General features: G+C 39.1%; 3 protein-coding genes across 3 annotated transcripts; 2 read left to right on the plus strand and 1 right to left on the minus strand.

Moving 5' to 3' along the window:
• Window positions 1-1783: 1783 nt before the first annotated feature.
• On the plus strand, window positions 1784-5794 carry LOC306856848 (uncharacterized protein). The gene is made up of 6 exons (XM_079396337.1): window positions 1784-2027; window positions 2520-2553; window positions 2822-2925; window positions 3049-3147; window positions 3230-3276; window positions 3431-5794. Exons 1-6 carry the CDS (start codon window positions 1964-1966, stop codon window positions 3698-3700), a joined length of 618 nt encoding a protein of 205 aa, XP_079252463.1. The 5' UTR covers window positions 1784-1963; the 3' UTR covers window positions 3701-5794.
• A 467-nt stretch (window positions 5795-6261) lies between these two features.
• Window positions 6262-24444, minus strand: LOC306856847 (uncharacterized protein). Its single transcript, XM_079396336.1, has 7 exons — window positions 24245-24444; window positions 22277-22390; window positions 21839-21901; window positions 17651-17821; window positions 15010-15199; window positions 7694-8518; window positions 6262-7438 (listed from the first exon to the last, which is right to left on the minus strand). The coding sequence occupies exons 1-7, from the start codon at window positions 24275-24277 to the stop codon at window positions 7206-7208; spliced, it is 1629 nt and encodes a 542-aa protein (XP_079252462.1). The 5' UTR covers window positions 24278-24444; the 3' UTR covers window positions 6262-7205.
• Window positions 24445-50915: 26471 nt separating this feature from the next.
• Window positions 50916-61827, plus strand: LOC306856589 (epiphycan-like). The gene is made up of 8 exons (XM_079395951.1): window positions 50916-51026; window positions 51906-52067; window positions 52884-53049; window positions 53164-53322; window positions 53517-53719; window positions 54996-55091; window positions 55173-56280; window positions 60735-61827. The coding sequence occupies exons 2-7, from the start codon at window positions 51906-51908 to the stop codon at window positions 55341-55343; spliced, it is 957 nt and encodes a 318-aa protein (XP_079252077.1). The 5' UTR covers window positions 50916-51026; the 3' UTR covers window positions 55344-56280; window positions 60735-61827.
• Window positions 61828-72089: the final 10262 nt, after the last annotated feature.

Below are 72089 nucleotides of genomic sequence, written 5' to 3' on the forward strand. Positions count from 1 at the left end.
AAAAAAAAAATGATGAATGATAAAAATATTGACAATTGGAATCATTTCTGCTTTAAAGAGCTTGAGCATTTAGTGACAGATGAGAGAACTGCATTGTATACATAGAATACACCAATATAGTTACCTTTATAATTATCGTTCTTGGTGTAAACAGGCCTTAATAGTGTTTCTTCACTGGATGGCCAATTTCAAATGAATGATATTTTCAAAATACAAAATACTGTATTTGTATTTAAATACATTTTCCCACACAGTATTTTGTATTTTTATTTTAAATACATTTTGATGTATTTGTGCCCATCTCTGAAAGTACACGATTCAGAAAAAAAAAAGGGTCCCACTTTATATTAGGTGGCCTTAACTACTGTGTACTTACATTGAAATTAATCATTTGGTACAATGCACTTATTGTGTACATACATGTTTTTACATTGTACTTATATTTTTAAAAATACCTATTTGTAATTACATCTGTAATTAATTTCTGTAGTTACATTTATAATTACACTGTTGACCCATCCCTCACACCTTAACCCACCCTTAAACCTACACATACCACCAAACCTGTCCTTAACCTTACCCGTATCCCACCTCAATAGCAGCAAAAGTGTTTTAAAATACAATATGACCACAATAAGTACATTGTACTTATTTTCTGATGTAAGTACATAGTAGTTAAGGCCACCTAATATAAAGTGTGACCAAAAAAAGAAAGAAGAAGTGTGTATTGGTGTCTAATTGCTAACTGTTTTCTTACAGAAACTTATTTTTGGTTCAAAACACATAAAAAAATGATGCTACTTACCATCATTTTGCTGTTGTCAGTGGCGAATGGTGACACATACCCTTCAGGGCATATTCAGTACTATTTAGAAGGTAGGTTTAGTCTTTGCTAACTGGCAATAACTTCTAACAAAGACAGGATCAATACAGTTAATATCAAACAGTGTTATTATAATATATCATAAGCCTGCAATAACTGTAAAGCATAGTTTCACTTATAGGCCTTTGTCTCATAAGCTTTTTGTTGTATTTCTAGATGAAACTCCTGAGGAAACATCACCCCAAGATCTCAGGGGAACTGACACTCGTCCCACAGCTGAATCTCCTTCTCCCAAGCTCTCAATGCTTTTCTTCACGGGTGCAGGTCCTCAGCGAAACACATGGTGGTGGTCTCCAGAAAGGCCTTACACAAAAACGAGGCAGAATGTTGCCTACTATAATCTCAATTCCTTCGGTCTCCGCTATGGGAAGAGAGAACAGAACATGCCTGTAAAGTGAGGCCCATTGGGCCTTTTTAAATTATGGATATTGCTTGAGGTTTTATATGATTTAGAAATGTCTTTTCATGTATTCTTTGTGAACACTGAATCACTTTGATGTACTCAAGTTAATGTACTATAGGATTGATCTGCAGATATAACATTAGTGGAATAGTTCATAAATAGTTCATAAAATGCTGTAATGATAACTGTGAAGACACATTTTGCTAGTAATAAATAAAAATGTTTTGTCAAACAACCTGAATAAAAAGACTTTATTAGATAACATGTGAAACAGAAGATGAAAATGTTATTTATTTTTTTCCTGGTTGTGTACTTCCTGTTCACAATTGCTGATGACTAACCTAACTGTTCACCATCAAAATATACTGTGCGATTTTAGATTACAGATTCTTCTGTGTTTTCTAAATTGATTTTAAAAACAGAGTGTTTTGGTAGAAATTTCATTTAACATTCAGAGCGTCGCTTGCAAAAGCAGGATACTTCAGTGCTGTATCTTCAGTCTTATACCTTATTTAAGACTGGTGACGTTCAACCACAACTTTCCACTGACTCTAGATAATCACTGAGCATTTCCGTGGCTGTGTGACTTGATCAGCACTTTGATAAAAAAATATTAAAGATCATTATAAGAAGGAATTTGGAAATCAAAATAATTTGTGTGAACTTCTGAAGACGTCATGTGGATTATACACCCTGCATTTATTTGTACTCTTTGTATGTTTCTCTTCAATGTGCTGGCAGGTAAGACACGCGGCGTAGAGTTTAAATAAATTAATTTTTAAATATATATTTTAAAATAATCTTAAAAAAAAGTGCAGTGTGTAAAATACAAAATTCATTTTAAATGATTAAAAACTGGTATACTGTTATAATATACTGTATATACCAGCTGTGAACTGATTTTTGTAAGATTTCAAAGTTGAAAGATAATAAAACAGATAAATATTTATTTATTGAGACAAACACAGATATGTAAAAAAAAAATTGCATCAAGAGTGGAAAAAATGTGACAAGAGAATGATTTATTATGAACATACTGTGCAAGATATTGATGTAAATGGTGCTTGAAATGAATTTGACATGAAATTTGTAACTTTGTTACATAGTTACATGAAAATTAATATGGAATACTGAAACAATATAAAACATATTATATAGATAATAACCTGTATCAGTTTGTTTTAATGCAAATTAAATGTTTTGATTATTATTATTTTATTTTATTTTTTGCAGATACCAACAATGCAAATGCAGGAAACACAACTTGGTAATTCCATAATTCTCAATATATCATTTTTTTAACTGAAATATCACTTTGATTTATCCTATCTAATTCTGTGAGTGAACTATGCAACAAGTATTTGGTAGATTCACAATGTAACACATTTAAAATCTTATATAGAATAGTATAAATTTGTATCTTCTTCCGTGAAAGTGATCAAGTTGCTTGTAATGTCTTGAAACTCTTCTCCTTACTACATAATTTAATCTTGTGATGACTCCAGATATCAGCATTTATTTCTGCATTGTTTCAGTAAAAATCTTCATCCGTTGATGTACGGCATCATCTTTTTCCTCACCGGCATAATTCTTATTCTCCTGATATTTGTGTTTAAAATGTTAATCTCGATGCGAAGCGGTGAGTGCACTACAGTACTATGTTTAATTGCTTATTTCTTCCTTATTATCATAGTAAATTACATATAAGATGTAGCTTTGGTATGTGTGTGATTACTTTTTTGGTGATGTTGTTTGAACTCAGCCATTAAGAGAGACACTATCCACACAAAGATTAACACGAGAGAATCAACCGCTTTGTGTCAGAACAATGCATTAAGTGTTTCCCCTACTTCAGGCAATGGTAAAAACACACATTTTACATTAAATCCTACCGCTCATCCACTGAGGTTTTCACACTAAACTTTTTCCATGTCATCAATTAGGTGCAGATAATTCGTCCTCTACTAGTTCTGGGAGCCCTGAAGGCTCGGTAAGTCATCTGAAAACCATTCATTTCCTCCTCATGCATCTGAAGCCATCACTATTTATTCCAGATAAGTGACGCACCATTTAAAGAATGTTACCATTCTTTATTGCCATTTTTTGTTTCATAAGGGGGTTTTGTTTTTGTTTTTGGATGTCAGCTGTCGGATCTTTCCACTAGCTCTCAGCGGTACGTAAGCCTTGAAGACCGTCGAAAGACTTCTGACTACATAAATGTTTCAGAAACTGCTCCCCTTGGACTAGTGGACTTTAAAAAAACAGATGTAGACTATGAGAATGTTAAAGAGTCCCAACAGAAAAAGGTGAAAAGAAAAGGCCAAGTGAGCTGTGATGACGGTACGACAAGTTTTAGCAGCGATGATTCTGCTGTGAATTACTCCAAGGTTGTCTTTACTAAGGCAGAGAAGTAAAAGATGTGATTACTAGCTTCATTAAAATGGGCTTAAAGGGATCAGTTACTCAGAAATGGTGTCATCATATGCTCAACCTCATGTTGTTCCAAACCTGTATGACTTTCCTTCTTCTGTGGAACAAAACATATTTTGAAGAATGTTTAAAAAAGTCAGTGGGGTCCAAAATAACATTTGATGTGCATTTCATTGTATAGACAAAGATATCGAAAAATCTTATTTTAAGTTAGTCATGCAAGTTAGGAACAACATGATTAGGTAAATGTTTGATTTAATATTATTTTTCACATCTAGAAGATGTGCATGTATAAATTTACTAATATTCATATTTCCCTAATTAAAACATGGTTCCCATAAACACAAGGAAAGAGGGGCATTTTTTCCTGTGCACTTTCAGGCGTGCATTTTAGTGCATTTATCTGATCATAAAACACCACATCCTGACAGGAAGGAACCAGACATGCATCTGTGTCTAACAGTAATAAATAACTACTCTAAATGTGCAGTCATCAAATACTATACTGTGATAAAAATGCATCGATGCTTTATGCTTTTCCACCACCAAGCATAATTTTTCATTTAGGGCCCGAGGTAAACCATGAAAATCTCATATGATGTAAAGCACCATCTCTCAGGAACATTGTTATAAAAGGACCATTTTAAAATATAACTTATGCCAGATTTATCCCAGTACCACCACATTTAATATTTGATGTTTTCAGATTTGATGTTTGATATGTATGTCACATAAAAATGGCGACATTATGGTGGATCCCATCAACTAGCACTGACAGTGTCCCACCATTTGGTGGAATTAGCTGCTCTGCATGTGTTACTATATGGTGATGTAGGAAAAACCTGTTAGGATGTGAACTTTGTGTTAAGCTGTGATGTTATCTGTAGCACATTTCAACATGAGCCAGTGCCAAGAGCACACTGAAACAAATTCACTGTTAGGTCATCCTTCTAATTTTAAGGCCAATCCTAAACACACATAGCAATATCTGATCACCACAAACTGAAATATCCCAAAAGGACCGTAAAAGTCACCCTCTTTATTCTGATGAAACACAGATGTTTAAAAAATTAGAGGAGACATCCAAGTTCCAAGAAATGTTTCTATTTTGAGTTTACATTTGAATTGAATTGATTACAAAATTAGTTGTGTTTTGCAGCTTTCCTTTCAGGTACTGCACAGAGACGGCTTTAAATTCAACTTCCAGAAGGCAATAATTGTAGTTCGGTAAACTTAAAGTGCATAGTTTTGCAAAATCTGTCATAGAAGCTTTGCAACATGCTGCCTGCATGTGGTTCTGTTTAAGCTTGAAATACAGTTCATTTCATAACAGATGCTGAAGTTGAAGAGTGTTCAATCTTTAGTGGTAGGGCAAGAAAGAAATGCTCACATCCGACTAATAATGGCTTTTGATCTGTCGGTTTCATTAAATACTCAGCTGTGAGCACATCATGTTGTTAATCCAAAATAGATTGTTCTTAATAAATTCATAATGAAACCAAACCTTTTTTATATATATAAAAGCGTCATTGTCACATAATCAGACATTTAATTACAGAAGCGTTTTTTTCACAGGCAGTAAAAAGAGATCGACTATTGCACAACGTAAGGCAATGATACAGGGAGGATTTCAATAATTTTTTAGCACATGCACCGAGGTTTGGCCTGTGAGATTTGGTGGTTTGGTTAAACAACAGCACTCTGTTTTCAGGAATCCCCACTAAAAAAACTATTCTCCTAATATAAACCCTACCATACAAAGGTTAATTCCAGATTCTTACATTTAAACTCGAATTTTGCACAAAGAAGTTTACTTAGTGGTTATCAGTTAATTGCTAATAAGCCAGTGTAATCGAAAAAGGTTGTAAAACTTAAACAACTGATGATGGAAAGGGAAAAAAACGAACCGTGCTATGTATGAAATGTTGTAAACTGCCATTAAAATGTCTTCAGTATGTAAACAGTATCACAATCGCTTAATGATCAAATAAAAAAAACCTGGAATGTGTTTAATTTCTTGTGTGTAATGAAAGTTGAACCACTGAAACCTTGCCTCAATAAACTTCTCTTGCCTTATTACCACATTGTTTAAGACCTTTTATGGTGGATTTCAGTTTAAACACCACTTATTTGTATAGTAATGATATCAATAAAAAGGAAATGATGTCAAACTGATGTCTCACTGACAGACACGCTATTGGTCACGTAAAAACTTCAAATAGCTTTACAGTGTTTGGTCCCAGCATGACACATCATTTAAATGCCTTAATGGCCTAAAAGTGTTTTTAAAGGGATTGTTCACCCAAAATTAAAGTTTGTTGTCATTTACTCACCCTCATGTTGTTTAAAACCCATATGTCTTAGCTTCTTCTGTGAAGCACAAAAGGAAAACTTGTCCCAGTTGCTCTTTTTCACAAAATTAGGCCTCATGTGGATACTAAAGTGCCATAAAACTATTAAACTGTCCTTACAATGGTATACGGTTTGGAAACACAAGGATGTGTAAATAACAGTATTTTCATTTTCTTTTCTTTTTTTTTTTTTTGTCAACTAATTCTTTGCACATACGTCTGCCCTGACATTTATTATTTTATTAAAGTCATATGTTAGAGCAGAGAAGCAGCATGTGACTTGAAAGCAATAAAATAACACACATCTGAGTCAAGATAGAGACGTGAAAAGTTAAAAAACTGAAACAAACTAACCAACTAATGTTTTGTTGTAAATGGGGTAGTTTTACTAACAAACACCATTTTTCAGGTTGAGCGTTCCACAAAGCACCCATCTGTTTTACTCATTTGTTTATTGGTACTGAACAAAATATATTGTTATTAGATTTCTTTTAACAATATGAGCCAAGAAAATCATTAGAAGAATTATTTGCTTCTGACATAAAGACAAAAGATGGTGGTTTTATTCCACCTGCTCTGAATATACAGTATTTATAGAGTATATATTTATTTATTTACACTCCATATATATTTGTGTTTGAATATCCAGATGAATACAATCTTAAACTGTCATGAAAAAAATTAACTCTTCTCTTTATGAATTATTGATATTTTCCATTCAACATGGTCAGTTTGCCAAGTCAAAATGTGCAAAGAGAAGGTGAATGTGTCAAATCTAGTTTGTGCAAGAATGCTAAAAATATTTTCATATTTTCCAATGGACCATCTGCCAGATCAGTAATTTTCTGCTCTAGTACTATATCCTAGTTGTAGATACATTTTGAGCAATAAAATATGTCTTTTAAATGTATTATTATAATTCCATATACAGAATGAGAAAAAGCAACCTGCTGATATTTTGTCTCCCGATTTATTGTTTGTTTGGAATAAATAAATAACTCCAACTCATACTGGAAACTTAAAAAACTTTAGATTTTTCTGTTTGAAAATCAGACCACCAGAGCTAGTCACCAGCATATGTTTTGGCTACTGGTCACAGCATGTTTCTCTCCAGACCAGTACTGACCTAGATGCCATTCTAAGTGGGTCTTCTCAGCAGAGCAAAAATGACTTGCGAGTCACTTACTTTTTGCTGTCTGTAAAACAGGACAGTTATGAGCAGAAGTCCACCACACCCTAATGTAATTATGAGTGCGGTGCCAAAAGAAATGATTGTACTGCTGGATTTTTCTGTGGCAGGGTTCCTCTGTCTCTCTCTGTCTGGATGGGTCTGGTCCTTCATCTCCTGCCTATCCTCCTGGGATCTGCTGTCTTTTGAAAACCAAAGGCATTTGATGAATCATCACAGAATTAGTAACACGTGACTGAAGCGACCTTGAATGCATTCTTCTACTCAGGAAACATGTTTGATGTCTACTACACTTAATGACAGCACACAACAATATATTACTAAAATTAAAAAGAAAATGGAAACTAGAGAAATAAATGCTAATTCAAATATTAATAAAAACTAGAATAGTGCATAAATAATACTACATTAACATTGCTACTATCCAACTTCCTCACCTTTGCTGAGCTTCGCCTTCGCCGTGGTTCTCATGAAATTCCTTGGCACCCTCACCGGACTTTGGGTGTGTGTTTGGAAATTTTCAGGAAGGCGGTCAAAATGACCTGGCTGTTCAACAAGGGCACTCAGGCCTTCTGATGAATGTGCAGCTGCTTTCAAAGAAGACAGAACTGTGGTTGTGACTGGTACAGTGTGTTTACTCAGTTGAAGCATTTGGAAAGGCTTGTTTTTTATCTCTGTGCTCTTGATCTCTTTGTATGCTGGCTCAGATGTTGTAGTAACTGAGTTCTGTGATAATTTTACATAGGAACTGGATGGTCCTTCTTGGCTCTTGGAATCTAAAGACCTCTTAGCAAGTAAAAGCGGCATGCTCTTCTCCACATCGTCCTGCATGCTATCCCTTGTGATTTTTTGATAGGGGCCAGAGGTGGTGGTCTCAACACTTGAGTCAGTTCTGCTTGGAAATACATCCTGAAAATTTGTAGATGAAGGGAAAAGATCTGATGGCACATGGTTCATCTCTGAATTTGAAGTTTCTTCATGGAAAGCTGGAGTACTACCAAAGATGAATTTGGATAAATCTCCTTCTGATCTCCATGTGGCAGGTGTTCCTAGATCTAGTGTTTGCAGTTTGGTTACTGGGACAGGAGATTTGAATTGTTTAGTTCTCTCATTACCACCCTGCAAGGTTTCCACAGGTGAAAAGGATGATCTTTGTGGGGATAGAGTAGATTCCGGGTAAATATTCCAATGGCTTGTGGATGCAGATGACTTAGATGATCCAGTGCTCACCGTTGGACAAATGCAGGGGCAATTGGAGGCACCTAGAGGAAATGTAATGGAAATTATGATAAAAACACAACTAAAGTAAGATAAGCTGGTACTTTGCTAATCTTTTGCTAATGAGATTCACTTTGAAAGCCTTTTTTGCTCCATTTCAATTTCCTTCCCTCATTTTTATGAATTACTCTGCTTGTCTGTGTTGTGTGTTCCAGATAAACTTTGAGTCATTTTGTGTTTGAATTTGATCAAAAACACTGATTCATACTGTGGCCGAGAGAGCTCAACGTGCTACAAATAGAAAAAAACACCTGAAAATTAAGAAAACTACTTCCTCAATTTTACAACGCACACGCTGCAAATGCTCACAACACAACCAAACAAAGAAACGCACTGCAAATAAAATGTATTTAGTTGTGTTGTGAGCATTTGCAGTGTGTTTCTTTATTTGTTTGTGTTGTGAGCATTTGCACAAACTGATGAAGATGTTTTCTTGATTTGCTGGTGCTTTTTCTATTTGCATGTGTTTTCTGAAGTTGCAGCATGTTGAGCTCTCTCGGCTACCGTAGGATTCGTACAAAAATGAAACAAATGATTGTTTATGAATAATTTTTTAATCATTTACTGACCACTTAACACAGATTAATTCATGTTGCTTGGAGGTGATCAATGATTCTACTTCAGCTTCATAATGTCAGGGTTTTGGACATTGTGAACCCTGTTTCTGTTCCTGATTCCTTATTTGGTCATGTTCCTTTTCTTGTTAGTCTAATCATGATTCCTTGCACCTGTGTTTTGTAATGATCTCTTGCATTTAAGTTTCTGTTTGTTCTGTCTTCCTTTGCCAGGTCTACTCACTACGATCTCGTTGTGTTCGTGTGTTTGTTCATCTTCTATGTTGGATTATCCCCTGTGTTTTGTTATTAAAAACTGTTTGAGCTATTTCGTGCCTCCTGTGTGCTACCTGCACAGACACACTGTGACACATAAAAACTGTTTTCACAAGTGGTGCAAAAATAGACTAAGTAGCTGGCAATATTGAGTGTAAAATGTCAGTGACTCGGGTTTAAAGGGGTTATTCACTGTTAGCAAGATGGGCTTTTAATAAAACTTGTCTGTCTGCAGAAGAAATGCATTTTTTTTTTTGTGCTACATGACAAGAGAAAAGGGCCTATAGAAGTTCCATTTTGCTAGAACATTGTTAAATTTTACTACCAACATTGTAACAACACAAAATTAGTTAAACTTGGCGGTCCCACTTTATATTAGGTGGCCTTAAGGGGTCATCGGATTGAAGTTGATATGATTCTTTAGGGTTTTAATGAAAAGTCTATGACATGATGTTGACACAGAACAGCGTTCTCCATCGTCTCCAGTTCATCCTCGTCTACAGTCAGTCTGCTCCTGTGCTTGCCTCCATTCATCCATCAACCTACGATCTCCTGGATCTGTAAGCAAGGCCTGCCATTACCATACCCATCAATTCTTCAAAGTATCATTGCTCCAGTTACTCACCTGCTTCTCTGCTCAGTCTATTGTGCTGTTTAAATAAATACCCATTCATTGTCTTCTCTGTGTCCTGGTGTCCTTCCGTAACAGAAGACCGGACCTTTCTAAGAGAAGAATAACGGCACTATAAGCAATCCCGACCCATTCCAGGAGATTGTGGAACATCAGAGACGGATTCTCACCACCACAATCTCAACACCAGCTACCACTTCCGTCACCACCACCACGACCTCTTCTTCGGCTACACCATCGTTAGTCCCGTGGCCAAACCGGCCCCCGTACTCTGGGTCTGGTGGAGGAATGCAACTGATTCCTCCTGCAATGCTCGCTCGCCCTCGAGATGCAGCCGCATCTTTATACCACGGAAATAGCTAAGATCGCATTTATTATCTCATTACTGACAGGAGGGGCTCTTCAATGGGCAGAAACTGTCTGGGCCCAAGCTGGTACGGTTACACGATCAGCAGACGAGCAACTCTATCATTTACGACAAGGTAACATGTCAATTAATGATTATGCTTTGAAATTTAGGACCCTCGTCGCCGCTAGTGGATGGAACGAGCGTTCACTTTTAACCACTTACCGGCAAGGATTAGAGTCCCGGTTACAGCTGCATCTTGCAGCATATGACGACAACATAGGGCTTGAGCGATTCATCCAGCTGTCCATCAGAGTGGCTAACAATATGCATGCATGCTTGGAAGATCAGCAGGCACTACCAGGATTAATGCCTCCCCTCCGCCGACCAGAGAACATGAGCCCTCCAGAACTAGTCCACGAATTCATGCAAATTGATAATACCCGACTTACCTTCACGGAAAGACATCGACGCTTATCTCAAGAATTGTGCTTGTACTGCGGAGCCACCGGGCATGTGATTGCAGCATGTCCCATCCGTCCTCCTCAACTCTTGATGAGTGCCATCAGACCCTTTAATACTAATATGTATCCACTCTCCATTGTAATCCAACTTACTGCCTCTAATATATCCCTTCCAATCAATGCCCTTATCGACTCCAGTTGGTCAGGAAACTTAATCTCAGGCACTCTCTGAACCAATTAGACCTCCCAACCACGACCACCACGAAAATATACCAGATCCAATCCATAACTGGAAGACCCTTGAGCCGTAAGCACGTCTGGCAGAGAGTGCGACCAATTTTCACCCGAGTAGGTCAACTACATGAGGAAGCTCTCTACTTACTGGTTCTGGAGGATTCCACTGCTGATGTAATTCTAGGGTGCCCGTGGTTAGTGCAGCACAACCTCATCCTCTCTTGGGAGTCCAGTGAAGTCCTGAAGTGGGGGGAAAGATGCTTCCCTGACTGTTTCCCACATGTTCCACGCCCATCAAAACGTACTCCCACATGCCTCAAGGTGTGCTCCACATCCATTGAAAGTCCCGTGGAAAAACGGTCAGTAGATATTCCACCATGCTACGCCCCCTTCAGTGATGTGTTCTGCCCAACCAAAGCTTCCAAGCTGCCTCCACACCGGCCATGGGACTGCGCCATAGATCTGCTTCAGGGTGAGTCAGTGCCCCGCGGTAAAATATATCCACTATCCGTTCCAGAACAGAAGGCCATGGAGGAGTACATTGAAGAGGCTCTTCAACGAGGTTACATCCGCCCGTCGACTTCCCCTGCTGCTTCGAGCTTCTTTGTGGCAAAAAACGATGGTGGTTTGAGGCCTTGCATTGATTATCGGGCACTCAACAAAATCACGGTAAAGTTCCGGTATCCTCTTCCCCTTGTCCCAGCGGCGTTAGAACACCTCCGCGGAGCCTGTGTGTTCACCAAGTTGGACCTCCACAGCGCTTACAACCTCATCCGGATATGTGAGGGGGACGAATGGAAGACCGCCTTTGTGACACCTACTGGCCACTACGAGTATTGCGTTATGCCGTATGGACTCGTCAACGCCCCCTCCATATTCCAGGATTTCATGCACGAGGTGCTGCGGGAGTTTCTCTATCAGTTCGTACTCGTTTACATCTAAGATATACTCAACTACTCCCGGAGTATGGCCAAACATCGCCATCACGTTGCGGAGGTCCTACAATGCCTGAGAGAACACAACCTGTTTCTGAAAGCAGAGAACTGCTCTTTTCACCAGACATCAGTAAAGTTCCTGGTCTACAGCATCGACCAGAATGGTATCCATATGGACTAGAGGAAGGTAACCACTATCAAGAACTGGCCCATACCCACCTCTGTAAAAGAACTTCAACGTTTTCTCGGTTTCTCAAACTTCTATCGCAGATTCATCTGAAACTATTGCTTCATTTCCAGCCCGCTTACCAACCTGCTCAAGAATAAGACCAAATCACTGTCCTGGACACCAGCTGCCACAGAAGCCTTCAATTCCTTAAAAAATGCCTTTATCAGTGCCCCGATCCTCATTCATCCAGATCCTGAAAGAGCATTCGTCGTTGAAGTCGACGCCTCCAAAACCGGGGTAGGGGCAGTTCTATCTCAGCAACAGGGGACTACGGCCAGACTCCATCCATGTGCCTTCTCCCGCAAACTCAGCCCATCGGAGAAGAACTCTGACATCGGCAATCGAGAGCTTCCTGCCATCAAATTAGCTCTCGAGGAGTGGCGACACTGGTTGGAGGGTGCTCAACATCCATTCACGGTGCTGACCGATCACAAGAACCTGGAATACCTTCAGGAAGCTAAGAGACTAAACCCACGTCAAGCTAGATGGGCTCTGTTCTTCACCCGCTTTAACTTTTCTATTTCCTATAGACTCGGATCACGGAATGTGAAGGCTGACGCCTTATCTCACCTCTACACCCCTGAAGAGGAGTGTAAGGAACCTGAACCCATTCTGCCTAAAGGAATGATTGTGTGTCCCATCCAATGGTCACCCCAACTTAATACCTTCCTCCACTGTCTCCGCTAACGATCCGCCGGGCTGTCTACCAGGATTACAGTACGTCACCAGAAGACAGTGCACCTCCCTCATTCACTCAGCACACTCATCTCTGGGCACTGGCCAACCAGGGGCCAATGGAACCCTCTCGCTGCTAAAAGATCGCTTCTGGTGGCTCAACATGGCCCGGGACGTGCAAAGGTTCATACAAGGATGTCCTAACTGTGCCATCTCAAAAAGCCCTCGCTATCTACCATCTGGCAAACTCCTCCTGCTGCCCATTCCAAATCATCCCTGGTCACACCTAGGAGTGGACTTCATAACTGATCTCCCACCTTCAAACGGTAATACATGTATCCTGGTTATTGTTGATAGATTCTCAAAAAGTTGTCGTCTTCTCACCCACAAGGGACTCCTCACAGCCATGGAAACAGCTGAGAACCTATTCAACCAGGTATTTTGATATTTCGGGATACCAGAGGACATCGTATCTGACCGAGGACCACTATTCATATCTCTTGTATGGAAGGCATTCTTCTCCCTCCTAGGTGTGACCGTAAGCCTCTCTTTAGAATACCATCCACAATCGAACGGGCAGGCGGAGAGGAAGATTCAGGAGATAGGATGCTTCCTTAAAAAACCTTCTGCCATGACCACCAGTACTCTTGGAACCAGTTCCTTGGCTGGGCCGAGTACGCACAAAATTCCCTTCGTCAACCATCTACCGGACTCACTCCTTTTCAGTGCATGCTCGGTTACCAGCCCCCTCTCTTTCCATGGTCTGGCGAACCATCAGAAGTCCCATCGGTAGATCACTGGTTCCCGAGAGAGCGAGAGGGTCTGGGACGCAGCACATCATCAGCTGCAAAGAGCTCTGCATAGACGTAAGATGACAGCGGATCTAAGATGGTCATCAGCACCAAAGTACCAACCAGGTCAAAAGGTTTGGCTGTCTACTCGCGACATCAGGTTACACACACCTAGTAGAAAGCTCAGTCCCAGATTCATTGGCCCCTTCACCATCTTGAAGCAGATCAACCCAGTCACGTACCAGCTTGAGTTACCTCCACACCACAGAATACATCCCACATTTTATGTGTCTCTCCTCAAACCTCACTACCCATCTGTTCCTATCTTCACAGATCCTGAACCGGCTGACGTGAAACTGGCTAACTAGCACGTTATTAGGAAAGGCGATTTGCAAAGATTCATAAAAAAACCTTATACTCACTTCTTCAGATGAAGCTGGATCGCGAATGATTCGCGCAATCATAAACCCATTTAGGCAGATCGGGGATCGGTGCATTCCCTTCAAAACGAAAGTAACTTTAATCCTCTGCGTCTTCAGCAGCTCAGATGTGGGGAGTAAATGACGACTGCTATATTCATTATTATATCAAACAACAAAACGCCTCAATCGCTTAATCGGAGACATCTTGTCTTCCCCTGCACCAGAGTCGATGCAATGGTGGACAGCTCTCAGCTCACTCAGGGCGGGTCTAAGGTAAGACGGCCTTGTCAATCAACTATCGTGGGAGCGGTCTGTACAGAACTACGTAATTCTGACAGGAACCTCAGAACAGCCTGATTTGAGAAAGGGGATTTTAAAATAGAGATTTAAAAAAAAACACTGGGTGGATTTTTATCATTATAGGATGGATCGCTTCCAACACACATTTATGTTCAAGCAACTTGTAAATTGAATTTTGCATCTGATGACCTCTTTAACTGCTATGTACTTACATAAAAAATAAGTACAATGTACTTATTGTGTTCATATTATATTGCAAAACACTTTTGCTGCTATTGAGGTGGGATACAGGTAAGGTTAGGGACAGGTTTAAGGGTGGGTTAAAGTGTAAGGGATGGGTCAACAGTGTTATTACTATAAATGTAATTACAGAATGTACAGATGTAATTACATGCTGGTATTTAAAAAATATAATTACAATGTAAAAACATGTACACAATAAGTGCATTGTATCAAATGATTCATTTAAATGTAAGTACATAGTAGTTAAGGCCACCTAATATAAAGTGGGACCAACTTTGCAAACTTGTTTTTAACTTGTTAACTGTTGCATAAAAGCTCTTGAAATCTTGCGAGCGTGTCATTTCAGATGATTGCTGGATTTACCAGTTGTGCTACCTGCTGTTTGGCTGAGCGGTTCATTGGTGGATCCTGGGTAATCTTCTGTATACTCCTCCTCACAGTTCCAGTCCACAGGCTTATCACTCTGAATCATCAGACCCATATACATGCGAATCACTTCCTCAGCTTTCTCCAAAGCTGCCCTGGGCAAAGTCATGTGGGTTCTTATGAACTTATTTGGGCTATCCTGTAGGGTATAAAACATGTTTTTGTTTGTTTGTTTTCTTTTTTCCCCAGCAGAATCAGGTTGAACCCTAACAAGTGGGAAAGCAGGTGGTAGGCTACACGGGTCATTGTAAAGTTATTTTAATGCAAATATTTTCATTCAAGCAGACCATTTCATAAGATATTCATTGCCTTTTGAGGTTAAATCAATCTTATAATTTTTGGGAAACATTCCAGGATATATAAAAGTAGCTATATGATAAACACTGGTTTTCCTTGTGTGCATCCTGCCAAAGATAACAAACTGTTTTTTTAAAACTTTGTTTTAAAAATAGAGTAGACAAAGACATATGATGCACCATGGCATCTGTGATTTAATTAGGACTGCAACTGGAAAGGTTTCCTATGGACTTTTTTTTTTTTTTAAAGACACTGTAATAGAAAATATTTAGGTGGCTGATACAGATTACATTATAAGCATGTGGTCCAATTAACTTCATGCTGGCAGTGGATAACTTAACAAAATAATCATAACTCTGAATTCCTTTTTTCCAAAAATCGGCCAGAATTAAACATTTTATAAAACATTTTAATACAGTCCAAAATTAATGCAAGAAAATCTATTTTAATAAAGACCATTGACCGTTGTTACCAAAACCACTAGCTACTCTCCAAGACTTTTTCCTCTTGAAACGTTTTACATCTCAAATTAATGTACATTCAACAAAATGCCTAATGTTTCATCTAGCTTGTTTCTTAAAGCTGCTAGATGTTTTATTATTTGTTATTGAAAAGACATGAGATTATTTATGCTGTTACATACATTAACATTTGAAATGTACAGAAGTAAAAGAGAAAAAATCTTCTTCCATAATATTTATAACTAAAGACCCTTTTCCATTGCAGGAACTTTCCCCAGGAACTAGGGACTTTGGGCCGGTGTTGTGCCCATTTTCTACCCCTGCCAAATTACTACCCCCTCTCATTGAAATCTCAACCTGATTGCCTAATCCTAACCCCACCCCTAATCCTAACCCCTCCCCCACACCTAACCCTAAACCTACCAATACTAGGGGGGTAGTAATATGGCAGGGGTCAGAATTTGGCACAACACCGGTACTCAGTTTGTTTCCACCGCAAGAACCAGGATCTAAATAAAGTTCCAGGTACAAATTTGAGATGGTCCTCACTGCAGAACACAAGATCCAGGGTGTGAGGTTGGATCCAGATCCAAATCCTCCCACCTTGCATAGACCTAAACCTACCCGTCTCTACCCCCTGATCCCTAAACCCACCCATCTCCACCCCTAAACCTACCATCTCCACCCACTAGATGTAGATCCAACCCCGCCCCCTGGATCTTTGTTCTGCAGTGAGGGGCTACTGAGAAATTTGCCCCTCAGAAAGTCCCTGCTCGCGAGATAGTACTTTTTCAAAAGTCTGGAACTTGGGCGCTGAGCACGCTGATTGGTTGAGTTCATGCAGCACTGTATTTCAACCACCATATTCCCATAATTAAAAAAAATATATATTACTGTTCTTGTGTCATGAAATGTAGTTTTAAAAGTATTTCAGGCGAGAATGTAATTGTTTAAAACTCAAATTTGCGGAGACATGAGCTCCACGCGATCACCTGGCACTCAATTGCTCATGTATCCCACTGAGAGGAGTATAACCTCGGCTAGTCCTTCTGAAATTTGCTGCTGGCTCGAGGAGCATCTCGCTGCAGCCCACAAGATCCAGGGGGCATGGTTGGAACCAGATCCAACTCCTCCCACCTTACATATACCTAAACCTACCCATCTCCACCCCCTGATCTCTAAACCCACACATCTCCACCCCTAAACCTACCAATCTCCATCCCTTAGATGTGGATCCAATCATGCTCCCTGGATCTAGTGGGCTGCAGCGAACCCTACTTGGCTGGCTCTGATGTCTCTGTAGTGGTATAATTTGCTGGTATAGTGATATAATTCGTTTTGGGTAAATCTAGCAGATAATCTTTGTTCTTTATTCTATTATTCTATTAATATATTTAAATGAAAACGAAAAGAGGCAATGGTGTTTGATATCATATTTCATCCTATTGTAAATACAGTGAGGAAAATTGCCGTAGTCGAGGCGAGCTGACTGATGTTATCAAGTACGCTGCTCTTTGCAGAATTACTGGACTTGTGTCGTTCCGTCTGCTGGAGTTCACACTTCCAAGTCTAACTCGTGAAGTCCGAACTACAGAGGACGCAAGTCCGAAATTTGCGTACTTGGTATTGAGAAACTCGCGCAGACCTGCTACGTCACCAGACTATTTGCCTATTATTCTCGTACTTTAGACCGCGATGGAAACGCAGACAACAGCAGGTCTGGGGTTTAAAATGTTCCTGGGACAAATTGTTCCAGGTAATTTTGGTGGAAAATCGGCTTAATAGACAATTTTAGGTACCACTGCCCTCAAAGAGAATATAGATGGACTTACTTCAATCTCCTCATTGATTGGAGGGATGCATCTTTGGGAGTAAATGTTGTAAATCAAATTCTTCAGTGAATGAGTATAACGGTAATTGTCTGAGTCCTTAGCATATCTGAATTGGGTGTTGAGTAGCTCCAGTATGTGAGGGAATGCTGCTTTAACATAACACACAACACTCTGGAAGACACAAACATATGACAACCACAATGAACAACATCTGATATTATCATACACACTGATGTTATTCAGATCTGGGTCACACAATACACATTTTTTTAGACTACATTTTGTGACCTTTTTATTCCTATTGTAATACAAGCTTTACAATTGACAGTGCTTGCAAATTTCATGCTTCATATCAAACCTGTTCTTTCATAGAGCTTGTGCTCCATTTGAATGCTGATGGGGTGTCTCAAATCTCTACAGAAGGGTATACAGTATGTACATCTGGCCAGCTGGACTTTTTCTTTCATACAAATGGAGGAAATGTACGCTGCATTCCTTGAAATAAAAATTGTCTTCAATTGTCTTCAATTGTCTTTACCTAACATCACTTGCTCAATGAACCTGCTGCAGTGAATGGGTGCCATCAGATTGAGAGTCCAAACAGCTGGTTAAAATATCACAATAATCCAGTCCATCAATTGATGTCTTCAGAAGTGAAATGTTTGTTTGTTAGAAACAAATAAACCATGAAGGCATTTTAAAACCTAAAAAGCCCATAATACATAATACTTCCTCCAGTTATGGATGGACTCGTATTTCAGCCAAGTAAAAAATGGCTTAATGATGGATTTGTTTCTTTCTTTGTTTCGTATTGTAATTTGTTTTTTCTATCAGCTGTTTCGGCTCTCATTCTGATGGCACCCATGTACTGCAGAGGATCCATTGGTGAGCAAGTGATTTAATGCAAAATTTCTCCAAATCTGTTCTCAAGAAGAAACAAACTCATCTTTATCTTGTATGGCTTCAGTTTTCAGTAAATTGTCATTTGTGGGTAAACTATTCTTTTAATTCATTTAATTTATCTGTTTGTTTTTTTCACTGACATTTAATGCAAAGTCTCGTCTAGTATTTGAGTCAAGTAGAACTATTTATCCATACAAACATTTAGTAGATTAACACATAGCAGGGAAAGTCCCTAAAAGGATAAGTGACTTGGTCAAATACACAATTACAGCAGAATTATTGCTCGCTTGCCTAATTTTTGAGCCTGAATTTTTTTTAATTGTTTCTTCATCTGTCACCACCACTCTCAAAGACATTGATTCAACATGCATTCTACAAATATAAGGGACATCTGGCATATATGAACAATTCCTGCTGAATTGCAGGGTTCCCAAAACACATCTGTGTCCAGAGCGGTCTTCAAGCTGTGATCTTTCAAACTATTAACATGACTGATGGCCTTGTAAATTTCCAAAAGCACGTTTCGACTGTTTCACTATTTTTGTTCTGCCAGTGGTCTCCTTCAGTAAACGTTTCCTCTTCACACTTCACACGCACCACGCTGAGAGTTTGAAAGCCTTTAAAAACAGACTCTCTTTTACCTCAACAATCAATAAAAATTTGATTACTAAATTTGATTACTTTTCATTCCTGGTGCTAAAATACGTGAAGAACCTCAAACTTCATCTAAAAACACTGGCAGTGTAAATAAGGCATGACATATTCACACTGAAAAAAGGTGAAACATTTGCATGTTATTTTAAGAGTTTGTGTAAGATGAAAGATGAAACCTCAAGAAACAAGGATGTGGTCCAATTGATTGTCCAATTTGAAAAATCTGAACCACTTCGCCTTAACAATTAAACTCTTTTGTCTAAGGCCGGTTAATAAACACATTTAGTAAATAATGTGAAAGATAAATGAGAGGAAGACAAAAAGATGGTTATTTCTGACAAAAACAAACTTACAGGAGACAGGAACATCACTCGTTATCTCTAAAATATTTTAATTATAAGTGTGCAACCATCTCACACATCCACCAAAAACTCCCTTGGCCATGTTAAGAATCTGGGGCCCTGAACAATGAATTCAAAACTATTTTGGAACTCTGGACCAGGGGCCTCCTGTATAAAACTCTCCGTAGATTTCATCCTAAAAGAGTATGTGCGCACAGTCAAAAGCATCCGTACGGTGCACACATATTTACGCCACATTTATCTTTTATAAATCCAAATACGTGCGTGGAAAACAGCATACGCACATTTCTATGCCCATTTTGTGCGTAAGCAACGTCTATACATGAGGCCCCAGGTGAGCAAGTAGACTATTCTGAGACAGTCCACTGAGACTCTGTCTGGCTTAACCAGCCCCATTTAGCTTTCAGTGCTAGAGAGGCTTTACACAAAGTACTTTTTATACAATACAAGCCAACTAAATATTATAACAACAGACACAATATATGTAAACACATCATGTTGTGGGTTTGGGGTCGGGACAATTTTTGAAAGAAGTCTCTGGAAATAATTCAAATATGCTGATTTTCTCCTCATTTCTCAAACATCCTCATTTCTCAAACATTTCTTATTATTGTCGATGTTGAAAACAGATGGGTTAGGCCTAATATATATATATACAGTATATATATATATATATATATATATATATATATAAATTAATTCTTACTGAATAAAACTTTAAAAACTTCAAATCTTTGACCTCAGTGTATTGTGGCGGGAGGAGCAAACGACAGACACAGTGGGTGTGGCGTCAGGCCTCAGAGAGGTTTTTATTAAACAAAATAATCAAATAAAGTGTCCAAAAGGGGGTAAAAGTGTCCAAAATAAACAGGGGGGTCTGGTGTCCTCGTCGTGCTGCGGGGTTCGTGAAGGAGGGCAGTGTTCGGAAAGTAAGGGTCCAGCTAAGGGGCGGAGTCCGGTGGCCACACGCGCTCCCCTCTCGGGGCCGGGACCAGTCTCCCGAGGAGAGGCGCGCTCGGCATTTAAACAGCGGCGGTGATGAGGCTCTATTCACATCAGGTGCGCCTCATCACACGCCGCCAGCCCTAGCTATTCAGCGCCCCTCCTCTCTCACACACCCACTCCCGTCGGGAGCCTGGTGAAGGGCGGCGAATACGGGACGGGGTGGTGATGATAATAAGGGGGGAGGCAGCCGACTCGTCACAGTATATAAATATATATATTAAAGAACAACTCAAAAGGAATAACGCAAGAAGGGATGAAGGAACAAAACAAAACAAAACAAACAAACAACCACAGTTAGTTATTAACAAAAAATGGCAAACAGTAATTAAACTTCATGCATTCATGCCAGTAAGTGGCTGTATAAAGTCCAAAATCAATGGGATTAAGTGGCCAGTGAAAAACCAAATACTATTGGAAATATCAGCCACACTTATTTTAAACATACGCTTACAATCTTCTTTACACACTTTAAAGTGTGTAACAAAAATCAAATCAAATCGAAAAGGGACACTGGAAGTAGACGTATTATCATTCAAGATAAAATAACTAGAAGTAATCTGAATCTTAAAACTTAAAAAAATAAAATGGTGACCAAGGGACACATGATTCATGAGTTCTGACTCTCTGGGATTGTAGATTCAGACAGGGCAAAAGTCTCTTTTAAACAGGCCCTCAAAGATGTTTATTGATTTTCCTCAGGAGGTTGTAGTAATCTCAATTCCTCATACTGCAGCTGAGCTGAGAGACACGACCACATAATAGTTACCTCCAGGATCATTTCCCTAAAGAACTGAGCTTCTGCTTGTGCAAACTGTACAGTGATGTTCCAAATAATGGAGTTCTAGTGCAACTGCATTGGCTGTCATGAAAAACAGGGTCACAAGGTAATTGTAACCATATGTGGCCCTGGACCACAAAACCAGTCTTAAGTTGCATGGGTATATTTGCAGCAATAACCAAAAATACATTGTATGGGTCAAAATTATAGATTTTTTGTCATTAGGATATTAAGTAAAGATCATGTTCCATTAAGATATTTTGTAAATTTTCTACTGTAAATACATCAAAACATTTTTAATTAGTAATATGCTCAATATATGCTTAATAATAATATGCTTTGTGTCTCTGTAGGAAGATCTATTATACCAGGATGTCAACAACAGTATCAGGGTCTTTCATATACTGTTCATAACCGTTGAAATACCCACAGGAAAACTGGTAATCTATATCTGCCATTACATGAAAAAAGTGAAAATGTGCATACCAGGTTCTGGCGCTCAGTGAAGGTGTAGGTTATTGAACAACCATTTTGCAACTGGTTCTTCAACTGCAAAGGAAAGCGTTCAGTGTGAAAAATCATAGTTTGCCAACCGTTTAGCTCATATTTATCAATATCAGAATCAATTTTAATAGGGGCTTTAAAAGAGGCCACACACACTTTCATGCAACTTTTTCCGATTAGATGGCATTTAGAATATCAGCATTATTTAGTGTGCTGCCATTCATTCAGAAAGACTGAGTTGCCAAAATACTAGTAGCACTCAAACTATCCAAATCATTTATGTGTGAGTGAACATTACAGACAGCTGTGGGATTTTGTAACAAACAAAGCGTAATAAAAACTTTTATACAAGTACAAGTACAAGTACATTTACTTCAGTCCACAAGGTGATTTACTGCTAGTAAAAGCAGCATATCTTACCAGACGTTTTAAATTCAAGAGATGGTCCTGGGTGATAGAGTGCTTACATGGACCTGGCACACCAGCACACACCAAATGAAAACCCAGGATAAGGAAGAAGCACAGATGCCTTACCTAAAACATAAAACGATTATGAGTTTCAAGTACAAGAAAAAAAACACACACACAACTGCATAGATAAAGTATATTTTTATTTATTTAATTTTATTGTCTCCTTTTTAAGGTCATGTCAAGACATTTACATAATATCTAAGTTTCCCCTTTGAGTGGAAACCAAGCAGCAACCTCCGGTCTCTCTCTAGTCTTGAATTCAACAAGGAAGTGATTTAAACTGCAATTCATCGACTGGCCACTAGAGACAATCTCTAAAAGGGAGTCCATCCCATAGACCCCCCCCCCCCCCCCCCCCCCCCATGTTAAAATGCCCAAATTTACGGCAGAAAAAAAATGTGTTTGCAGCCTGGTATTGGGGGGGGGGGGGGGGGGGTACTGGGATGTTGAAACGGGGAAGATGTTGATGGGAAAGGAATGTAACCTCAGTAACTCCCCAATCCCTAAATCACTCCAAACTGGGTTTAACCTGAAAACTTATGTTTATAATTCATATTCATTGCAGTTTTTGATCCTCTGAACTATGTAACACTGTTTATGCAACACAACAGGGACTTATCGTGTAATGTTACAATATTATATACAACAAATTGTAAAGCCATAACGTGGGCATAAGTTACCTTCCTTACCTCTCAGAACACAAAAGCAATTGTCATAAATCTCTGGTGTGAAAACGCACTGAAACTATAAAACTGTTTATGATGTTGACCAGATCAGTAAAACAAGAAATAAATGACTAGATCGTTGCTCAAAATCATCAAAGCTCCACAGGAGAGCTAAATGGACGCATAGTGTGACCCTGGACCACAAAGCCAGTCTTAAGTCGCTGTAGCAATATTTGTAGCAATAACCAAAAATACATTGTATGGGTCAAAATGATCGATTTTTCTTTTATGCCAAAAATCATTAGGATATTAAGTAAATATCATGTTCCATGAAGATATTTAGTAAATTTCTTACCATAAATATATCAAAACTTAATTTTTGATTAGTAATATGCATTGCTAAGAACTTAATTTGGACAAATTTAAAGGCAATTTTCTAAATTTAGATTTTTTTGCACCCTCAGATTCCAGATTTTCAAATAGTTGTATCTCTGTGAAATCCTAACAAACCATACATCAATGGAAAGCTTATCTATCCAGCTTTCAGATGATGTATAAATCTCAATTTCGAACAATTTACACTTAAGACTGGTTTTGTGGTCCTGGGTCACACATATATATATATCCTGTTGTATCTAGGAAGTCCTGGGTTATCTATCCAAAAAAGCATGTAGTGATAACAGGTAAGAAGAATAAAGACCCCATTTCCATTACCTGATCTTAAATGGCTGTATTAATCCACTTGTATGGGTGAGACCAAAAAAAAAAAAAAAAAGAATAGGAGTAGACATAGCAACTCAACAATATAGCCAGAATAACTGACAGTGATTTTTTTCACTCAGCAGTTGCCTAAGAGGAAGAAATTAAATTTCACAGTTTCCTTCTGTATGTTCCATGTGTCCCGATATTTGCCCACAGTTGTTGAATGGTTTGGCTTTCTTACATTGAAATAGTTTGATGGCCATGAATCAAGAAATTGATGGGAAAGGATTCAACAAGAAAGGAAAACAGAGTTCTCAAGCTTCACAAGAGGGAGATCAAATCAAGGCTCTTCAGAGATCGTATCTGACATTAAACAAACCTCATTCTACACATCAATCTAACGTTATCTATTAATCACACAGAAGCAAAAATTGAGACGTGTTTTAAAAAGAAACTTGACGAACTTCAATTTTCATATGACACAAAACTGACGAACTTCAACATATTCCTTAAGCAACAAGCCTATGTCAAAGGAGAGCAGCAGACCTACCTTGGCTTTGTGGGCTGTTATGTGTGTGTTCATCTGGCTGACCTGAGCAAATAGAAAGCAATGAAGTCCACATGTAGATTCATTGGATTAGTCTTTTTGTTTTATGTTTGATCCTAATGAAGATAGTGTCTGCTCCTCCAAAGATCTCTGTGGGCTTCAAGCATCCAGATATTGATGGCTCTTGAAACGAATCTTCGTGTGAAACAGTTGAGGCGTGCCACCTTGAGAGGTTGAATGTTTCTGCCTGAGGTCTATGGTGGACCAATAAAGGGAGCTGCGGTAAAGACCTCCTCCTCTTCTCCCACTGTTGAGCTTATGAAAGACCTCTCTCACTTTTTTTCACTCAGATCATTCCAACATCCTTTCATTTTATAAGACCTCTCAAAAGTCACATTTGAGCATAAGTTTAAAATCCAATGGGGGTGCCAAATCATCTGCTCATCCTACAAATGCTAGGTTTCCATTGAGAGAAACAGTCTTCTTGTGAATGATGCATTTGGAGGTATGATTCACCCCAAAAAAATGTTTTCATCATTTACTCATTCTCAAGTCACTTCAAACCCTATAAGACTTTTATTCGTGAGAAACAATACATGTTTAGAGGGAAAGTTGATCATAAAAGTTTTCTTGTCACATTGAATTATAATCCATAAATAGAAATTCACCTAAATCCCAATCATGTGCCGTTAATTTACAGTATGTCATTAGCCATTATATCCTGAATGCTACAGAGAGGAAGGATGACCATTGACTTGTTTTCTATAGATACGTCCTCCAGACGAAAGTACCTCAAATATCCAAGACCTTACTCTAATTAAATTGCTTCTAAACTTCACTTGTCTCTGCTAGAAATTGGTGTCATTAGTTTCTTAAAATAAGTTGATTCATTCTAATTATATATCAATTAGGTGATCAATGACACGTTGTTCTGTTCAGACTGAAACACACAAATCCATGAAGGATGAAAAATGTGTGGTGATATAAACAGCCTGAGATGCTGGTACAAATTAAGTTCATATTTTCATGTAATATTTCACTGCCTGTCATTGAGCTCTGGATTATGAAAATGTCATTACATTAGTCATTAAAGCCACAAAGAAAAAAAACAAAAACAAAAAATAGCAAACAAAGCCTTAATTTTCAACTTCATATAACTTTTTGTGTATGCCAACTATGACTTACATAAGCTAACTATTCTTATGTAAACAACTCAGAACTGAATTTGTCATGTTTTATGGCATTTAACCAGTTGTGTAAACTGATCACAACATTCTGGCGAACTATAAGAAGATATTTAAAAAATTAACCATTAGGATAAGAAGGAATAAATTATTTTTTGTTCAAAAGGCGAACACAAGGTTTATTACTACTGAGCTAACATCTGCAGCATCTATTTTGAGCTAGTCTTCTACTGGCTTCGAAATGGAGTCAATGCAGAATGGAGTCTATGGGAGACAATCTATGGGAGAGTTAAATATGCATTACTCTCACATGAATATCTTCACACCACAGGAACTATATGCACATGGGTCACATATGTGCTGTCTCTTTCAAGATGGAGAGAGCGAAATCCATTACATTCTGTCAGTAGATCAATGTTCTGTTCTTCGTTTGGGACACTGTGTGGATATTCAGCCTTTACTGGATCAGTTACCCTCTTTTTTTTGCTTTGCTTTTAGGTGACCCTGGTTATTTCACATATGCAAGTAGCAGCTCTAAGTAGACAATGTAAAGCACATGCTTTAAGCCAGAGTTAATTCTGACAAAACCTAAATTCCTTTTTGTGGTAAAGCATTGAGAATCTAATCAAACTTTTCAATGCTTGTGCATTAACATGTCACAGATGTTAACATGTTTGTTTTGATGTTTAGATTACTCTTTATGTGACCATTTTCTAATAAAAAGTTATCTGCCATACATGTTGCAGAATGTTAACAAAAAGCAAACGTCTTAAACTATGCACTTAATTAACATGTGGATAATTAACATGTAGTTACTGGATCAGTCCTGTGAGATGAACAGCACTCTGAAATGCATTTGGCAGCAAATCTCTCCAGTTACCTCAGTCCTCTTTTATCCACTAGCTGGATGTTGTTTTCCCTTTGGAGGCTTGAACAGATTCAGTATTTTACTCCATTTAAACTGCAGATGTTTCACGTGGCCTTCAAAACAACATCTAACATTTAAAGCTTTCAGTTGTACTTTCCCTCTCTCTGACACACTCTTGCTCCTCTAACCTTATACCATCTGATATTCTTTTTGCTTATTAAATTTCTGAAGTAGAGGCACACTGTGTCAAATGACTTCCCAACATTGGGAAGACTATACTGTAGCACACTAATGTCCTTTGGAACTGTTTTGGATTTATCATTGTTTCAACAAGTTCTATTGATCTTGGAAATTTGTCACCATATTAATCTGTTTTCAGGGATTTACTTAAATACCACACTGACCAATATGTGCTCACGGTTGTGGTAACTGCCCAGATTAATGGTTTGGGCTGCTAGCCACAAGTTTTACCCTCCCCTCTCAGCAGCCCTGGGCTTTTGGGACTGTATGTCCAAAAATATTTTCTTTAACCCCAAACATTTTCCCTTCACATTGTATGAAGTAGCGGCAACCATGGTGTGGCCCACTGCAGTCTTCTATTGCATAGCAGCATTCATTGGTCTCATGAGAGTGGGGCCAGCCCATGAAAATATTGTAAATTTTGTTAGCTGGATCCGCCACTTAGATCCACAGTCTAGTACTGCCCCTTTTGCTTTTTAGCTATTGTTTTTGTCTGTCTTTAATTATGAAATTTTGTCTATGGGTCATAATTTCTCATTTAATTTTTTATTTATTTATTTTTGGACATCTGAGCTGTATCCAAATCGGTCACTTGTTCATTATTTCCTGTAGTGAATGGCACTATATGCATGGGAAAAAAGAAACAAAAATGAGTGAGCAACTTCAGATGCTGATATAATCACCGTGAGCCAGAGTGTAAAAATAACTTTATTTTACACCTTATAAAATAATAATGGCAATAATAATAACTTTATTTAAATACTACACATACAATTTGTTTAGATTTTTGCTATTAAACATATTATGATGAAAATAAATGAATAAATTGTTAACTTGTTCTCATATTTCATGTCAAATTTAATAGATAGTTAATTCAGTATAATAAAATAGTAATCTACCAACCATGTGAATAAGTGATTATGTTCATCATTCAATGGTTCAGCAACAAGAAATGTATACTATATAATTTATATCTATATATCGATATATACTTTATACTATATAAAATATGTAATTTATACTATTATACTTTATACTATAAATCAGGCTGCATTCTGTGTGCAAAAAAGAGAACAGAATGGCCAGCATCCAATATAGTGCAGTATATAGGGAATAGAAAGTGATTTTGATTGCATCTGTCACCTAATGTAATTGTGAACAGGTGTTGTTTGAGTTAGCTAGTGCATATATACTCTCTGGTTTCCTTAATCAGCAGTCAGGTCTTGCTTTTACAGGAGTAATGCTTGGTATGTTCAGTTTTTTTTTTTTTGGAAAAACTAAATGATGCATTTAGATCATTTCCACATTTGTGTGTGATATCCCAACTCAGGCCCATCACTGGAGGGAACAACCAGGACTTTGGACGTTGTCCCTGTGAACGTGCCTGTCCCTGTCATTTACGCCGCTATGTGTAGGGGGTCTGGGTCCCAGCGACCCTTTTCTCCGGGGCTCTGGGAATTCCGCATCACTCATAAATATTTTGTCCTGGGGCCCACGAATTCAAGCAAACCTGGCAGCAGCTACATCTGCTACATCTGGCCATCTATCTTCCCCATTTCTTTCTTCAAAAGGTCCACCCCAGTCTAAAAATTTCCCAGCCTTTTCCACACACTGGAATGTACTTGAAAGCAGAAACACAACCACAGAGTTACCAAATATCTCTACAGCCATAAGAAGGCCTTTCATGACAAATATGCTTCATCATCTTTTGTTATTCTGACCTAGAAAACACATTCTTAACAATGAATGAAAAAAGGAAATTCTCTATTTTCTAATTATATAATTATGTTTCTACTCGAAACCGCTATGAAGATATAATCATTCTTCACTTCAAAAAAAAAAAAAAAAAAAAGGTGGGGAAGTCCTGGCCTAATGGTTAGAGAGTTCATGTCTCAGGTCTGGCAGGAATTGTAGGTGGGGGGAGTGAATGTACAGCGCTCTCTCCACCCTTAATACCACGACTGAGGTGCCCTTGAGCAAGGCACTGAACCCCCAACTGCTCCCTGGGTGCCGCAACATAAAATGGCCACCCACTGATCTGGGTGTGTGTTCACAGTGTGTGTGTGCACTTTAGATGGGTTAATTGCAGAGAACAAATTCCGAGTATAGGTAACCATACTTGGCCTTATGTCACTTCACGTCACTTAAATGGCTGTCATTAAAAAAAAGAAAATTCTTAGCAAAATGGTCTCTAATGATTCCATACTATTTTATTAATTTATTACAAAATTTGGAGATTTACAGAAAAATAAACTAAATAATTAAAGCATCAGCAACATGTTAATAAGTAAAACTAAAATGTATTTTGATATAGTGCACATATTTAATACATATCGATGATTTTAGCAATATGCTGTCAGCACTGGCAGGGAGTTCCAGTCACCTCATTCACCTCAGCCACCACAGTCACTTCAGTCACCATCCACAGCGCACACCAGATCCCAACTGCCTGATTGTGGATTGTCACCACCTGCCACCAATCACCAGGCTCCCTATATCTGTGCACTCTCCCTACTTGCAGATTTTGTGGTCTACAGATTGCTATGCAATCCTTACCTGTTGTTTCTTACCTCAAGGATACACCACCGCTCCATTCCCAGTGTTCCCATCAGCTCCACCACTTCTTTGTTCCACTGGATCATCTGCAAACATTACATGTGTACGCACCTGACTCTTACCTGCTATTACCTACCTGCTAGCCGCGCCATCGTTCTGCTAACCGTTCTCCTCAGCTCCTGGGCTCCATCGTCTCCATGCTCTGCTGTTTCCCTCGAATCTCCTGGAAACAGAAAAGGACTCATTAACTCCCAGATAAGAACCAAGAAACCTCGCCATTCCCTGTATACTCGCCTGGACTCGTTGTCTTGCTTTCATCTACTTGCCCGTGTTCAAAAAACCTGCTGTTGTTTGCACTTACTTCTGTGTTCCCCTGTGTATTTGCTGACAGAAGACCAGACCATCAAATATGAATTGGGCTGAGGACCAGCTGTGTTGTCTGCGACAGGAAGGTTGGCCATTGGAAAGGTATGTGGAGGAATTCCTCAAGCTTTCTTACCGGGTGAGCTGGCATGACGCTGCGCTTGATGCTTGGTTTCAGTTGGGTCTGGATGAGGAAACAATCCGTTGTGGTCTACATCCAGCCCCCTCTGAAACACACCTTGCCTCTCCACCTCAACCATTACCTCCCATCTACCCCCGAGCTCGTAGATGGACATCAAACAGTGCTGACCTGGAGGCCAAGATGGCAGACCCCGCATTCCAGTCTGTCCGGCCAGCGCTCCAATCCGCATCCTTTTTTCTGTCTCCAGTTCCGAGCTCCTCCTCAGTCCTCAGCCCAGAAACAGTGCCCGCTCCACAGTCAAGCCCATCAGCCGTTCCACAGTCAATCCCGTTGGTCACTCCACAGTCAAGTTTGCCGTACGCTCCACCGTCAAGCCCACCAGCCGCTTCACTCTCACATCCTACGATAGCTGCAGCACCCTCTCTAACCTCAGCCCCTGACCAGAGTCAAGAGATGGCTCTAGCCCCAGACCAAGGCAAGTTTATTTATATAGCACATTTCATACACTATGGTAATTCAAAGTGCTTTACATAGAATTAATAATAATTTGTTACTCTTGTATAGAGCTTTTCTGGGTACTCAAAATGATTTACGTGAAATGGGGGAATCTCCACAACCACCACCAATGTGCAGCATCCACCTGGATGATGCGACGGCAGAGATGAGAAGTAACGAAGTACAAATACTTTATTACTGTACTTAAGTTGATTTTTCAGGTATCTGTACTTCACTATTTATTTTTCTGACTACTTTTTACTTTTACTCCCTACATTTTTACACAAATATCTGTACTTTCTACTTAAATTTTCAAACAAGGCTCGTTACTTTAGTTTTGGTGGATCACCATTCGATAACAAATCTATAATAAATAATGAATCGGTTAGTCTTGACTGGCAACGCGATTCGGCTCACGTGCACATCTGTTTCTATTGGACTAATCAATGCAAGAGACTGGAGAATGGAATGGATCAGAGATGCAAAACTACTGACCTGTTCATGACTTCAAGTGCAGGTCAGTTTCATTTGTAAATAAGCTGTAGTTGTTTGTTTACTTGGTTAAGAATTAAACTGCTAGCTACTCTTAGCAGTAGCAGTCAGATGATTAAAAATAGTCTACTTTAAACTAAACTAAATTACTATAATCACTCAAAATACTGTATGATAAAGAACATTATTATCTACTGTAAAGTTACAGTAGTAATTTAGCAGACAAATGTTATAAAATATTGTTTTATAATACGTTTAGAGGGAGCTTGGGCAGATAACAGCACAACTCTTAGAAAAATTCAAACCAAAAACCATGGTTACTAGTTAAACCATGGTAACAACAAAAACCATGGTTTTGCTACACTAACTATAGTCTAACCATGAAATGTGTAGTGAAACTATGGTTGTAAATAAAAACTGATTGTAATCAATCTAAAAAAAAAAAAAAAAAAAAAAAAAACTACTGTAATAAACCATGGTTAATTTTGGTAAGAGAAATTACGCTGTTCAAGTTTATTTGTATAGCGCTTTTTACGATACAAATCGTTGCAAAGCAGCTCTACAGGAAATTAAGTTTCCACAATATATTTATATATTGCAGAACCTTAATATATTTAACTTATGGCAAAATTTGGTAATTCTGTATGTTTTCTGAGCGTTGGCATCCTCTGAGGAGTTGGCATTATCTTTTCTCAGGTGTTCGGTCATCTCAGATCATTTAAGGGTTGGATCCAGACTGAAGCTTCTGTAATTCCTAGTTACCATGGGATGTTAATCCCGTGACGGAAACAGAGAAACAAATATTATTAGCGTAGCTGATAATATTAGCGTAGCTGCTGTTCCATCGAAGCAAAAATTATTTGTTCAACCCAAGCTAAAGAATAATAATGTACATTTGATCAGATATAACTGCAGTACAAGATTATAAGATGCATTGGGTGAATGCTTGACTAAAGAGATGTCTTTAATCTAGATTTAAACAGAGAGAGTGTGTCTGAACCCCGAACGTTATCAGGAAGGCTATTCCAGATAACAAATGTGAAAAAGCTCTACCTCCTTTAGTGGACTTTGCTATCCTAGGTACTACCAAAAGTCCAGAGTTTTGCGACCTTAGGGAGCGGGTTGGATTGTAGCGTGGTAGAAGATGAGTTAGGTATGCAGGAGCTAAACCATTTACCTTATAGGCAAGTAATAATATTTTGTAAATGATACAGAACTTAATAGGTAGCCAGTGCAGAGACTGTAAAATTGGGGTAATATGATCATATTTTCTTGACCTGGTAAGAACTCTAGCTTGTTCTTGTTTATTGAAGATGCAGGACAACCAGCTAGCAGTGCATTACAATAGTCCAGTCTAGAGGTCATGAATGCATGAACTAGCTTTTCTGCATCAGAAACCGGTAGCATGTTTCGACGCTTGGCAATGTTTCTAAAATGGAAGAATGCTGTTTTTGTAACATGGGAAATAGGATTTTCAAAGGACAAGTTGCTGTCTAATATAACACCCAGATGTTTTACTTTAGAAGACGTAACGGTACATCCGTCTAGTTGCAAATCGTAATCCAAGAGATTGTGTACTGTTTTTTTTTTTTTTTTTTTTTTTTTTTTTTTTTTTTTTTGGTCCAATAAGTAATATCTCTGTCTTATCTGAATTTAATAGGAGGAAATTATTGGTCATCCAATATTTTACATTTTTCACACAATCAATTAGCTTAGATGGTTTAGAAGTTTCATCTGGTCTTGAGATATATATATATAGTTGAGTATCATCAGCATAACAATGAAAACTAATCCCGTATTTTCTAATAATATTACCAAGGGGCAACATGTATATTGAAAATAGCAGAGGACCTAGGACAGATCCTTGTAGTACTCCATACTTTACTGGTGATAATTGAGATGACTCCCCATTTAAATGAACAAAGTGGTAACAATTGGACGGGTAGGATCTAAACCATCTTAAAGCCTGCCCTTGAATACCAGTATAGTTTTGTAATCGATCTATGAGTGTGTCATGGTCAATAGTGTCGAACGCAGCACTAAGATCAAGTAATACTAGCAATGAGTTGCAGCCTTGGTCTGAAGCAAGAAGCAAGTCATTTGTAATTTTAACAAGTGCAGTTTCTGTGATATGGTGAGGCCTGAAACCTGACTGAAATTCTTCATAGAGATAATTTTTTTGCAAGTAGGAACACAATTGAGCAGACACAACCTTTTCTAAAATTTTATACATAAACGGAAGATTTGAAATGGGTCTGTAATTTACCAGACTCCAGTTGTGGTTTCTTAAGAGGCTTAATAACTGTCAGCTTGAATGGTTTTGGGACGTGACCTAAAGATAACGAGGAGTTAATAATATTGAGAAGTGGTTCTTCTGCTAAAGGTAACGACTCTTTCATTAGTTTAGTGGGTACAGGATCTAATAAACATATTGTTGGTTTAGATGCACTGATAAATTTATTTAGCTCTTCCTGACCTATAGTTGTAAAGCACTGCAGTTTTTCTTTGGGTGCGATGAATGAAGCTGCAATACTAGACGCAGTAGAATCTACATTTGATATTGTATTTCTGATGTTATCTATTTTATCAGTAAAGAAATTCATAAAGTCATTACTATTATTAAGCTGTGAGTGAATATTTAGATCGGCTGGCGTGTGTTTATTTGTTAATCTAGCCACTGTGCTAAATGAAAACCTTGGATTGTTTTGGTTATTATCTATGAGTTTGCGGATATGCTCTGCCCTGGCAGCTTTCAGAGCCTGTCTATAGCTGGACTTACTGTTTTTCCACGCAATTCTAAAAACTTCTAAATTAGTTTTTCTCCATTTGCGCTCAAGATTACGAGTTTCTTTCTTGAGAGAATGGGTATAACTGTTGTACCATGGCGCAGTACGTTTTTCTCTAACCTTTTTCAATTTGAGGGGGGCAACCGCTTCTAATGTATTAGAGAAGATAGTGCCCATGTTGCTAGTCATTTCGTCTAGTTCATGTGTATTTATGGGTTCATGGAGCAGTTGAGATAAATTAGGCAGGTTATTTGTGAATCTGTCTATGGTGGCTGGAACAATAGTTCTGCCCGGACGATAACGCGGAGCCATATAATTAATATCAGTAATACGCAGCATGCACGATACAAGGAAATGATCAGTAACATCATCACTTTGAGGTACGATATCTATATCAGTAAGATCAATTCCATGCGATAATTAAATCTAGCGTATGATTAAAATGATGAGTGGTAATGTTTTGCTTGACTCCAAAAGGGTTTATTAGGTCAGTAAACACAAGTCCTAACGCATCATTTGTATTATCAATGTGAACGTTAAAATCTCCGACAATTAGCACTTTATCAACATTAACTAATAGATCTGAGAGGAAATCTGCAAATTCTTTTAGGAAATCTGTATATGGCCCTGGCGGTCTATACACAGTAGCCAGAGCAAGAGACGGGAGAGATTTCTTTTGCATATCTAACAGTGTAACATTAAGCAGAAGTATTTCGAATGAGTTAAACCTCCTGTATCCTGTTTTCTGAGTAACATTGAGAATATAACTATATATTGTTGCAACACCGCCACCACGACCAGTCTGACGGGGCTCATGTTTATAAAATTAGCTTGGTGGAGTAGACTCATTTAGACCAATATATTCATTTGGTTTAAGCCAGGTTTCAGTCAGGCAGAGTACATCAAAATTATCTGTGATAATTTCATTTACAATAACTGCTTTGGGTGCGAGTGATCTAATGTTTAGGCGCCCAAGCGTTAAAAATTGTTTTTGTTAATTTATTTTGCATTTTTCTGGTTTAATCAAGATCAGATTTTTTCTAGATCCTGCATTAAATTAATATTTTGACATCGCTATTCGGGGAACAGACACAGTCTGTATAGATTGGACAATGCAAGTTCTTCTATCTTTTAAGTGGATAGAACAAAAGTCATCATGGTAGTTATTTGAGAATTGGCTTACTAGTCAGATGGAGCGTAGCGTCCTGGAGATGTTGTCCGACAGGAGTTCCGCTCCGACTCTGCTGGGGTGCAGGCCATGAGCACGGAAAAGCCTAGGACGCTCCCAGAAAATATTCCAATTATTAACAGGGCAGTTTCTGTTTTTTACACCATGACCATAACTTTATTAAATTATTTTATGTAGTACATTTGTATTTTGTTGTTTTTGTATATAGCTATAGAAGCATATCAACCAGGTTTCAGAAGTAATCACTAAGGCTGCTTCTGAAATAAGTGGGGGTGCTCTCTGCACATTTTCACATATTTTGTCCATTCTATTGCTATCAATATGCTGCTACTTCGAGAGCGAATCCCGCATAAATATGCAGATGTCATTCCCAAAATTTTGCAACGTGTGTGTGTGTGGGCAAAAAACACTTTAACTGGACACTTTAAAGTTCTACACTTTAACTGGATTGCTTAGAAAGCTCGCAAAGAGTGCTCATAACCAATGACACTTTGTTCATCGCGATCTCACAAAGTTCTGTGAGGACCAATGAATCTCGCACTGTGCAATTAATAGCCTATTAACATTGTGTATCCAGCTTAGCTTCAGTGGGCAACAAGTCTTGGGCTACAGGGTGATATGGCTGCTGGTGCATAATCATTAATAATAATAATAATAATCACAACAATAAAACAAGGAATTTAAATGTTTACAATGATTTTAAAATTTATTTAAATGAATTTAGAACAGTTAGAAATAAACCATTATGCATAAAATACAGTGCAGTAAGTACGGATGTAGCACAGTGCTCATTCAACAAATGCACAGCTAGACAGATGAGTTTTGAGTCCGGATTTAAATGTGGCTAATGTTTTAGCTCATCTGATCACTTCTGGAAGCTGATTCCAATGCAGCTAAAAATAATAGCTAAAAACCGACTCCCCTTGTTTTGTGTGAACCCTTGGTATTTCTAACTGACTTAATCCTAATGATCTGACTGGTTTGTTAGGTTTATATTCAGTGAGCATATCTGAAACAAAACAGCTAATTCTTGCAATGTTTCGGAGATTATAGTATGCTGATTTAGTTACTGCTTTGACATGACTATTGAAACTAAGGTCTGTCTCCAGAATACTCTGTACTGCTGTTGATTTTCTCCAGGGTGCTTTTTGTCTATCAGTCTTCTTGCTGACTTTCACGGGAGCAATATTATCAATAACATTCTTAACATTTGAGTTAAATGAATCAAGGAGAATATTAACGGAGTTTGCAGAAATGCTTGGTGTTAAAGATATAGCCTTCATAAATGGCACACTAGTGTTCATGTAAATGCATCTTTCTGACAGACACATCTAGATTCAGTGGTAGCAGAGATCAGTATATCAAAGAAAATACAGAAGTGATCAGAGTGCTACATCCTTAATAACAATGGATGAAACATTTAGACCTCTACTGATGAGTAAATCTAGAGTGTCTACAATTGTGTGTTGGTCCATGCAGATGCTGAATCAGGTCAAAAGTGTCTAAAACGGTTATTTATTTTGTAGATTTGATTTCTGCATTATCTATGTCAGGGGTCATCAAACTTGATCCTGGAGGGCTGGTGTCCTGCAGAGTTTAGCTCCAACTTGCCTCAACACACCTGCCTGGAAGTTTCAAGTATACCTAGTAAGACCTTGATTAGCTGCTTCAGGTGTGTTTGATTAGGGTTGGAGCTAAGCTCTGCAGGGACACCGGCCCTCCAGAACCGAACTTGGTGACCCCTGATGTATGTGAATATTAAAATCTCCTGCAATGGCAAAACAGTCAAACTCTGAGGAAATCATTTATAACAGTTCTGTGAACTCCTCAACAAAGGCTGGAGAGTATTTTGGAGGCCTGTAAGTAATAATAAACCGAATGCACGGAGCACCTTTCAGCACAATATCTAGGTATTCAAAAGACAATACTGACCAAATGACACTTGCTTGCATTGATAGACATCTTTAAATAGAGCAGCTACACCTCCACCTCTCCTAACAGCTCTGCAGACACTTATAAAAGTAAAGTTAGGAGGGGCTGTTTCATTGAGGACTGTAGCACTGCAGCTGTCTTCTAGCCAGGTTTCATTAAGAAACATAAAATCCAGGTTGTTTTTGGTTAAGATATTGATCAGAAATGATTTCTTTTTTAGTGAGCGAATGTTTAAAAATGCTAACCTGATGGCATTACTTTTTGTCTCTACAGCAATCTCAGTTTGACGCATAATAGGCTGCAGATTAGATGGGTCAGCCGTATGGCTGGAGAAGGCCTTAGACTTTCTATCATGTGATAAAACTGAAAACTACAGAGTCCAGTCAAGACCTGGGGCCCATTCTTCGTACGTCACTAATTAGTTGGATTTGATTGTTGATGATTTTGCTTGTTCTTGGATTGGTTGGTTCTTTGAAGGTCATCCCGGAGTTGCTGTCATAGCAACAGGTATGTAAGCTTAAACCTGCTCGGGAGCAGGCTTATTTCATGTAAACAGGATTAGATTTCATCTTAAGCAGAATTTATACTTAAAATCTGTCCCAGCTACTGCTACTTTATCAGAAGATTACTCTACAGTAAATTAAAATAATAATTTAAAAATTACTTTAAAAATGAAAAAATGTTGTAAAGTCTGTAATACTATAGACACAGTCAGTTTTATTCATTGAAATATTTATTCATGATGAAATAATTACTTTATAAGTGTATTGGAGTCTTGAATGCTATACAGTTAATCTGAGCTGTGCATTAATTTGAGTGATGACCACTATTATGGGAGTGGCTTGATGGAGCGAAGGAGATGCAGATCTTGACCATTAAGAAACTTTAATGCTGTCACGTAATCTGTTTCAAAGATAAAATTAAATGAATTGCTAATTACAACATTAAAATAAAAATGTAAACCCTGTACAAATACTATAAATTGTGACTATAAATAATTGGGAATCATGCAAAAAAAAAAAGAAACTGTACATTTCATTTAGCTATTATAATATTTATATCGTTTTGTTCACTTGGCTGTTTCCTTATAAAGGTCCAGAAATGTCAATTTTTTTTTTTTTTTTTGTCAGGTGGCTTTTTAATTTATATGATGTCATTACGTTGCTATCTTGCTGCCAGCCAATCCTTGCTTTGCTGATTGTGGTTCTGAGTATCGATACATCTGTCCTTTCCGTGGAACACGAGAACGCGCAGTAATCTTAGACAACTTAATCCAGATATTTTAATCAAATCTGCAAATTCGTTTGAAGAACAAAATTAGCCAGAGAACAGTTATCAGGATTATAAAATCTGGAATCTTTCAAATCATCTCAGATCTATTAAGCAACGTACTGTACAAAGAACAGGCCCGAGAGTCGAGAGATGGCTTCTGTTCCCAAATTTGGCCCAGTGAGGGCTCCCATTTCCATGTCAAGCCCAGAGAGGGCTGCTGTTCCCACGTCTGGCCCAGGGAGTGCCACGGATCCCAAGTCAAGCCCAGGGAGGGTTGTTGTTCCCACGTCTGGCCCAGGGAGGGCCACGGATCCCGAGTCTAGCCCAGAAAGGGCTCCTGTTTCCACGTCCAGACCAGACAGGGCTCCTGTCCCCATGTCTATCCCAAAGAGGGCCTCAGTTCCTGAGTCTAGCCCTGAGAGGGCTGTTGTTCCCACGCCTAGCCCAGAGAGGGCTGTTGCTCCTTTATCTGGCCCAGGGAGGGCTTCATTTCTAGAGTTCAGCCCAGAGAGAGCTATTTTTACCGTGTCTGGCCCAAGCAGGGTCACAGATCCTGAGTCTAGCCCAAGGAGGACACCCGTTTCCACGTCCAGCCTAGAGAGGGTAACTGTTCCCACGTATGGTCTCAGTTCCTGCGTTCATCCAAGAGAGGGCTGCAGTTCTCGTGTCTGGCCCAGAGAGGGCTACAGAGCCCGAGTCTAGCCCAAGGAAAGCTCCCTGTATCACGTCCAGCTCCGAGAGGGTGGCTGTTCCCGCATATAACCCAGGTAGGGCCTCAGACCCCAGGTCCAGCCCAGAGACGGCTTTGATTTCCACATCAGGCCCCAAGAGAACTGCAATTCCCACGTATGACCCAGGGAGGGCCTTTGATCCCAGGTCCACCCCAGAAAGGGGCGCTGTTCCTATGTATGGCCCAGGGAGGGCCTCGGACCCCGAGTCTAGTTCAGAGAGGATGTCAGTTCTCATGTCATGCCCTGAGAGGGCCAGAATATGCGCAAAAATCCCTTTTTTATAAATCCCAGTCAGGGGAAGATTGTGCGTACGTGCATCTCCACCCCATCTCCTCCCAGAAATCACCATATATGGAGCTTACAACGCCTAGTTTTACGATGCATAACCTCATCTGCATATCATTTCCATGCATATTTCCATCCACGTGACGCCATGTTTAACACCGTCAAAGGTACAAGACGTTAAGGAAATATGATATACAGACTAAATGCCATTTGTGCCACATTCATTTCTATTGCCAAAATCATCCAGAATGTTTTAGAATATCAAAATATCCATTAATAAACAAAACTGTTTAGTTCTCAGATAAATAGCCTATTTTAGAATTTACTTGACCTCATTCTTTCCACTGACCAAATAGTATTTCAATTGTTTTAAACAACTCAAATCAAATAAAATGTATGTAGTTTTGCTGAAAAGGTCAACATCTTTTAGCTATTTTTAATAGAAACAGGTAAGCTATTTATTGCAGTGTATATACAATTGTCTGACTCGCGTATTTTAAAAAGGAAACGCACAAATCTTACCGTCCTTTACCGGCTATTATTCAAACCAGACAATGGACCATTCGACCACCAAATCCAGCAGTGTCCACCAAAACATCGAAGTAAGTATGCATCATTGTTCTTGCTAAAAAAAAATTCTCATAACATGAGATCCGCAGTTTAGTTTAAATATATTAATTATGGCACTCATCGCTGTCATTAAAACAATGCATGCCACAGAAAAAGTGATTAAGCGTATCAACTACAAATGTCTGAACTCATATAATTTTGGTTTAACTTCTGTGTAATGACTTTGTAATTTCAGTGTTTATCTCCATTGAGGAGAGTGGAATATTTAATGTAAATGTGTATATCGAAATGAAAACGGTTTACTTCATTACACATTTACACCCTTTTTTTTTTTTTTTTTTTTTTTTTTTTTTTTTTTACATTATGATTGCTTGGAAAACAGCGTACGCACATTTCTATGCCCATTTTTTTGTGTACGCAGCGTTTATACATAAGGCCCCTGGACATAGGCAGCGTTTGGGGGGGGCGACACTGCCCCCCCGGATCAGAGCCAATCGATTTTGTCAGATATATGAATACTAAAATATTTTCAGATTGTCTCATTTTATTTGCATTATCTTATTTTAATGAGTAAGTTAAGGCTAAATTATTTGTAATTAATGTAATTCTCACAAAGATACGCTAAATGAACAAAATGGATATTCGTTGTTTTTTTTCATAAACCCACAATAAAAAGCGTGGAGGTCTCTAACTTTGACACTTCTAATATTTATTCTACTGCCGCTGATACTGATACAGCAATCGAGGCCGTGAACACCTCCGTCCCTGGAGCCTGCAGTACCGCCACCATGTCGGCAGAGACACCCGCTCAACCCGCCGCTGCATCTGGATGCGTCAACGACCTTGGGGAGAAAGCCACAGGGCCGAAACAGCCCATACTTTCTTTTTTCCCTAAGCACCAAATTGGGGAGATTAATCGTGCCTTCTCACCCTTTTACTACAAGTTCCCATGGATTGAGTACTGTTTCACTGGATTCAGTTTTTTGTTTTTGCTGTCGCTTTTCTTCAAATATTGCAAGATGCACAGACGAACTGTTTACAAAAGTGGAAGCTTGAAATTGGAAAAAGTTGTCGGAAAAGCTGACAAAACATGCTTCATCACAGGTACATTTATCAAGCATGGAAATGTTGGAGCGCTACAAACAGACTGCTACATCAGGGTCTGTGGCAGCACAGCTGTCACACAGCCATCAAAGCACAGTACAAAAAAACAGTATATGTGCAAATCTATTGATATCATAAAACTGCTAGCCAAACTAGGCCTGCCTTTCCGCAGTCACCGTGAAGATGCTGATGCAGAAACAAGGGGGAATTATTTGAGTTTATGCTAATTATTATTATTTTTTTTAATTCTCAAAATACGACCCTGATTTCAAATCCATGCAGTCTAAATATTTTAACTGCACAAGCAGAGATTTACAGAATGAAATTTTTGCACTATGTGCAGAGCTCGTTCGTGAAGAAATATCCAAGAAAGTACACGAGACAAGTTTTCTTGCTGTTATTGCTGATGAAGCGAAGTCGTCAAAGACTGAGCAACATTCTGTTTGCGTAAAATACTGTACACTGGGCTTCAGATTAAGGAGCGATTTATTTGCTTTGTTGACTGTTCCAATTCTCGTGATGCTGGAGGGATTGTTTCTGGTATTAAAGAAGGATTGCAGTCGTGTGGTTTGAAGGACATTCCCATAATTGCTCCGTCATACAATGGAGCCTCTGTTATGTCAGGGCATTTGAGAGGAGTTCAGCAGCGAATCAGAGAGGAATTCCCCTTTGCTGTGTATGTTCATTGCGTGGCGCATAAGATGAATCCCGTTCTCGTTGAATCGTGTAAAGTGAACAGAGACATTAAAATGTCTCTAAATGTAATTGACAAACTGTACTCTTTTTGCAGAGCCAAGCAACCATTTCAGGTTTTTGATGATGCAGAAGACACTGGCTCTTAAAACAAAGGAGATAGTGCAGCAAAGCAAAACACGTTGGGCATGCAAATACAGATGTGTTTATGCGGTCAAATCACAATATGCTGCCATCATTCGCTGTTTGAAAGAGATGGAAGAAGAGGGAGAAAAGTGGTCTGTGGAGGCAAGTGGATTGTATCACCACATGACAAGTCTTCGCTTCATTCCTTCCATAATTATTCTTGAGGAAGTTCTCAGAGTTGTACATGTAATGCACAAAAGACTGCAAGGTGCAAGTACAGCCATGGCTGATGCAGCCTCAGCAGTAAAGAGCCTGAGAACACATCTCCAGCATTGCAGAGAGGGGAGTTCATGGGAAGCAATGTGGATGCAGGTGAAAAGGTTTTGTGAGGATTTTTCTGGTGCAGAGAGTTCCCCTCAAACTGGAGGAAAACGAAAAAGAACCTCACAAACACCTGCTGGGCTTTCGCAGTACTTGGTACCAACCACACTTGGCCAGCGTGATGAAAATGAGACGCACTGGGAATCAGAATCACAGACGTTTAAATGTCAGTTATATCTTCCCGTTTTAGACACTATGCTGGCTGAATTGGACAGGCGATTCTCAACTGATGCAATGGCCCTGAGCGTGGCCTGTGATGCCGTGTTCAGCTGTGACAAAAACGGCATCGGTCCTTTACTAAGCACCTATGCAAGCTTTAAGATCCACCCTCAGCTTGTGACAGCTGAAATGGACCTTAAGTGTGCGATCCTTTCGCCGATCACCCTTGAAAAACTTACAAATGAAGTGCGGAGGGATCAGTATCCAAACTTTTACCTACTCCTTCAGCTCGCTCTCACACTGCCCGTTAGCTCTGCTGCATCAGAAAGAAGTTTCTCAGTGATGAGAAGAATCAGAAACTGGCTCCGATCTGCGATTTTTGTCTCAGGACAGATTTTCCGATCTTTCCATACTGCACATAGAAAACTATTTGACTGCAAATTTATCAAGAGAGATGATCGTGGACATCTACGCAAATCGGAAAAAGAGGCGGATTCTTCTACATTAGCTAAGATATAAGCTTTTATTCCACTCTTTGTATAGCCAACCAGTCGTTGTTGTAAATGTATTTTAAATGAAGAAAATATATAGGCTATAAATAATTGAAAATGTAGAAAATATGGTATATACGGTGTAAAAAAAAAAAAAAAAAAAAAAAAATGTGAAACTCCGCCTATGCCCTTGGACTCATTGTCTTGCTTTCATCCATCTGCCTGTTTAATAAACCTGCTGTTGTTTGCACTTGCCTCTGTTCTCTGCTGTGTATTTGCTGACATATGCTCTTCTCTAATGCTGGGTACACACCACAAGATAATCGGGCCAATTTCTGCCCTTCCGACAATCCTAGGTAATGTCCCGATTATCTTGGTGGATCTAAAGATGATCTTATCAGATTTTCCTGAGGTGTGTTAAGTGTGACTGAATCTGCTCGGTAAGAACGTCGGAGGTGCCCCGATGGCGAATCATCAATATTCAACTCAGAAATCCTGATGTGTGGGGTGAACCCCATGGACAAACGCACATTCAATCTGCAGATCATCACGTGAAACGATATCCAATCAGATAGCGAGCTGACAGATGACGGAAGCATAACAAACAGTCATTTCACAGCACAAAAGGATTTGGACAGTATCGCAATTTCTTCCTGCCATTACCATAGATTGGGACTTTAAAGCCTTAAATCTATTCTTTTGTGAGAAAATGTGAGAGACCACAAACATAAGGACAACAAAATCCTAGATTTAACAGTTTTGCTCCAATAGTGTGTGGTGTGCTGCGATGTGACAAGGACGGCACACACCACACTATTGGAGCAAAACGATTAAATCTAGGATTTTGTTATGTTTGTGGTCTCTCACATTTTTGAAGAGCTTATAAGATTTTAAAAAATCTTTTAGTGTGTACCCAGCATAAAGCTGTTTCACCCACCTAGCAAACTAACACACTATGGACACTGAATGACTTTTCCAGAGGTACATTTGTTCATAAGTTTACATACCCCTTGCAGTATATATATATATTTGCTAATAATTGTAAAAAAAAAAAAAAACGGCGTGTCATAAAATAGCAAGTTATTTTTGATTTAGAGCCGTTCTGAATAAGTTGTTTCACATAACAGATGTTTACATACAGCCCACAAGACTGTATAATAATAACTGAATTCACACAAATAAACCAGTTCAAAAGTTTACATACCCCTGAATCGTCAATCTATTATGTGTTGTTACCTGGATGATCAACAACTTTTTTTGCTTTGCGATAATTGTTCATGAGTCCCTTTTTTGTCCTGAGCAGTTAAACTACCCACTTCAGAAGTTCTTCAGAAATATTTTCCAGATCCTGCACATTATTCAGGTTTCTAGCATATTCTGCATATTTCCGTTTCCAGCAGTGACTGTAGGATTTTGAAATCTTCTAGTCACATTTTCGACAAAGAGCTTAAAGTCATTTGGAAATGATTAAGTAACCAAGACTGTCCTTGCGAAACTGATTATACACTAACTGCAGTGCATCTGTAGGGGTGAATAGAATATCATTGAAGTTTTAGGTTTCAGATGATCCCAGTCTCCTTCCCACTGTGCGAGGATGAAACTGAAACAAAATCGTCTGAGAATGATCTTTTTTATAATGTCCCTCTGTGTGAGAAAACGAGAACGGAATTTAGAATTGATTTACCTGAACATAGGGAGATAAATAGGATACTTTTCAAGCAGTTCATTATTTTCCGCTAAGAGAACTGAGATTTATGGATGAGACTGGAAAGAAAGACATAAAACATCCCCATATGTTTTGGGATAACTGTAGCCCTTCAGATATCCTTCAAGATCAGACCCACCTGGTTTTGATGACATGATGCAGGTGTGCATTAATTTTTTCAATAATTCAATGTCCCACAGCCAATTATCCTGCACATGCCACATGTATTGTACATGTGTTTCACAAGATATTTTGTATAACTACTTCCCCACATCGCCATGCTTTGCTTAAGAACAACAATTTTTATGGCTTCACAATTCAGTGCCTAAAAATGATAAATAAATATAAAATAATGTAAGAATGCTGTCTTTTTAATTAAACTACAAATCACATATGGAGTCTTTGAGCAATTGAAATGTTTATGAGCAATGCTATCAATATGAATGAATTTGCTAGACAATTATTATTATTTTTTTCCTTTTCATTTTTAATAAATTAGAATATAGGCAGTTATGTGGGACCCACATAAAATGATTAGATATAAGGTTTATATTGTGCCCCCATATGTCTCACTCTTTTATGAGTAGCATTACATAATGCTAAATAGATTGCAATATATTTTTAAATATATTTTAAACATTGAGGCATGAAGCTCACTGAAATAATAATAATAATAATAATAACATTAAAACTACATAAATACAAACTCAAAAATTGTAAAAATACTAATTAGTATGCAGTTCACATAATAATTTTCCCAAGAACATGTGAATACCATTTAAGTGCTCAAAAACCACCAAAAAACCTTGGTTACACAATGGATAACAATATGCGTTTATGATGTGGTTGTACATTCGCTGGGGAAAATGTTTGGATCAGTTCCAAGCATAATAACAGCTTGACCATTCCACAGACTCTCAGCAATAATATCAAACACTGAGCTGACAGAACCATTAACTCTGCAGGGAGCTGAGTCGCTGCAGCCATTAGCGCTGTTTACACACTGAAAGATGCGACCGCATACATCCGCTACTGCTGATTCATCAATGATAATGTAAATAAAGCTTAAAACCGATCATCAGCTGAAAAACAATCGACTAGTGGGGCACCAACCTAGCTTACATGCTTAGCACAGTGCTAAATGATGAGCTTGCCTGCCTTGCATATTTCATGCTAGCAGAGTTTAGGCTGTTACAATATTTTCATAATTTGATGAGAAAAAAAGATTAAAAGTCATGATCAGTCAGAACCAATGCAAACTCTTCGAGTCTAAAACGGATGAGATTCTGCAAAAGGATATTGCATGACACCTGTCCCTAATTTGGAAGAACATGCGGTCAGCAAATGTTAAGCTTCAATATCCTTGGAACAGATGTCAAGCAGAATCACAAATTTATGTAACGATATTGTAGTATAAACAGACCACAGCAAATGCAGCCAATATTTGTTTAATTGGCGAAAACGTGAAACTGTTTAATTTATTCCTGTGTACTAATGAATTCTTAATTACGCTGGGTTATTTATAACTTAACATCTATAGACATCTGTGGTACACCGCATTGCTGTGGAGTACCACAATCACTTCAACTCATTCCTCATTTTGTAAAAATGAATCAAAAACATGTTTACAGTATTCAAGTCCTCCGCCACATACAAATTGTGCCTTGCATGGGAAGAGAAAGGTTTAAGAATTTTTTATCACAAAATGTATAGATGATGAAAAAGCAACAATATCCATTTTCAAGAAGTGTTTGATAAGCCGAGGTAAATGTATCCTCATTGTCTCAGGGGCGGTGTGTTTTGGAGGGAGTTCAACAATAGCACAGTAGTCAGCAGGTTTGCTGTGGCTCTCAGCAGTGTTTCATGAGAAAACCTCAAATAATCTCTCACTCACACACACACACACACACACACGTACGTATGTACGTTACAGATTCACAGTATTAGTGAAGACATAGCTCAATGCTTCATACAGAGGGGATGATATCTGGAAAATCCCAAACCTGAACCTCCTCTAAACCAAACCTTACCAGTATATTAAAAGGAGACAATATTGATGATTTTATTTATTTTTATAATTTCAAATGGTGAGAAGCACTTGAAATGTGCTGTTATAGTTTACTAAAATTAATCTTTTAAAAGTAATTTTGGTTAATTTAAATCTAAAATAAAATATAAATTGTAGATGAAATACAAATAATTGAAATTTTGCCTTGATAGCTAAATGAAATAAGTGCTAAAATTACATAAACTAAAACTGAAATAAAAACAAAATAATAATAAACTAAAACTGACAAAAGGAACTAAAAAATAACAATTACTGAAACTACTAAATATGAGAACGTAAAAATTTTAATAAATCAAAGCATAATATAAAAGTATAAAAATTACACTGTTGAAATGTCATCACAAGTTGGTTCCATATGTTTGTGAGAACAAATGTGAATAAATATGAGGACGTCTATGAGGATTCAAAAAGTTGTCATCTTGCCACCTGCAACCAATCAAATTCTTCTGTCGAGAAATAAACAAATCTTGTGACTGCAAAACAGATGAAAGTCAGAGAGGGGTGGAACAGTATCATCACGGCCTGCATCTGGATGAACTGTCTCTGGGCATTTCTTCTGGATTGTTCTACAAATTTTCTTTGTGGATTTTGAGGTTTTATTTTTATTTAGCTGTTTATAAGTCCCAGCAGGGTGAGTTTAAAGGGAAAGACAACAACACAAAACAAGATCAGTTATTAGTGTATTTAGTATTTTCTACACTTGATGAGGAGGATCAACTAATCTTTTTCCACCCAGTAATGTTTATGGCAAAGCTGAAGATATAAAGAGCTCAACTTACCAACAGTTAAAAATGATCGTATCAAGTTCTTCATTACATATGCTTCAGCATTAGTATATGATTATTCATGTACCCTTATTGTAAAGTGTTACAGAAATTCTGGACCAAGGTCAAGGCCACAAAAAAAAAAAATCACCAAATAAACCATTCTTGTACAGTAAGCTATACTAGTATGAAAATCAAGTGAATTGTTAACATTGTCATGCTGGCTAAAGAACAACACACAATGCTGTGCGCTCATATAAATAAACACACAGGTCTGTGAAGAAAAATGTGTAAGTAGATACTGCACTGTGTTTGCAAAAGCCCTTAACGTGGTGTCTGTATTGGTTCATTTTAAGGCTGTTGTAGTTAGAAAAGGTTAGGGAGTTTTCATGCTTTTTCTCTAAACCTGTGTTATGGATGCACAGACATTCAGCCCGAGTTTGAGAGTAGTTTGATTTTGTCATCATTATCTGCTACATAAAAACATTAATGAAGAATTGAGCAATAAATCATCCTCTCAAAAACTGTTTTTTTTAGTAAGCCTACCAGTGAACTGCACATTGTTTCCTAGAAGTTGTTACCAATAGAAGTTTAAAAAAGTTAGAGTTATGAATCATAGTCATCCCTACTAGTATATGGTATTGTTTAGGATTTTTTTTTGGTAGTCAATGAACAATTTAAAGACACATTTTTTACCAGTTGTAATGAGTGTGGAGTATTTAGGGGCCAAGCCCGAAGGGCTGTAGCCCCTATTGTTTCTGTATGATTTATTATTTTCGTCCAGTGGGAGTCTGTGGCAGCTCTATGAAGGGAACATAGGAAAATTATGAACTTTGGCACACTTGTAGTGATGGCCATGAATAGTGATCTGATCAACTTTGGGGTCTCTAGGACAAACTCTTTAGCGCCACCACCAGTTCAAAAATTCAACATTGAAATGGTAATAAGTCCTGAACCCCTTGTTCTAGAAAAATGAAACTTAGTACACCTGATTACTCTCTTCATGCTGATCACATATAATACCATACATTAATACTCCACCCATTACAGTAGCGGCCATTTTGAAAAGTACAGTATTCTGTCTTTTCGCCACTACTCCTAAAATTGATTAAATTCTTCCCAAAATTGGCTCAGATGATCTTTGGACTGAGCCGCACAGAAATGACTGAAAATATTTTTTTTATTCATCATTGTTCAAAAGTTATGATGTTGTGAACTTAACGAGGTTGACCCAAAATTGGTTCAGAGGCTGTATCTCGGCTAAACTTTGATCAATCGAAACGAAATTTGGTACACTTCTTTAACACCATGATCTGAGGGTCTATGCTAAAGTTTGGAACAGCGCCACCTATGGGTCGCGAGATACCTTTGTTTCACTTATAACTTTTGAGCAGTCTGTCAGAAAATTACAATCTTTGTGTCTATGGATTCCTTGGGTCATGCCGAATCAGAGGATGTAATTTTTTCCAGGATTGGCTGAACCATGTGTCCGCCATTTTGAAATTTGTCATAAATTGCTATTTTTGAACCATTTGACATATCTGCACAAAAATCGGTAGGGATCATGAACACGATGTCCTGGAGGTACCCCGGGAGAATGAAGACAGCGCCACCTAGTGTTCCAGAGATATAACGATTATTGCAAAAACACTTATAATTTTTGAAAATATTGTACAAAATGTGTCATTTTTATGTCGTTTCATTCCCTGGGTTATACTGATTCTGACGATGTCTCATTTGTCATTTTCCATTAATGTACCTGTCAGCCATATTGAATTAAATGAAAAACTGTTTTATTGCTACTCCTTCCTCAAAATCTGTCCAATTCTTCCCAAAATTGGCTCACATGATCTTTGGACCGAGACGCATAGAAATGACTGAACAGAATTTTTTGAACTACTGGTGAAAAAAAGTTATGATGCTGTGACATTAACAAGGTCGACACAAAAATTATTCAGAGGCTGTATCTCGGCCAAACTTTGATCAGTTGACACAAAACTTGGTATGCTTCATCAACACCATGAACTGAGGATATATGCCAAAGTTTGGAACAGCGCACCTATGGGTCGTGAGATACCCAAAAATGTCTGTATCAAATTAAATCCATTATTTATTCCCCCTGTGTCATTCCAAACTATTATTTGTATGGAACACAAAAGAAAATACTTGAAAGAATGTTTTAATTGCCAGCTGTCCAAAACAACATATGGACTTTCATTCTAGGAAGGAAAAAAAAGTATGTCATACAGGTTTGGAACAACATGACGGTAACATGTAAACTTTATTTTTTTTAATTTTTTTTTATCTCTTCGAGTCACTATCTTGCAGTGATTAGCTCCAATCCTAATTATACACTAAACACTAAAATGGTCCTTACAGCAGCTGAATGCTTCTTTAAAAAGTCAAGGCCAGTTTTACAACAGTGGCCACATTGTCCTCATTCTTAGAAAGAATCCTACTGCGCTTTCTGTAATTTTATACATCCTCCATGGCTTGACTAATGTTAATCAGGTGGCTGAAAGAAACTATTTCCTGAAATGCTGTACAATGTGACAAACAGCTTAGCACTCTTGGTCCCCCAGCAGGTGGATATATCAAAACAACATCTGTCATTACAGATGAAATCAGTTGGTTTAACACTGTAATAAAACAAATAAAAACATATTAATAATATAAATAATTATTAGTGTTTTTGAAGATATACTAATTTATAAAAGGCTTTACAGCTCTCCTGTTTCATGGTTTCCACAAAAATATCAAGCAGTACAAGTGTTTTAAACATTTATAATAATGATAAAAGTTTCTTTAGCAACAAACCAACTTCTTAGAATGTTTTCTGAAGGATAATGTGATGCTGCAGACAGGAGTAATGGCAGCTGAAAATCCAGCTTTTCCATCACAGGAATAAATTACGTTAAAATATATTAAAACAGAAAATAGTTATTTTAAATAACAATAATATAACAATATAAAAAAAATGATTGTATATTGGATCAAGCCTTGTTAAACAAAAGACATTTCTTTTTTAAAAACATTAAATAAAAATAAATACTTGTACTCCTGGGAAATGTTTTCTCCTCTGTTGTTAATCAGTGCTTCCCCCTGAGCCCCTTCATCTGTACAAAGTATTTAGCAAAGGAATGTCTGATATCTGAAATACAGTTCTAATTGAGAAGTGACGCAAGATCTCTTGGAAAAAAAAAGGAATGAAGCAGGAGTGTCTGTTTGCGTCTCGTCAGGCAGACGCCAGTAAAAAAAATCAGATGTCAAAGGTCGTCCACTAGGTTTGCTATTGGACATCAGTCCGAGTCAAATCACAAACATCTGACCCCACTGACCTGCTTAATACAGCATGAAATACCATTAAGTTCATTAGTTTAAATCAGACTTTAAAGGGTATTCAGTCAAATCGAGTCAAACAATTATGACACAGATTTTCTTCGCAGTTCTCACTCTTATATGTCCAGCGCTCTCTCCACCCTCAATACCACGACTGAGGTGCCCTTGAGCAAGACACCGAACCCCCAACTGCTCCCCGGGCGCCGCAGCATAAATGGCTGCCCACTGCTCCGGGTGTGTGTTCACGGTGTGTGTGTGTTCACTGCTGTGTGTGTGCACGTTGGATGGGTTAAATGCAGAGCACGAATTCCAAGTATGGGTCACCATACTTGGCAGTATGTCACTTCACTTCACTTCACTTCACTTCACTTCACTATATTAAGAGGTCTAAAAAGTGTAGGATTAAATAGACTGGAAACCACAAGGGTGAACTGACCGCTCCCAAAACAATTCAAGACGCTTCCAGGAATCAGAAATATTCTTCTGGAACACCAAAACATTATAAAACATAGTGCCAAAAACAAGAATCCTTGCATCTCCCTAGGACATATGTCTGAAAACCACATGATGATAACAACCTGCTGGTAGGAAGCAGTAAATTACCAAACCAGACTGAGTCTAAGACCACACCATTGACAGGGGTGTAGAATTAGTGACAGCTGAGCAAACTGACCTGGCCATCCCCCAGCTGAGCTCCCACCTCTACCCCCTCACCTAACCTGCTTGTGTCTTCAATCCTGGGTCAGTTATTCATTGCTTAATCCTCAGAAGAACACAGGGCCAGCTTCCATGCCACTGTTCCCCTAAGATCTGCTCTTGGGCCTTGGCTATTCACAGACAAACATCAAAGGTAGGTTTCTTTTTCCCCTTCCTGCTGCGTGAAGACTTCTTGGTAATTGGTATTTTTCTTAATATTTTAAAACAGAGTTACGTGAGTATTTGAATAGGCCCAGGAGAGCTCTGAATACTTATGTGTCAGGCTGGAGCTGTTAGGAGTTTATGGGAAGGTGAGGTTGGTGTCGTCCCCTGATTACACAGCATTGATGACCATGTAGATGTGCATTATAGACTCCATATGTGTTGATTCAATATGGAGGAAGACTTGGATTTATTATGTTATATTTGGTAGGTTACTTAGGTCTTTTTTGCAAAGCGACTCCAGAGGATTCATTGATAAAGATATATGTGCAGAAAATCCATACTTTAGCTTGCACACCCTTGTCAGTGACTAAAGCAAACAGCCTTCTTTACAAAACTCTTCTGGTTGGGCCACGTTCCATACCCAAATACAACTGTCTGATAGAGTAATGTTGCAAACCACATAACCACTTTGTTTTCAAATACGTGGTGGGTCTAAAGTGTATGAACTTGCACACTGTCATTATGTGCGATGTTTCTGGCTATTATGGATTTACGTGTCTAAGCAGCCAGAAAGAATGACCTTCAAGGTTGAACAAACACTGGTGTGACAGGCATATAGGGCTGTAGACAAAGAGCTCATGCGGACAGTCATAAAATCCCTGGGAGAAAAAAAGAGGACATTGCCAGAACCACAAAACGAGAGCTCACTTTTCAGATAATAAGAAAGTTAGAGTATAAAATGCCAAAATGTGGATTAACTTGACACTCAGTGATGTTGAATCCATAAGAAGTCTCAAATGGAGGCGCAAATCCACAGTGACAAAGGACTAAGTACATCTACACAGATCATTCACTTTGTCTACTATAGATGGCACTATACCTTGTTTGGACCCTGATGGGCTCCAGTCTAAGTGCCCCTCCAGTTACTTTGGGCCCTGCAGCATATGACCTGGAGAATTATGATGACTCAAACACATGGGATCTAAACCCGTATGGACTGACCTATGATTATGATGACCTGGATGAGGAGGTGAGGGGAGGTTTCAAGAGTTTGTCAATTCTGTCATCATTTACTCTTCATGTTGTTCCAAACCTGTATGACTTCCACTGAGCACAAAAGGAGAAATTTAGGATGTTAGGTGGAACATCAAACTATATTTTACTATATAATCAGAGTGAAGGGGGATAAGTGCTATTTCTCCCCCAAATCTCTCTTAGACACACACAACACCATAAAGTAACACTTTAGAATACTGTTCCGTCATTAATGAATAACTACAAATGGCTAATGCACTATTAACATTGTGATAACTACTATTACCTAACAAGAGACTCTGATGAACGATTTAATAAGTAATTGCGCTCAGTTGAAACTGATAGTTCACTATTAGCTATAACTACTATTTTTTTATACATATCCTGGAGAACTACTGTATGCAGGTTCATAATAACTGTGAATTATGCATAATGAATAATTAATTCTAAAATGAACACACTAGTAACCCTTTAGTAATGACTCAAGTATTACCAAATCCTTCTAAAGGAACGTGCAGCAGAAGAAGGCTGGGAGCCAACATTTGAATCCAATGACTTTAGTTGTAAGGACAAAAGGCATTTGGTTGTATGGAGTAAAGGCATTTTTCAAAAAAAAAAAAATATCACCTTGTGTGTTCCACAGAAGAAAGAAAGTCATACACGTTTGGAATGTCATTAGGTTTAGTAAACAATTTGTAGCTTTTTGGGTGAACTATCCCTTTAAGAAAGAGTCACTATGAACATGTTTATGTATGTTGTTATGTTCTGTGAATTCATTTTGTCTGACCTCTCTTTCTTCTCACTGACTGAGGTTGGGACGCTGGCTCCTCCTCCAGCAGTCACTCAGCCACCTGCTATAGTTCTTCCAGAGGACTATGTGGAGGAAGTGACACTGCCGCCCCGTCCGACAAAGTCACCTGTCCCTTCCACTCTAGACTTCCATGGTCCGGGCCTGTTTGGGCCTGACACAGGCTTAGGTAGATGGATAATTGGTTTGAAAGGGATAAAAATGTTGTGTTTTCTATTGTGAATCTTCGCCCTCTAGTGGTGTAAACCGTCATCGCATGTTCCTCTCCCCCTCTCTACTGCAGGCATGCCCTCCTGCCTGCTGTGTGTGTGTATCAGTGGCAGTGTGTACTGTGATGACTCAGATCTGACTCAGATTCCCCCTCTCCCTAAAGAAACCACACACTTCTACGCTCGCTTCAACAAGATCACGGAGGTCAGGGCCACAGACTTCATCAATCTCAGTAAGACTCGAAGAGACTTCTTTCTTGCAAATACAAATGTGTTTTTTCAAACACATGCTGTATTATGCAGTTTACATCAGGAATAAAATGCATAGATAGTTAGCTAATGAAGAATCCTGATTTAAGACTTTGTATTGTATTATGAATACAACTGAATTACAGTTTAAGAAAACTGCACTTAATGCTGTTCTCAGATCAGCTAAAAAGGATCGACCTGAGTGGAAACCAGATAAGTAAAGTGAACGAGGATGCTTTTCGTTCAGTGCTTCAGCTTCAGGATCTCATATTGGCTGATAACAACATCCAGGCCCTTCCAGAACTCCCAGCTACCCTCAAACACATTGACGTTCGCAATAACCAGCTGAGGAGTTCAGGCATGCATGCAGAGGCCTTTATGGTATGTACACAACCATTCAAAAGTTTGGGGTTGGTAAGAATTTTTTAGAAAACATTCTAATATGCTGATTTGGTGCTCAAGAAACATTTCTTATTATTATCAATGTTGAAAATTTTGAAATAATTTTTGTAGAAATTGTGATTTTTTTTGTGGATTATTTGAGGGATAGAACGCTTGAGCATTTATTTAAAACATAAATTATAAATGTCTTATAAATTACAAATTATAAATGTTCTGTCACTTTTGATCAATTTAATGCATCCTTGCTGAATGAAAGTAAAAAATAAATGAATAAATAAAAAATAAAAACCTACTGACCCCAAACTTTTGAATGGTAATTTTCATTCTAAAACAAACAAACAAACAAACAAAACAAAACAAAAATAAAACAAACAAACAAACAAAAGGGTTTCAATAACTCTTTTCAAACTTGTTTTCCAGTAAAAATATCTAAAAAACCTTAAAATAAGATGAATTTACTCCAGAGGCAACACTGAATATTAGAATATATTAGATATCCACCTTTTTCTTCAACGTGGAAGTAAGCCTATGGGTGAGAGACTTCCAGTTCATTAGCCGAGAAGAATAACAATGTGCAGTAAATGGTCAAACTGTTTGCACTACAAACCATGTGTGTTCATAATTAAGATAATACATTAAAATAATATACACATTCTCAATATCAAGCAGCAAAACAAACTGTTTTGTACAGCTAAAAATAGCTGGACGTGGATGAGACCGGAAGCTAGACCTATAGAATTTACAAATGGCCGCGCCCATTTTTACGGGATGAAAAAGGTGGATAAGAATGTATCTTTTATACACTCTCTAAAAAAAGCTATCACTTTTTACAACTATTATAAAGGAACACCTTTGTACCTTATGTATCTCTAAAAAAGGGTCTATTAGTTCCTTAAAAGTACATAAAGTGTATATATTAGTACCTTTTGAAAGGGTACCGCCCTATTGACAGCTTGTGTACCTTTTTGTTGTGAGAGTGTATGAGCCAATTTTGTCTGTAATGGCATTTTTTTTCTTCTCCCCAGGTTTACACTTCGAACGAGTGAAAAAAACTAACAAAAAAAACCTGCCAATGTAGTGAAACATAATTAGCTTATATTGAAGATACATTCTCTTAAAACAAACCATGACATTATGCCTTTTTTATTTCATTTTTTATCCTCACCAAATAATTACGTTTCCACTGACAAATTACAAACAAAACATGGAGCTTGATAATCTTATCTTGTTTGTGTTCATTTCCTCTCTTGAGTAGAAGATGAAGGAACTTCAGTTCCTGTACCTATCAAACAACAAGTTAGACTACATTCCCGTACCCTTCCCTGAGAGCCTACGAGTGCTCCACCTGCAGGTAAAAAACATGTCCTGCTACTCTCACTGTTCTAACAAATAATTACCTCAGATTTAATGCTGCTTCTCTCTCTTCCTCCAGAACAACAATATACAGAGCATAGGCCAAGATACTTTCTGCAACACCCACGACATAAACTACATACGGAAAGCCCTGGAGGATATCAGGCTTGACGGAAACCCTGTGGACATCAATCTTTACGCCCATGCTTATGTCTGCTTACCACGACTACCTATAGGGACTCCAGCCTAGGATAGCGTCCCCCTATTTTCCGCAATTGTGTGTGTATTTTCTGAACTTCAAAACTCCTCTGTGACCACAGCAAAATAATTTGGAGCAAAAAGATCAAATACTTTAAAATGTCACCATATCAATATCTAGGCAATCAATATCTAACTTTTAAATTCCAAGTTAGTTCTTATTTAGCCAGTCACGCTAGGTAGGCATTTAGTGACTTTGCACTCATTACAGTCCAAGTAGCCTACAAAATGGCTCTGTTTCAAAATCCAGTGAGCTACCATAGGCATAATCCTAAATGAAAAGGCAAAATAAGTGAACAATTTGAAACCGTCATAGGCAGCAACAACAGAAGACGCAACTCACAGTTGATTTTAACAGTGTTTAGCATGTTGCTATGCTAATAAATTTACAAAATATCTTCATGGAATATGATCTTTACTTAATATCCTAATGATTTTTGGCATAAAAAAAATCTATAATTTTGACCCATACAATGTATTTTTGACTATTGCTACAAATATACCCCAGCGACTTAAGACGTTAAGAAGTTTTGTGGTCCAGGGTCACAATTCACTGGAGTTTCCAGCTAAAATGAATGCCAGAGGCACAAAAACTCCAACAGCATTTATTCCCTTGTACACAAATTATGATTAAGGTGCAGATTACCAATTAATAGAGACTGTTTGCACAGTTCTATGACCACAAAATGCTTTTGCCATAGCACTTGGTTTATAAACTAATGCATTTTGACATTTGCATTACATAACCAGCTCCATATGTATGATATTTCTGATATAGTAAACTTACTCAGTAGCTCATCTGGTACAGCACTGCACTTGTGATGTGGAGTACTTGGTTTTCAAATGCAGTAGAGCATTAACCTTTTAGCGCTGCTCGCCAGTACAATATATACTACAATATATACAACAACCAACATTTTCAAATTCACGTTCTTCAGAGTCAAATAAAACGTCTCGGGTTACGTATGTAACCCTGGTTCCCTGAAGGGAACGAGACGCTGAAAAAAAGCGCTAGGGGAACGCCTCCAGTGTGACCGGGCTCTGAACCAGAGTGTAATGTGTCCAATGGATGGGCGAGACGTCATAAGTGGGTGACGTCACCGACCGGGAAGCATAAAAGCACGTACGGTGGAGCCGGCGTTTGCTTCTAGGAATGAAGCAACTGCTCGCAGGGATACAGGAAGTATGGCCTCGAGACGCAGCATCTGGTTCCCTTCATACGTAACCCAAGACGTTCCCTTCCAGGAACTCGAGCTGCGTCGAAAGCGCTAGGGGAACGAGATGCCCACGCCACCAGACTTCCAAGTACCTGCCCTGTGTGTATCACTTGGAGCACAGCGAGGGCGAAAGAACAGAAGAGCCCGGAGTGGCCCTAAGATCAATGTCATAGAACCGAACAAAGGTGAGGGGCGTGGACCAACCCGCAGCATTGCAGAAATCCTGCATCGAAACCCCTGCCAGAAAGGCCTTGGAGGCCGCCATACTCCTGGTGGAATGGGTTTTAACCCCCATAGGTGAGGGAAGACCCGTGGATTCATAAGCAGAGAAATAGTATCCACAATCCACCGACTAAGGGTCTGCTTATAAGCAGGCAGACCCTGCTTGGCACATACAATTAAGCTTCTGGTCGGGCTCCCCACAGGGAGGAGGACTAAAGGCCTGCAGCACGACAGGCCGTGGTATAGAAGAGGGGACCTAGGAAATAACCCGCTTGAGGGTAAAAAACGCTTTGGCCAGACCAGGGGCAAAGAAGAGATAAGAAGGGGCCATGAAGGGTCTGCAAATCCCCACTCTCTTAAGAGAAGATATCGCCAAAAGGAAGTCTCAAAGTGAGAATGCGATCAAAAATCTCTTCAATAGGATCGAATGGAGGTTACAGAGAGCTTCTAAAACCACAGCCAGGTCCCCGTAGGGACACGTCGTACAGGAGGCCTCAGCCTCAGCGCACCGTGGAGGAAACATGTAACCAGGGGGTGTCGACCCACTGTAAGGCCACCGAGAAGGGAATGGTAGGCCGATTAAGCTGCCACGTAAACCTTCAGGGTGGAGTGAGTTACCCCTGCGGAGAAACGGGCCTGCAGGACCTCCAGCACTGTACCAAACGGGCAGTTAACTAGGTCAAAGTGGCGGTCTCCGCACCAAGAAGTGAAAAATTTTCACTTCAGGGCATACAGTTTCCTTGTAGAGGGAGTTCTGGATCGGAAGATGGTCTCAGCAACCTCGGTTGAGAGACCGGAAGCTATGAGCTGTGCCCCCTCAGAGGCCACAGCCACAGCTTCCACAACTCCGGGCGGGGGTGAAGGATAGTGCCCCCCACCTGTGAGAGGAGATCTCTCCTGACAGGAATCTCCCACGGAGAGCCGTGGAGGAGAGAAATCAGGTCCGAGAACCATACTCAAAGTTAACCTGGGACCACACGAGGATCTGGTGCGCCAGCTTTATAAGGGGCGCGATGCAGACCTCCCTGGTGGTTGATGTAAGAGACCACCGCTGTGCTGTCGGTGCGCACCAACAAATGGTGATCTCTTAGGTCTGGGAGAAAGTGCTTGAGTGCACAAAACACAGCCAACATCTCCAAACAATTGATATGCCAAGTGAGAGGGCGACCGCGGGCAGGGTGGCCACTCATAACCGCTCCCCAACCGGTGAGGGATGCGTCCGTCGCTAGCATTACGCGACGACAAGAAGCTCCCAGCACCGGGCCCTGAGAACCAAGCTTGGCTCCACATGTCTAAGGCACGTAGGCATCGCCGCGTGACCTTGATCATGCAAAGTGGATTTCCCCTCGGGGAGAACCCCTTGGTCTTGAGCCACCACTGTAGGGGTCTCATGTACAGCAGGCCAAAAGTTATCACGTTGGACGCAGCTGCCATGAGCTCCAGCAGTTCTGAAACTGCTTGACAGTGAGTGGCTGGCCCTATTTCACTCTCTTGACTGAGGTGAGGATCGACTCGATCCGAGCAGGAGACAAACGTGCCTGCATCGTGGTTGAATCCCACACCACGCCTAGATAAGTGGTTCTCTATACTGGAGAAAGCACACTTTTTTGGCGTTCAGTCTCAACCCCTTCATGTGCGCGAGAACGACATCTCGATGCCGAATCACCACCTGCTCTGATTGAGCTAGAATCAACCAATCGTTGATGTAAAAGTGCGGGCTGAGAGTGCAAGGCCAATGGGAAGAACCCGATATTGGTAAGCTTTGCCCCCAAAAGCAAACCTCAGGGACTTCCCGTGAGAGGGAAGGATGGAGACGTGAAATATGCGTCCTTAGATCCATCGTGACAAACCAGTCCTCGGACTTGGCCTGAGACACAACTGATGAGTGTAAGCACCCTGAACTTCAGTCACATGACTGAGCGGTTCAACTGACGCAGATCTACCATCCTTCTTTGGAACAATGAAATGTACTGGCTGTAGAACCCGGACTCTCTTCCGTGAGGAGGGACCACCTCGATGGCCTCCTTCCTCAAGAGAGTGTCTACTTCTTGTTCCATGATCAGAGCCTGCTGGGGGCCCACGCACGTGGGAATCACCCCGTTGAAAGGCGGTGGCGGAGCGCTGAACTGAATACAAAGAAGGCCTTTCTCTACAGTACGCAGGACCCAATGAGATCCATTTGGCAGTAGTTTCCACGCTGCCTAAATGGTCTACTAAGGGAACCAGTCTCTCGAGACTGGCCTCTGATGTACCCAGAGCTGCTGGCTCGGTGCCCTGAAGCGGAGGACCGGCAGGAGACGGCCGAACCAGGAGCTCTAGAGACCCCCGCAGGGGTGGTGAGCTTCTCAGCTCCGCTACACTTCGGGCGGAAGAAACTGACAACATCGCTCGCTGGAGCCAGCTGCGCCCTGGAACACTGGCAGGGTTGGCAGACTGATCTCCCGAGGGCACTGGGGGGATACAGACACCATATAATGAGGTGTAACCCGCTCTGCCCCAGAAGGATCTGCCCTCGTAAGCCCTGGGCCACGCCCGTAGGGCTTCTTGGCTGAGGACACCTTAGACTTAAGAGCGGTCTGCAGATCCGGCTTAGCCTTAGAGGTCCCCGACCCAGAACTCTTGCCACCACGGCCCCACCTCAGTGGGGTGCGAGTAGCCACGCTCTGTTTTGTGACTCTCTGAAGAGGGGCTGGCACGCGGCGAGGGCTGCTCCCGCCCAGCAGCCCCCTGAGCTAGAGATAGGCGAGGGAGAAACCGCTGAAACGCCTCCACTTGTCTACGAGCCTCCTGGTACCTGTTGACGACGTAATTGATGGCGTCGCCCAACAGGCCAGAAGGTGCAAGCGGGGCGTCCATGAGGATCACCCTATCTTCTCCATGTCAGATCGGGTCAACCACAGACAGCGTTTCTAGGGAGCTCAGAGATCAGCTTATATTTCAATCAAATTGAGCCCCTATCCCTCATCCAGCTCTCTAAGCAGGTACGTCAGCTTGGTGCACATGTAACACTGCCATGGTGTGCAGACACGCACCAGCCTGACCTGCAGCCACGAGCCTTCAGAGACAACGCCACGCAAGGGAACAGATAGCTTGCGAGCGTCTGTTCCACTCGGGCATCGCTTCTGATATGAATGAGAAATGCACGCGTCTCGGCAACGCACGCTGCAACATCGAGCTCTCACTCAAAGGGGGAAGAACCGCACACGCAGGCTTCCCTGAGCGAGAGCGCTAGATCTGGGGAATACAGGAGGAGATAGGGCGAACACGTCTCCAACCCGTTCGCCAGATCATGTTGTGATCCCCGCAGTCTCACTCGCCGCCGTGCCTCAGCAGCGGCGGGAATGCAAGATGTACAGCGGGGAGAAGCACAATCAGCCCCTTTTTTTTTTTGAGCTGACTGCGCACCGTTTTCATTCATAATATGCTTGTGCAAACATTGTTTCATAGACGTGTTCACCTCCTCGGAGGAAGACAGGTCTTAGGGAAGGGAAGAAGATAGGGGCTCGCCCGTCTTCATTCCATACTAGTGATAGCTCACTTCAGAGAGCAAGCACAAAACTGGCAGTCAGCTCCCTCGAGAGCTGAATCTGCATGCTCTGCTCTCAAGCAGACCACACACAGACTGCGTGTATCCCCAGCAGTTATATAACGTGTGTAGGGAGGAACACACAGCCCATAATGCGATCTGCTATCGCCCAAGTGCTTGCACATATTGCTGGAGCCAAATTCAATTGATTGTGCTTGAACAAACAACACTAAATAAGACTCACAACACAAATCGACAGACACACAGACGGAGTAGCGGTTGCTGAATTGAAAAAAGCAAACGCCGGCTCCACCGCACGTGCTTTTATGCTTCCCGGTCGGTGACGTCACCCACCTATGACGTCTCGCCCATCCATTGGACAGATTACACTCTGGTTCAGAGTGCAGTCACGCTGGAGGCGTTCCCCTAGCGCTTTCGACACAGCTCGAGTTCCTGGAAGGGAACTGAACACACTTTTAGCACCACTCACTGGACATTTCACTTGAAAATTGTTGTGAAATGTGCAACAGGCAATATAATATTATTTTGCGGAAATGTCACCACATGTACATTTTTGTAACATTCTCTTTATTGAATGAATTTTAAGTATTTTTATAAATGACAATATTTTGATTCAACCACCATTTGGGGGGCTTTTTTTTCTCTAAAGGCATAGCAATATATTCTGGGATTTCCTTCTGCATGAAGGATATATGTAATGTTGCCTTACAGTTACAGTCATAAGAAAGCAGCATAATCCTATAGCTACCTTTTGGAACACACTTCATGTTGTGAGCATGCCTATGATCCCTTAAAATGTCACTAGGTTTTGGAACAGAGACATTGATTAGTCATGACAAAGGAAGCCAGAGCATCAGTATAGTGTACAACTACAGCTGATTTTCAATTTTCACCACAATGTGGCACCATTCTCCAGTACTTTCCATCTGCTGTAACAAATTTCTGCATTTCTATAGACACTCTGCTCCATCTGTCAGGTGTTTTTGTCATTTAATCTCAGACTCATGCTAATGGTCATTGAGAATGCACTGTTCTTTATTAATCATGCTGCACGTTTGTTTGATTTGCTCTCTCTCGGTTTCTCATTCAACAGTTTTCAGGAAGCATACAGTGACAAATCAGCTGCATCTATTTTTAAATCAATTTGTTCATGTAACACTGCAGGTGGTTTCTGAGGTTACTTAGCAACAGTCAAATATTTATAGTTTGACATTTACCCATGAGCACAATGTAAAGATACTAGATTATTTGCACTGGATTTTAAGCAGCTGTAAAGATATAACAAATGTAATCCCATGAGAATGAACAGGTTTTCACACACCAAAATGTGTGAGCTCATTCTTTCAGCTTTGAAGCTATGCCATAAGAGCGATGTCCATTCGGACAAAGTGCCGCACAGGTCTGCAAACATCCTACACAGATTCATTTAATGCCACATTTTGAATGAAGCCCAGATATCTGTCCAAACATTAAATTAAACACAACAGCAGAAAATTACAGTTTGGCTCTCTTTCATGGAACTGAGATCAACAGCAATAGTTCTCAAATGGTTTGTTTCTTTATGACAAAGAGGCAAACTGGCACAATAACAACATTTTTATCACATAAAATTAAACAAAACTGTCCTTAAAATCAAACAGTAATTTAGGGAATATTCCAGGTTCAACTCTAGTTAAGCTCCATTTGCAGCATTTGTACAATAATATTGATTACCACAAAAAAACCCCCAAAAAAACCTTGTCCCGCATTTAAAAATAAACAGATACATAAATATCTACTCTTACAATGTATTTACAAAATGGGGCCAAACCAAGGTGTAAACTGCATGTATTTACATGATTTTAGTGTAAAAAAAACCACACTTTCTCTTTTCACACTTTTTACAAACTTACTGGCATGACAGTGTGACTCCTAAAATCCTAAAACATCCATAAATTTGGGGAGAACAGCTCAAATATCACTAAAGCTTTAGAAGATAAATTATTGTAAGGGATTTTATAAAATTCTAAGCTTCACATTTTTGCTCCAAATATTACCCAATTTCATTTTAAATGTCTCTTTGTAATCTTGATTTTGAGTAGAAATGATCAACATCAACATTTTGCCACAAATGTTGTAGATTGAGTTTAACATGAATTGAACCCAAAATTTCCTTTAAAATTACCATGAATAGGCCCAACATGGAATATGTTAAATAGTAAAAAAAAAAATATATTTTTAAACATGGAATAACATGAGGGTGTGTAAATAGTTACAGAATTCACTTGTCATTTTATTCATGGTTTGAGGATGAAAGCATGTTATGCAACCTGTTCATGTTGGCATCTGTATAATTTGGGTAGCTTCGACAAAGTGAGAGATAAATTTGTGCCAAAATACAGATTTGTGGACTTTGACATAAAAAACAAAAAATATGGAAACTGTTTCCATTGCATTCAGATCCCCTGCTATTCATAACTCCATCAGAACAAGCCCACGACCCATTTTGTTGCCCACTAGTTGAAAGCCACTGCTCTGCAGTCCATCAATGAGCGGAAGCGATAGAGAGGGACGCTAAGCGCTGCTAATCTCCCTGTACGGACATGCTTTATGATCGGTACAATTTCTCCTCCTCCTCCTCTCATTTTTTTTTGGGGGGGGTGGGGGGGGGGGCTCCATTCTCCTCACCCGAATGATCCTCCCACTGTTATTTGCCTTGATAAGGGCTTATATCATCCCTCCTCTCCTCTGTCGCATATCTCTTTTTTAACCTCTTTCAGGCAGCCATTGCCAGTGACTCACTTGATGAATAAAGACGAGAGAAAACTCGACCCCTTTCCCTGTGGCTGCAGGAGTGTTTACGGTGAGGGAGGGAAGGTGTGTTTGAAGCCCGAACACTATCAGCGACTAATTGGTACATGAAAAGCAGGAGTGTCTGAGATGAGAAAACAAAGAAATAAAGCGCTTTTGTAAACAATGATTTTGCGTTGCTGCTCCTGCTGCGACAAGGGCTAAGCGTGCACCTGCTTTAATGTCATGGATTCTACATTGCCGTCTTTCTGTTTCTCTCGTGCTCTGCGCTGGGTCCATGAAGGTGACCTTGCATTCTGCCTGAGCTCATCCATTGATCTCATCACTGAAAGGACCGGCGGGCTTCCCTCCCACATGATTCAAGGGTGGGAGGGGCCACAGATAGGTGCATATGCTGTGGGGGTGTATTTCAGCAGTCTGTATGTGTGTGTTTGTGTAGGTAGTAGGTGAGGAGAGGGGCTAAGGCAAGAGGAATGTTTAAAACACGCATCCATCCTCCTTTCAGCCGCCCAGAGCCATTGAATATTTGAGTCGAGCCCCCGCCTGAACAAGACACACACAAACACACAAATGCTCCCTCCAGCCTCCCACATGAAGACAAACTTACTCATTGCTGTGATATCTGAATCTCTGAGGGAAGTAGTTTGCATTCTATTAAGCAGGGTCCCTCCCTGCAGTAAATGTAAGGAGAGTGGGGTAAGTGCCACCAGGGTTGCCAGGTTTTCACAACAAAACCGCCCAATTACTACTCAAGAGTAGCCCAGAAGTGTTTCCCCAGTAAAGATTGTGCTCCAAGGGGGCTTTCTGGGGGGGTAAAGTAATTTTTTTTTGGCGGGATTTCCAGCTGGTAAAATTGTCTTTCCAGCAGCTAAATATCACAGTATTGGGGTCGCTTTAGTCTCGTGTGGCCAGACCTTCAGACTGACGGCTGAAGGTCTGGAATATATGGCCGTTTTCATTGGCCAAGGCCCGCCAATGAGGCCGTTTGACCGACATGTCAAACAACCAATCATAGTTTGTTTCGTTTAGCATCACGTTTCGGGCCATGGAAATGTCGCCACAATAACAGAGGTGTGAAACTCTCGGACCTATTTTAAAGATTCTATGCCGAAAACTTTAAATATTTCACATACTTTTGAAAATCCAGCATTGAGTTGACCCTGATAAGTGTTCGTCGTCACATTTGTAAACACGACGGCTTTCTTCTTTCATGAGGGAGTTTGGCGCCACGGAATCTTTGTTTCCCGGTGGACCGAAAATAAACGTAACACTCGCATCTCCCGGAAATCCTGTATAATTCAACCAGTCAGATGACGACTTTGACATTCCTGAAGTGTTTCCAAAAAAGTGTGCCATATGCATCAGACGTTTAGCCAACGTTCCGTGGGCTTGACGTCTGAGGCTGAGACTAGGGTCGCTTCAACCCGTGGACATGAAAAACAACCCGCAGCAACAGTGTTAAAGTAGCCCAATTCCACGGGAAAACTGCAGACTTGGCATCACTGTGTGCCACTTATTTTTTTAAATGATACACAGATAAAACTAATACACCAGTTATATTTCTGGATGTTTATTTAACATTAATTTGCTTCACATTGTAGGTTTAATATTCGATATACTTGAATAAAGTAAATAAATTTTTATTTCATTTATCAAAAAAGTTATTTTATTTTTGTTTAAAAAATGGCACATCTTACCCCAAAGCACAGCTATCATTTTGGTAGAAGTTTTTCATAATTGCTGACTTACACTAAGCCAAATAACAAAAAAAAAAATTGTTATATACTTTTTTAATACGTTTTTTATAACATGTATAATATATTTTTTAGACCTGAAAAAAATTGCTTTTACATAAAATACACTTTACATGCCAAGTAGACCATTTTTGAAATTCAAAAATGTAAATGTTTGGTATAAATGGCCGAATTAATCCCCATGTAACTTTTTAAATTTTAATTAAGAGTATGATCATAAATGTGTGGGTAAACAGTTACTAATTTAAATGGATAATTAACAGTTTTTGTAATCTTAATTAGGCTATCTGATTCACATTATTTGCATTTTCATAAACCAAAAGATTAATATTCAGTATTCTTGAATATAGTGGATATTGTTACATGTCGGGTTTTCTGTTTTCCCCTTTGACCTAGTTCAGTTTGATTAGTCATTGTGTTCACCTGTCCGCCCCAATTATCTGCCCCTTTATAAGTTCCTGTGTTTGTTAGTCTGACCGTCGGTTATTGGTTCATTTATAGATGTGTGTGCACCACTTCTGAATGATTAAATCAAAGATGCACATGCCAGCCCTCAAACTCAAATTCAAAATGTCTGAATAATAGACAGCTGGGTCCTAATCAGCGTAAAGACAAAAGAGAGGAGAAGCCATTGAAACTTCAAAGCATTGTTTCTACTGCAGAGTAGAGTGACGTTTGAGCTGTAGCAGGATGGAGGGAGGAGGAGGGAAACGAAACAGATGAAAACTAAAAGTATAAGAAATATTAACGGGAAAGAAAGCAAGTAAGAGCAAACAGAGAGAAATAGCTGTACGGCAGGCGGGATCACTGGAGCACTGGAGTGGGCATGCAATCAATAACTGAATGTTCGAAAGAAAGAAAGAAAGAAAGAAAGAAAGAAAGAAAGAAAGAAAGAGAAAAAGAACAGTGAATAAAAGCACACATAGCAGTAGGTCACTTTAATGTGGCACAGAGATGGAGAAGGAAATTAATTCTGAGGCCATTTTCTTTACACCACTCTGTGTTTTATGAGAACACTTCGATAAATGAAAACACTCATCATTTGTACCAGTGTCACTGTATATCCATTATGAATCTGAATCTGAGCCAAAATGGGTAAACATCTGATTCTGGTCGCATAAATTAAAAATTGTGTAATGCCTCTTCACTCAGCATGCCCCTGAAAATAAAATGCTGCCCAATACACAAACAGTGTAAAATTTCACTGACAAAAAGGGGTCAAGTCTGGGACGACAAATACAAACCGAATTTGTGTGGAGACAGCTGTCTCAAAAGTATGGAAACTTACGAACGACCACTGGATCCTGCAACTCACTCTTCCTTTTGTGGTAGAGGTATGCAGTGAGCAGAAGCCAACCTTTGAAATGATACTCACTCCCCCAGAGAGTAACAGGATGGGAAGAGTAGAGAAATTAAGGGGGATAGAGTGAACCAGATCCAAAATCATGCTGCCCCTTCACCCCTTCATAGCCAAGTATGGCAACTAGCCATTCTCCTCCTTCTCTGAGGAGACATCTGTTTTCAAAGCCACTGATTGTTGTATAAAGTAAGCATGTTGCCTGGCCATTTAAGGGAAGGTTTGACCAAGCATATAGCCACAAGAAGAGCTGCTTACTATTCCTACTTTACTTTAAAGCATCTTTAAAGTGAAATGCATGAACAAGAATATTCCAATATTAATCAGATATTAGTCATATTCCAATTATGCAAAAGTGTTAAACTGATTCCTATAGCTGGACCAGCCCTGTAAATTTGAATAATGTTAAACCAGGTGGTAGGCTATACCATTCCGTATACCGTTGTACCATATACCATTCTAAATAGCTATAGTCAAATTATATTTTGATTTTCAATTAATAGAATTTTCTACTCATTTTTTTATACTTATTCACCAGGGGGCAGAATACATGAGTAGATTGTATAAAAAAGGGTTACATATTATTTTCAGAAGGCATTCAATAAATCTTGAACATTGATTTCATGCAACCAGAAACACAATATATCATATTGTATTTTCACATAAACCAAAAATCTGCCCAGGTGATCCGTCTATGCATGCAATCAATATATCTTTGAATGTTTTATGTACTGTGGTCCAATCATCATCAGACGCATGATGACAGGAAGGTTTACAGCAAGCTGTTTGTCTGCCTCCTCCCACCACCTCTCCCTCCTTTAATGTGAGTTTCTCAGAGAATAACATGATCCTCTTTAAACTCTCTTATCTTCAGAAAAGAAAGGTTTATCGTTTCATCGACTCCAGCCAGAGATGTTATCCAGTCTGTGGCTGGAACAAAAAGATCAATGTGATACTATTGGGAAATGTCTCTCTCTCTTACTCCATCTCTCTCTTTCATTTATTAGTCATTTAAAAAGGAGAACAAAACGTAATTCTGGTAATTGGACAATATTAACAAGTTTCCTAATCAAAAGAGCATTAAGCACTGGACACACTGCAGTATATAAGAATTTGATTGCAGAGCTGTATAACACATCATAGCCAGTTTAGACATGGTGCTAATTTATTTGATAGTGTTAATTAATGCAAATGGTATACTCAATGTCTGTCTAAACTGAAGCAATCAATTCCCTCAATCATTTATTTAACTGATTCCTTCAATGAAAGTCCCTTGCCACCATCTATTGCCGTACCAATGTTATATGCTTTTTGCATTCCACTGCTCTTGTTTTTTGTTTGTTTTTCTATGGAAACATGGATGGAGTTCTAGAATAGTGGTGCTCTTAAAAGTAGGTCTCTACTAGCCTTGCATTTTTTTCATTACATTGCCCTGCGTCTCGTTCTATGTGAAAGATTACGGTTCACACAAAATTAGTTTTATTTTTTTATTTTGCATTTAAGGTTGGTGCTTTTTTGTAAATTTTTCTATGGAAATGTACAAGAATGACGTGTTTGGTCATTGCGCTTGAATCTCGTGTCTTTTGCTAGTAGCTCAAATTAAAAGTAGTAACATGTTTTAAATATAAAAATACATTTCGAATAGCCTTATAGATTGTTTGCCAATCAGCCAATCAAATTCAAGGATCAGAACTAACTGTTGCATAGTAAAAATAATACCGATGTTGTGCTTGACACCTACTGAATAGCTAAAGGGGTGGCTTGAAGCTTGATGTATGTGTGTGTAGACCTTCATAAGCCACAATAAGAGAAGCATGCTCTGTGCATCAATAGCTTCTCATGAATTTGGCCTGTGTTGGCCAGAGGCTGACAGACTGTTTGACAGTTATCGAACACCAGAAGATGCTGCTTAAAGCTGTGTGTGTGTGTGTGAGCATCCATGGTATGTACACACTGTCTGATGTAAAAATGGTTTCCCAGCTACTGCATGAGGAAGCAGGTGAGAGATCAAAATGTGATCATCTCTATGAACCCCGTCAGGTTTGTTCATTTACTTTCACCTGCTGCTCAACAGAGACAACAACAAGAGACACTGACACTTACAAATATATTCATGCTTGCTAATTGCATAATTATATAGAATCTTTCATCTAGTGAAAAACACAACACAGTTAAATTCTTAATTTGTTCCATAGTCTCATAGGATTGCAAAAAGACATTTTCTTTTATCAAGGGTAGTCAAACATAAAATGTGCACATCTCAATTCTATCTCTGCAGAATATAATAGTATTCGTTATGAATCCTCTGCGCGCTGCGAGCTTTGAAGACTTTTATCTCTTAGTACTCAGCATCACCAGGCGCTTCTTCACTGTGAGATGCATTTAATTGAATTCATCTCTCGTTCAGCACGGCCACTGAAGAGATGGTCACTGAATAAAACACTGCAAATGGAGGGCTGCTAGCTGCTAATGCGGCTAGCTGTTGTGGTGACAGAACTGATCCCACAGATCCCACTTCAGGAGGCCTGCCTAGGAAAGAGTGTAGAGGACAGGCTTTCAGAGATGATCAGTTAATACTATCTTTCAGTCGCAGCATCAGCACACTGATGTGAAGTGGAAAATGGTTGTGGGTTTTTAATAGTAAAATTTCTCATTTCTAATTTCTTCCACAAATTGCACGAGTTTAACATGAGTGTCTTATAATGACAGTAGAAGTTTAATGGTAATTGTAAGTGTTAAATGATGCATTTCTGTGTTTCATGATTCATTGTTCAAATTTTAACAATGTACTACATCCATGCAAGTTACAAGATGCTCCATATGAGATGATCCATTCCTAAAATATAGATGCAGGTATATTTTAAAAATAATAAGTGTTATCATTTTTGTGTTATCACTGCATTAAAGTAATAAATATATAATATGTAATAGTGGAAAGAAAGAAACCTGAATTTAAATGTGTACAATTCAATTCATATTTATTTGCTTTGCACTCTTCACTTTGAATATGGTTCCCAAAGCACATTTATTCATTAAATAGATTCCACACTGTGTAAATTATATTTAATAAATAGGTTAACATGTTACCTGTCATGAATCTGGTCTATGAACTTCCGTTAACTCACCACCAGAGGTCACTCGCTCACCACATGGACTCTTGCACCACACGGACTCTTGCGCCACACTAACTGTTGCACGCCACCTCAGACTACAATTCCCATCATTCATTGCACTGACGACACAGCTGATTGCACTGATCACACACCCTACATAAACCATGGACTTCCGCTTCCTCTCTGCCGAGTATTGTATTGTGTTTATCACTCTCATAGCGATAGCCAATCTACGGAGCCCTAGCCCTAGCCCTAGCCCTGGTCATGGTCATGGTCATGGTCATGGTCTTGCCTTGCCTTGCTTTACCTTGTGTGTTCTCTTGTGTTTTGACTCCTGCCCATGTTTTCTGGATTTACCCTTTTGCCTTGCCATTCGGACTCTGTTTGCACCTCGACTGGATTATTGCTCTTGTACCTGGATTACCCCTTCTGTCAAGCCCTTTGGATATTGTACGCCGATCGCCGACCACGCCTGTTTACTTGAGTACTCTTCTGTCTTGCCCTCTCTATACCTGTTTGCTGTTTGTTCAACCCTGCCTGTTATTGACCATGTCTGTAAATAAACGCTTGCACTTGGATCCTCACGTCTTGTTCGCCCCGTTACATTATCTTTGACAGACCAAAATAAATATGTATATATATATATATATATATATATATATATATTAAAATGTGTATATATATATTTTATATATATAAATAATAAATAAAAATACATTTACTGATAGAATGTACAGTCATGGCCAAAAATATTGGCACCCTTGGTAAATATGATCTTTTATTTAAAAAAATCACAAAAATCTAACCTTTCATTGGATAATAAGAATTTAAAATGGGGGGAAATATCATTATGAAATAAATGGTTTTCTCAAATACATGTTGGACACAATTATTGGCACCCCTAGAAATTCTTATGAGTAAAATATCTCTGAAGTATATTCCCATTCATATTCACAATTTTGAGCACTCCAGGGTGATTGTGAACATGAAATTATCCAGCAATGGCTTGCTGTTTCACAGAAATATAAATAGGAGGGAAAACAAAGCCCGAATTCACTTAATCATCCATCACAATGAGAAAACCAAATAATATATTTCTGATGTGCAGCAAAAGATAATTGAGCTTCACAAATTAGTTAAATGGCTTTAAGAAAAGAGCTAGAGCAGTGAAAATTCACATTTCCACCAACAGGGCAATAATTAAGAATATCCAATCAACAGAAAATGTTACTGTAACAAAGTTCGTAGATCGGGAAGAAGGAGGCGGGAACCGGCAAACATTTAAAGAATTTAATAATCAAAATAAACAAACACAAAAGTAAAGCGGCAGCCCCTCACGGACGACTGCCGCACACAAAACACAAAATAAAGTCCAGACCTGGTCCTCTCTCGTCTTCCACTGTCGTCACTCCTCCTTTTATCCTTCCGGAGCTCCTCCGTGATCCTCCTTCTGCTCCCACGGCTCTCGGCCCCGCCCCACTCACTACAGTTACGAAACTGCCTGGAAGAGGACATGTGTCTATATCGTCCTAATGCACAGTGAGAAGGAGAATTTGAGTGGCTAAAGACTCTCCAAGGACCACAGCTGGAGAATTGCAGGAAATAGTTGAGTCTAGGGGTAAGAAAACCTTAAAAAAAATTGTCAAACAGCACCTACATCACCACATGTTGATTGGGTGCCACATGTTGTTTGGGTCCAACAACAAGAATATTCATGAGCATATGATAAAATACAATATGTATACAGCTTAATGTTGTTCTTGAACATTGTAAGAAACTGACACTACACATTTTTGTAAAAATAAACATACAAACAAACAAAACAAATCTACTTTTTTTGTGACCGCTTCTGAAAATTCAGCGGTCTTTGCTCAGGAGGTTGAATCCATCTACTTATTCGGCAATTACTTACTGACACACTATACATGGCTATATACATTATTGTTTGGACATGTAACATGTATTACATTCTAAATTAGGTCTCTTTCATCTTAATTTAAATTATAAATATACTTTTGTTCAGTGTTAGATCATGTTAGTTCTTAATGATGCTACATCATTTTATTTTAATACTACAAATTAATTAGTACATATAAACATTTACATAGGAAATTAAATAGTTGTTAACTATTGTTCAACCTTATTGCAGTGTAGAAATGAAACCGTATGAAAATTTTATATCACGATTATAGTGACCAAATTGATCACAGTTATCAGTATTGTTAAAATACTGGAAATGTCTAAAAGGTATAACTGTAGTGTCAATTTAAAGAAGACACTTGGCAGATTGTTGTCCTTAAATCAGAAAAATAGCTACAAGGGCTTGAATTTACAGTTATTATAAATATTATTTACATTAAATATCTTTGACAAAAATATAAAATTAGCCTTGTTGCTGTCTAGAAACACAATGCAGGTAAAGCCACAAATCTGATGTTCTTTTTCAAACTCTTAAGTTTCGTGAAATATTTTTTAGAGTATGCCATGTGATTTTGTTTAGAGTTGACTCTAAAATGCCAACTAATAGTTATTCACATTATCTAAGCATCCATGCAGTGCTTCCTTGTTGCGTTGTCTGCATGCGCACATTTACACTTCTCCCCAATAGGAGACTTTTAGATGTTTTTCATCATAATGCTAATGCATTTTATTTATTGCCCGTTGTTTATTGAAAACTTTCTGCTTACACTGTTTGATCCCACATTCCTTTGGTCAAACTTCATTTCATCTTCAAATTT

Source organism: Barbus barbus (assembly GCF_936440315.1).
Source record: "Barbus barbus genome assembly, chromosome: 37".
Lineage (NCBI taxonomy): Eukaryota > Metazoa > Chordata > Actinopteri > Cypriniformes > Cyprinidae > Barbus > Barbus barbus.

Bases quoted from the DNA above. Each gene is read 5' to 3' on its own strand.
- LOC306856589 (XM_079395951.1), top strand. From the start codon at position 51,906: ATGGCACTATACCTTGTTTGGACCCTGATGGGCTCCAGTCTAAGTGCC. The intron at 53,050-53,163 runs GTAGATGGATAA...TCTCTACTGCAG, and splicing joins TGGGCCTGACACAGGCTTAG to GCATGCCCTCCTGCCTGCTG. The intron at 55,092-55,172 runs GTAAAAAACATG...CTCTTCCTCCAG, and splicing joins TACGAGTGCTCCACCTGCAG to AACAACAATATACAGAGCAT.
- LOC306856847 (XM_079396336.1), bottom strand. From the start codon at position 24,277: ATGAACACACACATAACAGCCCACAAAGCCAAG. The intron at 21,902-22,276 runs GTAAGATATGCT...TTTCCTTTGCAG, and splicing joins TCTTGAATTTAAAACGTCTG to TTGAAGAACCAGTTGCAAAA. The intron at 17,822-21,838 runs GTATGCACATTT...TGTGTCTTCCAG, and splicing joins TCACTGAGCGCCAGAACCTG to AGTGTTGTGTGTTATGTTAA.
- LOC306856848 (XM_079396337.1), top strand. From the start codon at position 1,964: ATGTGGATTATACACCCTGCATTTATTTGTACTCTTTGTATGTTTCTC. The intron at 2,926-3,048 runs GTGAGTGCACTA...GTTTGAACTCAG, and splicing joins GTTAATCTCGATGCGAAGCG to CCATTAAGAGAGACACTATC. The intron at 3,148-3,229 runs GTAAAAACACAC...GTCATCAATTAG, and splicing joins TTCCCCTACTTCAGGCAATG to GTGCAGATAATTCGTCCTCT.